A 72,089-nucleotide genomic window follows, 5' to 3' on the forward strand; every position below is an offset into this window, starting at 1 on the left:
GAAACCATAGAGTTTTGGGGGGAAGAGCTAGAGCATCGCCAGCACTTCCAGGGTAAACTCAGAAATGTTGGAATTACACCGTGTACGCAGTTCACCCCCCTTCAGCTGGCCTACTTCCACCCGCCGGCCAGCTGAGGGGGCGGCAAGCAGCCCAGTGAGTCGGTAGGCAATTGCCCACCATCACTGGGCAGTTGGGAACCCTAGATAAAACAAAGAGAGAATGATGTGGTAAGTGATTTTGTGTCCCCACTGGGTTAATGAGCTATAAAAATCTAAAGAAATAAAATTAAAATACAAAAAAAGCACTATAGTTAAGATTCTTAGTTAGAGATGCTAGAGGAAGAGGTTGGCTTTTATTTCCTTAGGGCAAGAATGTTCAACAACTCAGCCTGTGATTCATCCCAGCACAAAGTTTAAATATTTGTTTATATGGAGGTTGCCATAGAGTGGTCAAAACACAGTTTGCCGATGTGGTTGTCAGGCAGCATAATCTATAATATTTTTCAAATGCTAGTGAGTCAACATTTCCCCGAACCATCTATGATTAATCCTTTCAAGTGAAAGCCTGCAATAGTGGCTCCAGTAGCATATATAATTTGTAAACAAATGAACTTTGAATCTGAACAATATGAACAAGGACCGGAATACAAAGAGCTACTGAAGCTCACCCAAACAGCTTGAACTGGTCCACAAGAATTTCTTTTCTGGAAGAGGTGACTTCCAAACCAACTCAAACTATTTTTGAAATTTCCCCCATTTCAGAAGCTTGGCATTTAAGTGCAGTTTGAGCAAAATTAACATGGCAAGTATGGGTTCATAGAATTAATTGCCCAGTTCTAGAATTCATTTATTTGTTTAGCCATAGGCCGTTACAACATATCCTTACATATGTATAAAAAGCTTTAAAAGGGATAAAATTGCATCAATATACAATGCCTGGATAAAAACTATTTCATACAGAATCTCTATTAAAACAAATATCGCACTCATTTGCTTTCCTATACAAAATTTTTTTCAATAGCTTCAACAGCTCTAATCTTCCTGGCTGCAATGGCAAATTGAGACATTCTGAAGGTGACATGCGAATCAGAGTCAGAGAGTAAAAAAAACAATTTATCAACTACAGAACAAAAATTTACTTCTATCAAAATTCCATCCAAGAATTTGGCTCTAGGCTCATTATACAACAGACATGACAGCACATAATGAAAAATGTCCTCTGGTGATAAAGATCCACAGATACATGTGCGATGTTCCTTTGGGATTTTATTATACTGGACTGTCAGAAAGGCTGAAGGCATGGTCTGAAATCTTAGGGGGGTGAAAGCCCTATGGATCTGAGATGTGAGGTTAACCAAATAGGAAGATCTAAGATGGTCTTTCTCATAGTTATGGAACCAGGGTGGGAATTTAGACTCGAATTGTTACTTTGTTACTTTGTCAATTAAGGCATCCATCCTAAACACCCAGTCACCCAGTAAAGATTTATCTGAAGCAGCATCTAAAAGATCATCAGGTATAGAGTAGCGATAGAATTAATTGCCCAGTTCTATGGATCCTGTTCTTTAATATTCCTAAGTAAATGGGGAAGGCCAGGCCACTATTCACAAATACAGCGCCTTCATAAAGGGCTATCAGTAAAAGTACACTTTCAGAAGGGGAACTGCAGGAGAACAAAACTTTAAAAACAAATCCTTTGTTTTCATTTTGAATGTAAATTTCATGTCCCCCTAATGCTCTACCAAAGCTACTTGACATGTATCCTTTTTTCTTCTTAAACAAGAGATCTTCTGGCACCTTAAGCAATAACAGATTTATTGAAAGATAAGCTTTTGTGAGCTAGAGCCCACCATTTTGAGTAGATATTGAATTTGTTCAATGAAGTATAACATCCTATAATCTTTTGCAGAGGCGCCAATGGCAGGACCTGCTACATCAATAAGATTACGGCAGTTTGTAGATTCAAAACCCAATGTTCCTGTAAGGTAAAGTATTAAATATCCCTTACTCCCTCGGAATTCTGTTTTGGAATTGAAAAAAGTGTCAGCTCAACAAAAGGTTTAGTGAGATGTCACATGTAACTTGGTCGGTAGCCAGATTTCTTGTAATTTCATTAAGTATGCCGCACTAAATGGACCTTTGCATACAGTCTGCTCTCTCTGATGATGCGAAAATTGTGTTGATATTTTAGGCTATGTTGCCTTCTGCCTGGCAAATTTTAAGTAGAATCACTTTGTTTATGCCAATAAAGGTATTGAATTTGAATTTGAGATGTCACATGGAGCAAGAAAGCTCCACCCAGTTAGTCTAGCAAATTATGATTATCAGAGGCTCAAAGAGCTGTTCACATGTATCACATACCGATCAAGGTAAAACCAGCCTTTCAGAAAATTGCTTCATGAACTTTAAAATCTGTATGTCATTAACTTGTCATGCAGCCATGTCACCAGAAGAAATTTCTAATGGTTAATGCTCAAGTTAACAGATCAAATACACTGATCCTAGGCTTGGAGTCTGGAAGGAGTTTCTAAGCTCTTGCCTGCACTGAAGTATGTGATAGCATACAGGCCTGACCAAACCTCCCGGACTGGAGCTGGCAACCCGCTATGCAGGCACTCGACTACTGTTCTGGCTGTGCGCCCGCCCCAAACGCTATGGGACGGTCGCTGCGCGTTCCGTTGTAACGGACTCGGCCGCTCCTGCGAGTGCCGTGCAGCTAGCAGCTAGGAAGCAGATGCAAGGGCAGCCTCTGGTGAACCTGAGAGAAGCCATGTTCCTGTACAACCCCTATTCCAGCCGCAGCCATGTCATGGAAAGTAGACAGTCACGTAGTCAGTGCCAAACACCCCCCCTTGCAACATCCACAGCTTAATGGGCCATCAACAGCGATCCTGATATCAAGATGAGTCATTCCTCCAGCTATGCAGCAGCGATCCCAGGACATTTGCACAGATCACACCCATTGTTCCAGAATGTTAATCTCGTCAGCAGAGATCTCCCGGTTCCTCTCGGGTCGCAAAAGCCATTGGAATTAGAATAGATTTCCAAATTCTCACTACCCCACCCCGGTAGCCACAGATTAATCCTTTTGTCACCTTTTGTCACCTGGGAACCTAGGAGAGGTGAATCCCCTCTCCCCGCCCCCAGAAAAACAGTATATCTGGGGTACCCCAGCCCATTATGTCACCTTAGGTCTTTCCTGGCACCTTTGCCATTACTCTGTTGGTTTGGTTTTGCGCAGCCTAACCACGCTCCCTCCCGCCTTGCTGGTCAAGTCTACGGGAACCCCTGCCCCCATCTCGGCTTTAACTTTCACTCTGTCTTAGTCTACGTGAACTTGGACAACACCTCATCTAGATACGGTAAATATACCCCACCAACGATCTTCTGCCACATTGGCATCCGTGCTTGTACTCCTCTCTTGATATTCCTAGATTCTCTGTATGTCTGTGTTCATCACTGAATTGAATGAAAAAGACATAAACACTATTTGGAAACCGTTGTCTTTATTCAAGGTCTCATTAAACGGATTCTGGTATAGCTGAGTGCGACCTGCTTTATAAATACATAGTTACCGATTGCTTAAGCTAATTCCCCATATTAATAGAGCAATTCAGTTAACATATGGTTATTTACGATTTGTTAAAATGATTTGTTAAAATCAGTGTTTCATTTTAGAAAGACCCTTCATCCAACTGACTTAACATGTCTTGTATTTTTAATCTAGGGATGTGGAGTCACATCTTAACTGTGTAGCAGAGCACCTCTTGCTCCTTCTTTTCTTTGAATGTATTGCAAAAGGGCTTTCTTCTCCCTTAAAGCGTCACTTGCTCAATAACATCACTAACAATATTTGTAAAGACCAATAAGTTTCTGGCAACAGAGTAACCTAGGAGAAGCAAGACTGAATTGCTCAGGAAGGAATTAGCATAGGAGCAAAGTTGCAGTGTAATGGTTCAAGACGTGATGTTCATTAGGGATAGCACCTTCCCTACACTGATTGTTCAGTTGCCTTAAACAAGTATGTTTTTATGTATAGTTCTATTCTAACTGCATTTTTTTTATTAGGAGTGACCCAAAAAATGCTGGAAAAAAAATCTTTATTCAGGAACCACTTTTTGGCTCCCTTTAAGGCAGTGTGGTGTAGTGGTTAAGAGCAGTGGTTTGGAGCGGTGGGCTCTGATCTGGAGAACTGGGTTTGATTCCCCACTCTTCCACATGAGTGGCAGAGGCTAATCTGGTGAACTGGATTTGTTTCCCCACTCCTACACATAAAGCCAGATGGGTGACCTCGGGCTAGTCACACTCTCTCAGCCCCACCTACGTCACAGAGTGTCTGTTGTGAAGAGGGGAAGGTCATTGTAAGCTGGTTTGATTCTTCCTTAAGTGGTAGAGAAAGTCGGCATATAAAAACCAACTCTTCTTCTAAATCACTGGGCAAAAACGCATGGTCGCTTTATCCTCCTTTAATCCGTTTTAGCCAGGATTGAACACACATTAAACGAAATGCATGTGTTCGATCCTGGCTGAAACAGGGATTAAAGGAGGATAAAGCAACCATGCGTTTTCGCCCACTGTCTTTTTTGGGGAGAAAAAAACACTGAAAAATACAGATACGGCATGGGGGGGGGGTTCGGTTCAGCTTTGCTGAACGCACTCCCCTAGCCTGCACCATGATTCTGTTTTCCATGTACTTTGCGCGGGATTCTAACGGAACACATGAAGCTGCCTTATGCCAAGTCAGACCATTGGTCTATCAAAGTCAATATCATCTACTATAACTGACAGAGGCTCTCACAATCCCAGGTAGAAGTCTTTCATGCTGCCTACCACCTTCTAACTGGAGATGCCAGGAATTGGATCTGGGACTTTCTTGCATAGAAAGCAGATGCTCCAGCACTAAATCATTACACCTCCCCGCCATCATGACTCAGAATCTTCTAACTTTAAAACAAAATCCTGTTCTTTTTAAACGTAGCTATCTGTGTTAATTCTAGAACAGCTAGTTACATTACAGCCAGCAAGATATAGTTGTCCAAGCATCAGACTAATATCATCCAAATACCCACTCTGCCATGAAGCTTGCTGGGTAACCTTCAGCCAGTCATTGTATCTCAGTTTTACCTACTTCAGGTTGTTGTGAGGATAAAATGAGGAAGGACATTCAGATCCTTAGGCATACAATAACAATGTAGATAATTCTCAGGTCATGGTTTTTTTCTTCCCAAGATTATTGATCGTTTAACACAAACAAATGTATTTGAAACAAAGTCCTTAATAATATTTTTATTTTCCTGCTAGAATTGTTCATCATCAGGGAAAGGATGTTCACGGTTTCTATCCAGGGCAAACGGCTCGGGTTCATGTTGCATATCCTCCTGAAAGACAACTGGGGTAAGAAAATATTTTCTTCAGCCTCTTATCCTTTACCCGTGTTCTAACTGGTAGGCAGTGCCATCTTAAACAGAGTTATACCTTCAGTTACTGATTGTCTTACTGTGCCATCCTATGCGGTTATAACCTTCTAAATCTGTGGATTTCAGTGCTACCGTGTTTCCCCGAAAATAAGACATACCCATAAAATAAGCCGTAGCAGGATTTCTAAGCATTTGCGCAATATAAGCCATACCCCGAAAATAAGACATAGTGATAGGCGTGGCTATGCAGCGTACCAAGACTTCCCGCCAGTTCGCTGTTCCTGGAATTTCCTGTGTGCCCCCTGATGGAACAGAAGACATCCACAGTAAGACCCATTTTGGGGCTTTTCTCTATAATTTTTCTCCTGTGTGTGTGTGTGTGGGGGGAAGCAGAGTCTGTGTGTGTGTGGGGAGGGAGCAGTTTCTGTGGGTGGGGAAGCCAAAGGGGGCTTTTGCCTGTTCTGCGGGGGGGGGGGAGTGCCCCGAGTCTCTCTCTCCCTGGTTTGAGGGGGGGGCTTCAGTTGTGTGTCCTCAGGTTTTCCCTCATTCATAAGATTGGTTAGGTCTATTTTGATGCTTGCTCAAAACTGGTTTTCAAATTCTGACTTAAAGAATGCATTTGCCTGGTCCTGAGTCCGATGCAAAAGGGGAAATTCCACCCCCTCCTGCTCCTTATGCATAGGTAGCTGCCTCTGTCCCTTTCCATAGTTTGCAAACTCCTAGGTGTCAGGTGTTGCTTTGCAAACATGTTGCTTTGCATAGTTTGCATGGTTGCAAATGTGTTGCTTTGCATTGTTTGCATGGCTGCAAACAATGTGTTTGCAAATGTGTTGCTTTGCATGGTTTGCAAACTTCTTTGCACCTGCCCCGCCCTTGCTCCCCGCAGCTCAGCTGTTTGTCGGGGCTGGGAGCCTTGGGCGTGGGCGGCAAGCTCTGCTAATTGCAACCCCCCATTGTCAGAGATGCACATTAAGGAGGGGGGACCCCTTTCGGGGCCCATATCTCAGCCCCCCCGACCCAATCTTTACAAAACTTGGGGGTTCTTGCTACGCTGAAAGTTTGGGACCTCTACCCCCAAAAATGCCCCCCCGGAGCCACAGAAAGGCGTGATTGTTATGATGATGTTCCAGAAGACGACGACTTAACTATCTTTGAATAAATGTAGATTGTTGTACCATACTTAATAAAAATAAGACATCCCCTGAAAATAAGCCATAGTGTATCTTCTTGAGGAAAAATAAATATAAGACAGTGTCTTATTTTTGGGAAAACATGGTAAGCACCCTCCTAAAACATTATACATATAGCCCTTTACAATTTTGACTCAGAAAGTCATCTTAAAACAGAAAAGTGATCCCCACAAGAAAGGAATTGTAGACTAAAGTTAAAAATTATATTTTGGAAGCAGAGATCTTTCTTCTCTGGGCTTGAACGAGCTCAACACATTTATCTTGGACCTCGATTTATTAGTGTTTAGCATCTGAGTTGAAATCATGAAATCATGTATTTGCATTCATGCTTGATATTTAAAGATTTAGAGGAAAAGATCCTTCATACAAACAACAAAACCCAGCAGCTAATATTGAAAGCTATTTATTGTATAATACAGTGAACTTCCACAGCAGAATAAATCAACATCGTTTACACTGATTAACTGCAAAGTGCACAGCCTCATTTGCACTATTTCGGAAGTCTGATGGAGCCAAATGAACAACAATAGCTTATTATGAGAGTCTCACTGTAAGCTGTTGTATTCCTAATGCTTACTAGCTTATGGATGGATTATAATTGAATGATGCATTTCAATACGTCATTAGGACAAGCATTTAGATATTTGGCTACTTGGATGGAGAGATCATGTTTTTACCAAGCTGAATGTCAGCATGAGATTTACTAAACTATTTATACTTTTCATCTAGACCTTTTAAAGCACTGCAGCCAGCTCCACCTCCAATAAAACGTGAAATTGTACCTCAGCATGATTTTGACTATTTAATTCTGAAGAGGTATATCCATTACCAAAGGACAAAGAAGAGACCTCACAACTGGTACACACAAACCACATACAGAGAAGCATTCACATTCCCATTTTATGAACCAGGTGGGTAAGTTCTACCAGCCTACCAACATAAACCCAACACATATTGTGTTTGGAAAGCTCATCTTGTTTGCACTGATTTAGATGTTCCATTAGGTAGATAGATATTGTAATGGAGAAAGGCCAACAGAAGCTCTGTACATTATATAATATGTAGTTGAAGCAAAGCCCTGTGGTATTTTCCAGGAATAATATAGAAGGTAGCCAATAGGTTTGTTAGAAAGAACTGCCTTTATTTTGCCTCTGATTATAGATTAATAGATCAGATGCTATAGATAGCCTGGAAATAAGCAAATGACACCTTTTCCCACTAAAAGACAAACAGGAGCAATTTATATGAAGTTTGCCCAACAGAGTTATTACATTCAAGTCAACTATAATTTAAGCAAACCACTTAAAAAGCTATATTTTTTCTTACAACCAGTGTTGGTTGTATATAACCAACTGAAGTATACAAATAACTGAAGTTAATGGGAAAACCTGTATGAATCCTGTAAACTTGATAAGTAAAGCCATTGGTTCATGGATCAGAAGTCTACAATAACATGATCACTAGTTTGATAATCAGTAGCTGACTGTTCTACCAAACTTTATTTCTCCTGATACTTCTTGATCAGGGAACTTCAGAACTGTATTTTCAAGCAGCAGGTCCCTAAACTACTAAGTAAACCTATTTTCAAACCGAGGGAAGCAGCCAAAACACTTTTATAACTGTAATACTGAGCTATCATTGGGGAAATGTCAGTCACCTTGGCTTGCCAAAACCCTGGGGCATGGCTAAACTCTTTGGATTTCAGCTATTTCTCAAACCACATTTGCAAGATTTCCTTCTCTAGACGTGGTTTCTTTGGTGAAATAAGACATTTAGAGCAAAAACAAGATCCTGAATAATGTTCACATTCAATGAATACTTCTTTATAAAACTCTACATGGTTTCTCTATCCATTGTAGATTTCGAACAATCATAGTTGCATCTAATGGAGGACTACTCCATTAAATTCACTTTTCTTTCCTTTTACATGACAGTCCTTCATATAATTGTTTCAGTGCCTGCTTCGGTGTGTTATTAGTTCAATGTGTACAGCAGGTTCTTCCAACATTTTGTTGGGCTCAGAAGTGAGTCATCAGCTCAGAGAAACCAATGGAGAAGGGGGAAATAATTTAAAGCAGGATGAGAATGAAACACATTGAAGTGAACAGGATGGGGGACTCAATAGCAAGGTATGATTTAAAAAAATAATCTGCGCGATCCTTCAGATGAGAGAGTATGTGTCAGAATGAAGTCCAGGGGAGCTGCTGCTTGATGTCATTAAGCATTAAATTTGATCAAAAGAGACCAGTAACTGTTTGTTCTAATTATAGACATTGCTGAATTTGGGGGTCTCCCAAGAATTGAAGCTGAAGCATTATCAGTTTGGAAAAGTACTTCTGCCTTGAAGAGGACGAAAGTTAGACCTTCGTTTATGGGGTTTTGATAAGTTCTTGCATCTGAAAACCCAGCCAACATCAATATGGAAAAGTCTTTCAAGATTGCTTCTGGTGCATGCTTCAAGTACATCTAGCACTACATGGGTGTTGTGACAGTTATAAATACAAACTGCATTGCTCTGCAACTTGAAGAATTAATTTTAAGATATAGAAAAGCTATGAGTGACACAGATAAAAATGATGAAATGGAGCTACAGTAAAATAATCAGCATTAGATGTGTAACTACTATGTGGCCTTCCCTACCTACAAAAACACCGCACAAAAAAGAGAATAGCCTGTTTTGTGTAGTAAACAACTAGGACTGGAAAGAACCAACTTTGAAATCCCTATGCTACTATAAAGCTGTCAGGATTATCTTGGAGCAACCACAGTCAAGCTTACCAATCTCATAGGGTTGTTGTGAAGATAAAATGGGGGTGTGATAAGAACATAACTGCAGCTGTGCTGGATCAAACCCATGATCCGTCTCTTCAACATGCTGTGTCATAGTCGACCAGTTGCTCTAGAGAGCCAAACATGTCAAAGAAGTCAAGGCCCTCCACTGATGTTGCCCTGGTATCCAGAGGTTTATCTGCCTCTGAAAATGGAGATTCCTTTTAGTCACCATGGATAGTAGCTATTGATGGGCCTATCCTCTTAGAATCCATACAGTCTCCAGCCATTTATGCTTATGGCCATCATTAGGTTCACCGACAGTGAATTCCATAATTTAATTACTTGAATAAGTGTTCCCCCCTTTTAGTTCCAAATCTATTGTCCATCAAATCCATCAGATGTCTCCAAGGCCTAGTATTATGGGCGAAGGAGAAGAGTTCTCTGAATTCCCTTTCTTCCCCCATTAGTAATTTTACAAGTGGGGATCCTCAAGAAACTTGTGGAAGCAGCCATCCCATTTTGGCCCTCCTTGCTTCCTCCCCTCACTCCCACCCCCCTTCTTTGCAGGCTTCCCCCTCCCAGTCCTGCTTTTGGCGGCTCACCCAGAGCAACCCAGGGGAGCACGCTGAGGCTCCCCCCTCCCAGCGGCTCTTGCGGACTACTCCGGGCAGGCGCACCAAGGCTTCCCTCCTTCTCTCTTAGCAACTCACCCAGACTGCTCCATGTAGGCATGCCAAGACTTCTCTCCCTCTCTTTCCCTCTTTCTCTTGGCAATTTGCTCAGATGCTCCAGGCAGGTGAACCAAGGCTTCCTCCTCTCTTTCCCTCTTTCTCTTGGTGGCTCGCCCGGACTGCTCTGAGCAGGTGTGCCAAGGCTCCCCTCCCTCTCTCCCTCAGCGGCCCACTTGGATTTCTCTGAGCGTGTGTGCCAAGGCCCCCGCTGGGAGCTGCTGCTGGGCTGTGCTGCCACTGGCAGCCTGAGTTAAGTGCATTTTCTGTGCTTGTGCAGAGAACTTTTTTTTATTTTGAAGGGGAACTTAAAACCCCCATTTATTTATTTTTAGTTTTCAGTTTCTTCTGCACACTCGGGGAGTACCCAAGTTTGAAAAAATGTCTGTTTGGGGTAAGTGTGCACCCCATCTATCATGTGTGCCATCCTGAGCTCCTTGGAGGAAGGAAGGGATTACAATATACTAAATAGTATAGGAAGCATCCCAAAAATAAATGATTAATCTTTCTCCATCCTAGGATCAAAAAGCACTTAATTTTACCAAACTCAGTTGTGAAATATTTCCTCTGATCCACTCCATTGTTTCGTGCTTCCATTCGGGCCGTTTTACCCTGCCTTTCTTCTGCTTTGAATGGAGAATTGTTTTAACTCTGGAACTGGCACGTGTTACACACCTTGGCCTCTACTTAATTACAGTGACACTATTTGCATTTACTTAAGATATTCAATTGTATTTTGGATTTTTCACCTTTCTGCACAAACACTACAGATAGCTGACACAGAGGAAGATAGTTTGAAGTTTTTCAGTGTATTAAAGTTTTTTAAAAGCACATTTCACACATATACATGCATATACTCAGTAAGGCCATTGGAGTATCAAGGGTGGATACTCTGGCAGCAGCTTTCTAGGGTCTCAGGTAGTGGTCTTTTATATCACCTACTATCTGATACTTTGAACTGGAAATGCCACCAATTGAACCAGGAGGCCATGAGAATGAACAAGTTGGTCCGACAGGCTGGAAGAGGCAGAGACTGACAATGCAGTTTTGCAGAACTCTACAAACCCCTTCCCCATTACCTTACTGTAGAAAATAACAAACCTGGAAAGTTACAACTACTGAGAACTGGTAATAGACCTGCCTCAATTTTGCAGTACAGAAACACCCACAAAAATGTTAACTGTTATAGCAGAAATAAGTTCTGAGACAAATGCTAAGGGATTTATACTAGCATGTGTTATCACTGAAGGCAAGAGAAAAGCCTTGGATACTAAAAGAGGACTGGCACTTTTTAAAAACTGGTGCTTCTCGTGCACAGAGGTTCTGGTCACATTTTCAAAACCATCTATGAGATCAAATATACAGCTCATATATTTGTAGCATATTACAAAGTAAACGATACAATGTTTTCTATATGTGGAAACATGTAATCTCATAAATAACATTTGATATTTAATTAATGTGCAGGAGTGCTCCAGAGCAAAGGTATCTAGAAAAACTACACCGATGGAAAGAAATGGAGAAAATCAATGGTATACATTTGCTCTGTGCTATGCCTACAATTGAAGTTAGCCATGTATATATTAGCCATGATTATTATTAAAATACTCACTAAGAAGAGGAAAAATGACAAGAAAGGACCGGAGTACAATAAACTGTGGAACACAGTTGCTTCGTATATTCTGGGCAAGTTCTAGAAATCAAGCCCAGAAGAGGATTCCTAATGCATCAGTACCAATCCAGAAAGGAGGCCAGGTTGAGCCTGAAACCAAGTTCTTGGGAAAAATTTGGGAGAATTACTAACAAGCCTTGTTCCCAATCGAAACACCATTATGCTTTCCTAAGGCTCAATGCAGGGTAATGTTTTAAAAAAACAACTACTCAAAACTAAATCTTGCAGTGGATAGCTGGCTGAAAAACAGGCTCAGCTGACTCACACTGATCAAAGAATGAAATAACAAAAACATCAGAAGAGAGATAAAAAGTAATGTCATATTAAGGCGTAAGAGCATCTGAATAAGTACAGTAGAGTCAGGATGAGGAAGCATGCTCTCTATCTCACCAAACACATTAAACTTAGAAGGGTTTGTCCTTCTAAAATATTTGTGCATTATACATTACATTAGAGGGCAAATTTGAGTCTTAGAGGCACTTGGAAAAAGTAAAAATCATAGTCTTATAATGGTTCTATATTATGAGGCACAGCAGTTCCTCTTTCTCACAATGTGACTCATGTTATAACAAACTTATTCCTCTATTAACAGGGCTCAGGCAGTAAAGTTAGTGAGCGCACAGAAAATCTTAGCTCTTTTTAACAGAAAATGCTAAACAGCATAGTGTTAAAATAGGGATGTCTCACATAATACTGTGAGGGTTCCACTAATATAAGGCTGTGACACAAATGGAGCACAGGAATGAAAGCCAAACACCTGTTTATTCATGTACTGCTGACACCATGGTCACAAATTACTGCCAACTTTCACAGAAAGTTAGGGTGGCATTTTCACAGAAAAATAGTTTGTTAAGCCCTCTTCTTCCCCTGCCCAATGAAATGACAAATACTCTTTTTGATAATGAGTTCAAGCACTCAAATGGATTTTTCAAGACTCACAACTACAGCTGAAATCTTTAAAATGTATTTTCTGGGTCATTTCATGCATTACAGTCATAAACAGAACTGGAAAACTGTCGAATGCCTAGACATAGAATCCAATTTTTAGAGACCAGGGCAATGAGGAATTTGGCATTTTCCAGCCATGTAGTTTATCAGTGTTTACGAACAGTAGTATTCAAGCGCTAACTGGCAACAGTAACCCTTTAATAAATTATCAGTGTATACCTACGTCTTGAGTACTATTTGAAGTTCTCCCCTTAATCTAAAAAATATCACTGCAACGAAGAAAAGACTGAAATGAGCAAAGATATAGAAGGATTATGTAGGAACTGTGGGGGAGGAAAAACAGCATTCTTCACCTTCCAAAATAATGACCAAGGAGGAAATAGCAAGTCATTAATAGTCTTGCGACTGTTGAAAAGTATGGTGGGAAAGAAATGAAACAAGTTACTCCTCTGCAGTACCAAAAGCTGCAAGGTAAGAGATCAAATTAACAGGTGTGTCCTAAAATCATAATGAACGGGAGGGGCCGTGGCTCATCCCCCATGGCACGCAGAAGGTCCCAGGTTCAATCCCCAGCATCTCCAGGGACCAGGCAGGTAGGTGATGTGAAAGACCTCTGCCTGAGACCCTGGAGAGCCGCTGCCAGTCTGAGCAGACAATACGGACTTTGACAGACCAAGAGTCTGATTCAGTATAAAACAGCTTCATGTGTTCAACGGCTTTTGCAAAACACAAACATGAGATGAATTGTATTGTCTTTGCATATTTGACAATAATACATCCAGGCTTTAAAAACAAACAAAAAACCTGTGTTTTCTTCAGTGGCTATTAAGCTAGGTAGCCCAGGGTATCCCTAAATCTGCCTGCCAGAACTTTGTGTGTCCATAATCCATGCAATGATTGTTCATTTTATTTTCCGTCATCCTTTAAATAACTGGCACTGGTTGATTTTGGCATTAGGCTCATGAACTGATGGATCATTGGACTGAATGACAAACAGCAGAAACTCAAAAGTATCACAGTAAAACTATTATGAAAGCCTTATAGTAGTGAGCATAACACACCTGCAACATGTTTTGAGTATCTTCATTTATAAATTAAGTTGTTGCACTATATACATATCAAGTACCTCTTCCCAATTCCCACCATCATCACACTAATTTTAATAAAAACCGTAACAAAATTTTAGTTTTCTTCATCATTATAAAATCATCCCTCTTTTTTAATCACACATGACAACAGCAGCCATAAAGTTAACAACAGCTCAAGGAGTACAAATGATGAAAAACTTTATGTGCAAAACTGCATTAATTTTTTAAGCATCTAAAAATTCAGGAAGAAACATCACCAAAACCAGAGACAATAGAACACATGCTCATGAAAGTAATGTGATCCTAGATTTTCAAAGAAAAAGTTGGAATAAACATCTGAAAGAAAAATCTGGAGGCAGCAAGATAAAAATGGTGGCAACTGTGACAAATGTTCTGGAATCTGTGAAGTTATAAGAAATTTTATCGATAAATTCCAAAATCTTTATAAGAGTAGCAGTTGTTGTCTACACCAATCAGGCTCTTTAACATATAAGGCCCATCCTTCCAAAAGTCACTGTTTGTGAGCTATGAATAGGAGATACAAGGAATGAGCAGTTTCTTTGAGGAGTGTGCTTTCTTCCAAGAATCCAGTATCTTTAGAAGAGCTGGATCATTGACTCCCTGGATTTTCCTACTCCAATCCATTTCACTGCAAACACAAAAATATTTTCTACATCAAACATAACATCTTCCTAAATCAGTAGGCTTTCAGTAAGTTGCAACCATCTCTGAACCAAATGCACATTGTATTACTTCTTAATACTGTACAGTTACCCGGTTGGCCCATGGACAGAGTTCTTCAAGCATTTCAACCAGGCACTGCAAAACTGGTCCAGAGAAACTTAAGGTTTACTGGCAAAACTACAGCTGTTGAAAAAAAAATTCTCAAAAATCTAACATATTAAACTGCAGCATTTACAATCAAGTTAAACTGCTCTTAAAACTGAAAATTAGCTAGTGGTAACCATGACTTTTAAATCAAATGCAGAGTATGGAATTGCCAGGTTTCTCAATGAAAGAAATGGGCACTCGGTAGTTGAGCTGGGTGCACAATCTAATAAACCAATGTTAAAACTTAACCAATCATTATTTTTACGACAAAACCATAATTTCAACAATAAGACAGTAACAGTTACAGATTAAGATAATTGCCTTTTATAAGGCAAGGCAGTAAAGTGATCTGGAAATAAAAAGTCAACCAGTTTACAAATAAACTGGAAGATCCATTCCAGTTCAGAAAGCTGAGCATGCAGACTCTGACGCATCAGTTTCACTGAACATGACTTGCATGAGCAATCGCTTCTATGCATAGATACCTATACAAATTATGAACTGCAGGGCCATTTTACCCTCACTGTATTAGCAATTATACTTTACAGACACATACCTGCAAAAAGGGCACAAATATAGCCGGGAGGAATATGTGTTACGTCATTTTGAGCAACAAAGCATTGCCTTTGAAGAACTTCTGTTTCTAATGGGTTGCTTGAACCATATGCCCACTTACTTACCTGGAACACCTAGCTCCATTTCTATAAACCGAACATAGTTCTGCGCATTTACAGGAAGATCATCAAACGTCCTTGCATTTGATATGTCTGTGTTCCATCCTGGAAGTGCCTCATATTGTACCTCCACTTTATTTAAGACTTCCTGGTTTGCTGAGAAGAAACATAACAATGATGTACAAATGTAAACTTCATTGTGTTGGTTTGTTCTGCTGCCAGTGACATCAAGGCTGAGTGGTTTAATAATTCAGCCTGGGAACCTCTGCATCTCCGAGTGACCCAAAGCATTAAGAGAAGTAACACTTGAATGAGAATTCTTTCTATCAGCACTTACTTCCAGATTTTTTAATCTCAGTAAGTATGCTAAAAAGATGAAGGGGAAAAAAATTCTGGCTTTCCAAAACAGCCAAGGCTGTCTCAAATGACTCAATAATACAGGATTACTGAGATTAAAAAGATTAGGTTTTTCAGGTTTCTCCCAAGTCCTTTGCACAGGTGAGATGGAGGGGCGGGGGACTAGACTAATTCTCACAACTCTATACATTCTAAAGTTGAACATGAGCAGAAAGAACTAACTGTAGGCACACCAAGACTGGCTAGCTACATCAAAAAGTAATTACAGGGGAACTGTAGATACTACACCAATAGAGGTAATTTCAAGAACAAATGGCTTGGGACCAGAGTACCCGACGTACTGCCTTCTTTTATATGAAGCTGCCCTGCTTCAAATGCTCCATTCCAATAATTTACTGATGCCCTGCTTCAAATGCTCCCACCTGCAGAGGTTAGGCTATTGCAGAAGGGCCTATTCTGGTGCAGAATCCCAATACCTTCTCCAAACATGTTCATTTGGCACCCACTTTTGGTATACTTTACGGATGTGACAAAAACTGTTTAATAGTGACAGCGTTTGGATTTTATTAACTTAGTGCTGCTGGGATTTTAATTATGCTGATATGGTACCTTAGTTCAGTCTTATCTATGGTTTTGAGATTGCTTTTAATCTTCTTACAAGTTAATTAGGACCTCAGTATGAAGGAAACTTGCAAACACACACCTCTTTAATCATATAGAAGTTATAACATGAACACAAACAAGAACTCACCTGGAAAATGAGGTATCAGTTTATCGTTTATTTTATACGCAACACCAACTTTAATTTCTGGAAATACATCCATAATGTCCAATTTGGTAAGAGCCAATCTGTTATAAAATAAAATGATGACATTTAATATGTTTTTAGTGAAATACATGTTAATGTGTAAGTGAATTAAATTTTACTTTTAAGAAGGTATAAACTTAGTTTGAAGGGAAAATATGGATATATATAATTTACAAATATTGTAAATTTATGTGACAAACAAGCTATTTAAGCCAATGTATTTGCATACAGAATAGGCTACCTCTGTTCTCCTAGATGTCTTCTCTATATAGCCTTATGAACTATACAGAAGGAGAATACCCATGTACCTTACAGATGGTATCTCCAGCTGTACATACTATGTGGCTTCAGGGTTCCCAGCATTACCACAAAGAACTCTGTTCTGACACAGAGAACTCCCCCTTCCCCTGTATATCATCAACCTCAATCTACTTCAGAGTAGGGAAAGAAGCTCTTATGGTAAAAGATACAGCACGGGTTACATGCCGCAGTATTATGCCCTTCCAGGAAGAGCAGTCATGCTCATCTTTCTGGGGCATCTTTGTTCCACATTCTTTACTTAAAAAAAAATTAAAGCCATCCTACATCGAGTTTCTTGGAGGCTCAGAAGAAAAAAACCTTCTCAATCAAAGAAAGCTTCAGAAAAACAAACACAGTGGCAACAACAGAATGGAGGTAAGAGCCCTCTCTCAGCCTCTGTCATGTGCTTGTTTTGGGGGGGGAACTCTGGTGTGAGACGGAGGGGAGGGCGGAGCACTCCTAGTTTCATGAAACCTCTCGGAAGCTGTGGAAATCGTTCTCTTGCAGAAGGCCTGCGACAGCACAGACCTCATGTTACAGAAGCCACGACGGTGAACGGAAATAACCTCCAAAATTGACTCTGCACACATTCAACACTAATCTACTTCTTGTAACATTTTTCCAAATTAGGCAAGCTTAGCTAAACAGCAGTTGGTATAAAAATGCAGCCTGATATAGTTACAAATTTTAAAGGCAACAATTTAAAATTTGGCATTAAGTCATCTTAAAAGGCAGTATTGATATATGATCTTTCTACTTAATTTTTACTCCCTTTTCTTCCTCTGTACCTGAATGAAGCCACAGCACAAATTTTGCACAAAACCCTTTCCGCAAGAAAAAAGGTATCACAATAAAATATAGTGCAAGCTGCAGATCACTTTTATTATATTATAACTTCTAAAACCAGTTATTTCTTCTATAGTGGGACTATGAAAGTATTTTTACTTTCTACATGAAAGGTTGGTAGAGTCATTTCTATTCTTGTCAGTAATTCCACAATGTACTAAAATCTGTGATATGATAACTAATGAAGATCATCTTGTTACCACTGTGAATTACTCACGCAGTAAATCCATTGATCATGTGAGCATATTTAAGCAGCACAAGATCCAGCCAACCACATCTTCTTTTACGACCTGTGGTCACACCAACCTCCTTTCCTCGAGTTTGTAGCAATTCTCCTATTTCCTAAGAAAAACAGAATATAATCTTAATAAACTTGAAAAATTAGTGTTACTCTCTATTTATAACCAGAATTTGTTGGCAATAGAAGGTCACAAAATATATTTTTTAATGTTCCCACTCCTACATGATGCACAAAAACTACCATTCAGGATGAAGATGCAAATACAGGTGCAAGCTTTGCAATGCCAAGTTTATATTATCAGTATGAGAAAAAAAATTAAGCGAGCAGGCCATTTTCTCAACCCTCCATGTTGATTCTGCTGTATATGCCTACCTGCTACCTCACAGAAGTGCTATAGCTCAGTTATTGTCTGTGAAGCTCTGCAATCCTTGGAAATCTTAAATAGCTAGTCCTGTTAATTCAAGCTTGCCATCAAAAAGGCAAACTGTTTCTGGTACATCGTGAGAAGTAATAAAAGATTCTGCAACCGGATCTTAATTAACAATTCTGCTGCTGTTTCATGAGCAAGAACAGAATTTAGCTTGCTCTCCAACAAAAATATAGGCTCTGCAGGACTGAGGAATAAGCAGTAGTCAAAAGCGTTTTAAAAGCATACGCAACTCAAAATACGCAGGCAGCAGGTCTGTGAAATGAGAAACTTACATTTTATGTAAACAGCAGCATTTCAAGTTTAGCACAGAATCGGATGCCTGACACAGTACAACCACACACACCTTACATACTGTTGACAACTGCACGTCCATTTCCCTTCCCCCAGTTACTCGTATTCACGTTCATACGATACTTACATTGCCTTGTTCTGTAGGAAAGGCACCAATTCCAACTCTAGTTGTGTAGGCTTTCACAACCCCGTATACTTCTCCCACATTCTGAGGTGGCATGCCCAAGCCAGTGCAAACACCTCCCACGGTACAATTTGATGAGGTCACAAAAGGGTAGGTACCTATGGGGGGAGGGGAGAAAAGGGATAAACTCACAGCAACACAAAGCTTTATAAACATCAGGGGGCAATGAGTATTGTGCCATTACACTGAAAAATAAATGAGCAGCAATCAAGTTCAAACCTTTGAGGCACCATTCATTTGCATTTATCGAATTATTCACCTCCCTCACAAAAGTCTCTACAGGCGTAACACATAACTAAGATTTTAAAAATTAGCAACAACAAAAAGCCAGTGCCAGGAGTATCCAGTATCTAGCCCCCTTTTGTTGCAGAGATATGACTTCCCCCCATACCTTAGCAAAGGTATTTAAAAAATGAATCCCGAAAACCTGTGACACATATTGTTACAATGATATACTGATAGAACAATACTCTAGCGACAATTTAAGAAAATAAAAAGCCACCAGTGGGAGGAAACAGCCACTACAGGGACACAGTCAGAAGAAATGATGGCTGTTGGGGGTCGTCCCCCACAAATTCCCCCACCCATGTTGCAGCCATCCAGGCTTTACTGCATTATTTCCCAAAACTTCAGAGCAAAGCAGATTTGTGTAAGAAAAGCCAGGGAAACCCTGTGAGGTGCACAAATGCACCACAATGCTGGGGGTGGTGATGGTGGTAGATACTGTGTGGAGGGAAAGGAAAAGAACTGCTGATAGCACTGAACCCAGAGTCCAAAAACAGTTTGGAAGTCACCATAATTAGATGCACGATAGTACCCGATTCCTTGAAATATTAGGTGTTATAATGATACACATGCTTTAAAATGCTTGCTTTGATATCTTTAGACAATGCAAAAGAACTAAAATATAGTCTCACACTCCAATATCATACCCTCCCCCATATCACACACAGTTATTATGGCATGCACACTCCTTAACATCTTTTTAAACACAAAGTTCTTAATCTTGATACCTACCAAAATCAATGTCCAGCAGTGCTGCATTGGCACCCTCTACTAAGATTTTCTTTGGTGGGCCATGCAAAGCTTCATATATAAAATATACACCATCCCTCACCATTGGTTTGATCCTTTCAATGTAACCCTAAGACAAACAAATGCTTTTTTAGAGGTCAGGAGAATACTGATTACTGAGGCAAAGTCACTTGAACACTTTTTCACTTTCTAAAGAAAACTCATGCAATTAGCATTATATTATTTATTTATTTATTTATTTGTTCAATTTATAACCCGCCCTCCCTGGCCAAGACCAGGCTCAGGGCGGGGAACATCAAACATATCAATATTAATAATAAAAGTAATAATTCTAAAATTAAACAATAAAACCCAATTAAAAACCCTTAAAAACTCCAGATGGCGCTTAATTTGGCCCATAGTGCTCGGAATAAGCAGTAGGTTTCCCCCCTCCCCCAATAATGAGAGTAACATACAACAAGGTGGGGATAGGGTTATATTTAAAGACAGTTAAGCTTTGGCTCCTGTTTGTGTCAGAAGTAGTTTTTCCCCCTTTTTTCCTTTCATTAGACTAAATATACACAGAAAAATCCATCTGTCTACAAACATTAAGCCACCAAAGTATTTTAACTCTTCTAGATATAGTTTTACCTTGAGTCTTTTCAATTCTCCCTCAATGTCTATCTCTAACGTAGGGTAAATAGACTTGTACTGATTGGCCAAGACTTTGAATCTAAAAAGCAAAAAAGTTAATCTTTGCATTATGTTCTGCTGCAACATTTCAAATAAACCTGACACACAATTCTGACTTAAGTGATTTATAAAAATTGAAATTTATGAACAAGAGATTCAGAAATATTTTTAAAGAATATGAAAATCAGAAACTACAAATAAGTAAACTGACAGCCCTATTAATAAATTTATTTGAAATATAACATTACTCTGGAGAAGAGGTTACCTTTCTGAAAATTCATTGAAGTCAGAAACTAGATCACACATTCTGAGCCCACTTCGAGCTGCTTTAGAGGAATACACTGGACCAATTCCCTTTTTTGTAGTTCCCAAGCTTTAAAACACAAAAATTAAAAACAAAACACATACACACGCTACACAATCTGGTGACTCTCATAACACATAGACTACATTGTTGATGTTGTTTCTTAAAATATATATATATATATATATAACAACTCTGAAACCACCTAGTATATACAGAAGAAGCTTCCAAACTGCCATTCACTGGGGTTAATCTACTTGTAGACAAGCTCCCACGGGGAGTAAACAGAGGAGAAAAAGGGTTAGGTTGGCAGTAGGCAGAACCCCATGTAAGTAGTGCAACTACCCCAAGTAGTGCTTTTGCAACGATATACAAATCCCTAAACAGTATGGAAAAAGATAGAATAAATGCTTATTTTACCATCTTAACCCTGAAGGCGAATAAGCACAGTATTTATAAAATGATATGTTTTAGCTTTGAGATATATTAGCTTTAAGAGCCCTGTGGCGCAGAGTGGTAAGTTGCAGTACTGCAGTCAAAAGCTCTGCTCACGACCTGAGTTAGATCTCGACGGAAGTTGGTTTCAGGTAGCCGGCTCAAGGTTGACTCAGCCGTCCATCCTTCCGAGGTCAGTAAAATGAGTACCCATCTTGCTGGGAGTAAAGTGTAGATGACTGGGGAAGGCAATGGCAAACCACCCCGTAAACATAGTCTGCCTAGTAAACTTTGGGATGTGACGTCACCCCAGGGGTCAATAAAGACCCAGTGCTTGCACAGGGGACTACCTTTACCTTTTTTTCAGCTTTGAGATATATGCATTCGTACTATGCAACTCTCTGCGAGCTTTCAAAAAAAGTCCAAGTTGCCTTCATGCAGAGAATTTTGTTAGCAGTATGAATCAATGGGCTGTTAGGAACAGCAGTTACTTGGACTGTTTAAAAAACAAAGAACTATAAACTACTTCTGTTAACAGAAAGGAATATATATGGGATGTAACAACCATGAAGAGTTACCAAGATCTAACACTGGCAGCCTCTAATCTGGAGAACCGGGTTGGATTCCCCACTCCTCCACATGTAGCCTGCTGGGTGACCTTGGGCTCATCACAGTTCTCTCAGAACTCTCTCAGCCCCATCTACCTCACAAGGTGCCTGTTGTGGGGGGCGGGGGAGGGAAGGCGATTGTAAGTCACTTTGAGACTCCTTATGGTCGAGAAAAGTGGGGTATAAAAACCAACTCTTCTTCGAACAGTTTTATTTTATTCATTGTTCAATGGAACTGAACTGTTTCAAAGTTTATGTTATAGTTCTAAGTTAATTGTCAGTCCAAAATCTACAGTATACTTTCCGTTTTTTCTCTCAGGTTAGTCCACACATACCATAATCAGCAAGTTTACCTTCACCAAGAAACTGCAGCTGATCTGCACCAGTGTTCAGTTAAAAGCCTTTCACGTCAATGCAGTTATTAGCACGAGAAACATTCAATTGTGCATCGTGGAATTCCAAGCCTCCTTTCCAAGAGAAAGTGTCTCATGTAGTTGCTGGCCCAAGGCTGCCCAACCTTTCTGCCATATCAAACTCAAACTAGCTAATGAAATGGCATCAATTGCACTGTGGCAACTCTACCTGTAAAGCCTGAAATGGGACTTCACAGCAAGTCAGCCAACAGCATCAAACAGGCTGGACAAGCAGAAAGGTCAGACAATGAGGATAAAGATGAAGAAACCAAAAACCACAGGACAAAAAGAAGAATGCACAAGAATATTAACACAGCATGTTGTTTATGTGGGGGGGGGGGGAGGTCTGCTAGACTCATTTAAGCAAGGGGTGGATTGTAAAAGAATTTTCATTCTATGTCATTTTATGGAACAGCAGGACAAATACAAATTCCTCAATATACAACAAACATGGGCCAACTTCTAGAACTTAGGAAGTATTCTCAGCACAACCAGCCCCTTCACACAAAGCTGGAGCTTTCTTGCAATACAAGCCAGTGTACTGCAGTAGGTTTAAAATGATAACCACAGAACTCTTACTCAGGTGATGAGAGGATCATTGATTCTGGTCATGGAGAAGCAAAGTCAAGTGAAATAATAGCAAAGAGACAAGTTCCCCCAGCCCAGGAGTCTCTCATCCCTGGTGAGTGTTCCATAACATTAAAATACCAATTAAGAACCAAGACCCCAGACATGACCTCTCATAGCTTTAGCAAAGATTGTGAAGATTGCTTAACTACTCCATGCCATAACATTGTTATTTTGACATATGTGTGCAGGGTTGGAATGCAGAAAGCCCTTATCCAATATTATCTGTTTTTCTTGGTTCTAATCTTTAGTATGCAACACGATCTTATCCTGGTTCTGATCTTTAGTATGCAACATGATCTTATCCTAAGATGTACTAAGAGTTGGTTAGGAGAGTTCTAAGCATCGTAGGACCAGGATACTTGACGGATCTCTTTCTCTTACATGAACCCGCCTGTGAACAATCACAGGTCTTGCTCCAGTTGCCCTTGTCATCATATGCAAGAACTTGAGATGAGGCCTTTGTGCCACACCCTTAGAATTACCTTCTCATTGCTGCGTACCCAGTACCTAGTCTTTTTAGATCCAAGTCCCTGACTAAGATGGTTTGCTAGATGTTCCTGCTACTGATATACAGGTATGTTGTTTTAATATTAAGGTGCTACTGCTTTGTATGTTTGCTTTTTATTAGAAGCTGCCTTGAAAGCCTATGGCTAAGAGGAAGGATAAACTTTTTTCAAATAAGTAGTACTACTGAGCATCTTTAATAGAACCATACTTGTAAGTGAATTGGCCAAAGAGCCCTGCACATTATTCTAAGATTTCTTCCACTTTATTGTTTAAAACTTAGCTTGCAATACTATTGAACATCATTTTCCCCACATTCGACAAAAGACAACATACTTCTTTCCTGCTTGCTCTTGCCTTTGTTGTTCTTGGATGCCATCAGCAGCTTGATGGAAGTCAAATACTAAGGAATTTGAAGGGTACAAAATGAACTCTTCTGTACACTACAAGTATCAAACTCAAATTATTCTAGTATTTTAATTCATTTATCTCCAAACAGAGAATTTTGAGGTCACCATTTTCCTTAAATATATATACATCAAGTATAATGTATCTTGGTGTAGATACATTTTTTTTACAGCAAAGAACTTCACATTTGTAAGTGCAGGAAAGTCAAGGAAAACGGAAGCAGTGCTCTAGTACATGTAAATCAGCAGATAGCATTCAAACAGTGATTTTAAAAAGCATTTACGTTTCTTAAGATCCACAGCTATTAAAAGGACCTAAAAATCATCTCGCTTGTCGTGCATAAAACAAAATCCAACTTCAAACATTGATGACATCTTGCTTTCCAAACACTTAGGAGACAAACTGAAGTTTATCATCAAGGATATTTTAAAACAAAACAAACATATGAAGCAGCAATGAAATAAGTCCAAAAGGTGTGCTGCTTTATCATAAACAAAGATTCAGTGGAGATGGTCATGTTAAAATCAAAAGGACCAAACTTAATGCATTCGAAGTAAGTGTTCTCTTCATAAAGGCAAACTAAAAATTCAAAGAAAAATGCCTTCCTTCACCAAGCCAGACAAGCAGCATGGTATGATCGCACATTGCAGGGGAATATGTGAATAATGCATACTTGTGGGTGGGACTGTTCATATGGATTCATTTGTGCGTCACAAAAGTTAGATTTCTGAAGCACTCCCTAAATGAATAGTTGGAAGAGTATCTACTTAAAGAACACACACTACTGTAAATCAGTTTAAATTTAGATGCACATAAAAGCTTATTCTTCTGAGAGTCTGACATGTAACTTGACATCTAGGTTAAGTCAGTTTTTGGCACCAAAAAACTAGTTCTGGAAGCAGAGCTTCCACATGCTCTTTTAGTGTAAGTATTGTGACTTTGTAGTTAGGAAATGTGTACTGTATTTACTTGAATGAAAGACAACCTTTCAATCTATTTTTTTTTTTTTTGGGCTTTCTGAAAAAAAAGGGGGGAGATCATCTTCCACATGGATCTACAGATCTGCTGAGTGGTGCTACGCAGAAGTGGGGGGTCTAATGTGAAAGGTGATTCACTGCACACACAGAGGGCATTGTAGGAAGCATGCCGGCTCATTCAACAGCAGAGGAGTGGCAATAAAAGTAATGTAATATCTGGCAAATACTGGCTTTCTGGCAGCTTTTGAGTTTTGAGGGAAGAGGAGGAGTTGGATGGTTTTGGAAACTGTCGTTCATTGCCTGGCAAATGGTAAGAAGCAGTAGGAACAGTGTGAGTGGACTTGCTCCACTACTAATACTGTCTGATGTTTCTGGCTCAGAATTGTACTCGATACCAGGTTTTGCTTCTTCCCTTGTGCTTCAGGCATAGTAGTTGCCTAGTAGTTCAGCTTTCTTTTTTCCCAAGAGAGAGAAGCCCCCAAAGCCCCCAAGTTGACACAACCTGAGCTATAGCTACAGCAATTTGACACAACCTGAACTATAGCTGTTATGAATTTGTGGTCATTTCAGACAGGGAAGGATAAAGACATCCCTGCTGGGCTGGTGATGTAATACATTCTCTTGGAAGTGTGACTTCCTAGCTTACTGAAAGCATTGGGGGAGGGCAGTTTAACAGTGCATTCCCAAGCAGAGTAACAGCCTTATAAGCCCACTGATTTCAATAAATTTAAAGAGGGTATAATTCTGTGTTTATGATCGCACTACTAGTTGGTCAGCTGTTATCTCAGCCTTTGTCTACTAGTTGGGTTCGGGGAGGGGGGGTTGTTAGATAATCCACCGTTGCCATTACAAATTTGAAACAGTGTGATCCAATATTATTTGTGAAGAGTTACAATACAAAAATGTGTTAAAAAAGTAACTATTTTCTTCTCTAGTGTATATTGTTTATTGATTACTATGCAATAAAAAACCTTTGTTTATACTACTACTTTTTTTTTAGGAAGGGTCATTTTAAATTCAGGGTCAACTGCTTTAATCCATAACCTCCTTGTATTATTTAGGAAGGGGTCATCTTACATTCAGGGTCGTCTTCCTTTCCAGTAAATTCGGCAAAACACTTGCTCCTTCAGATGTCATGTGAATAAAAAAACAGTACTTGGGAATCCTAAAAGCCCTTTAGGAACAGACAACTGCTTTCAGTTCCCTATCACATTGTGTTAAAGGCCATAGTCAAGATCAGCCAACATTGAGGAGTTATTTGTTGAATAAAAGTGTATGGGATGTTCTGCATTTGGAAGGGGAGGCACCACTGATATCCTGTTATTTATATGGAACTTCTCTATACAACTTTTGGATCCTATGTTATTACTAGCTATTTGAAAAATGGGGAAAAAAACAAATCAGACATCAGAAATACAATTATTCTATCACTATTTTATATACTTTTACTTACCAATATGAGCCCTGTCAGATATAATTAGTCTTTTTTCCCAGCCTTCTAATCCTTTAAAGAGAAGAAATTTTACTTGTTATTCTATATCATAAATCAGATATTACATCTAACAACTTTCAGAAAGAGACAATTGAGAGACGACCACAAAATGAACTCAGTATGTTTTAGAAAACAAACAAACATGATGTGGCTCTTAAACCAAGTAACAATGTAATACCTGGAAAATGCATATGTATCAAATGCTGGGACTATAGAACCCTTCAAGTTACTTCCTAACTACATAGCATACTTCTGCATTTTAGACTACATTATTAAATGTATCATTTATATCAGAGGGGCAAACTTAATTACACATGCCAGAACTTACCTTGTCTGGAGCTAAGTAGACTGCACTGCAAAATTCTATATGACCAGGCCCTGCCACACAGTCACTATCAGAAATCCATTTACCAAGCAACCCCTTGTGACCCTCTCACAGGAGAAGGGGCTTCCCTCATTCTGGGCACAAGGAATACAGGCCTCCTGTGAGTTCTCTTTAGGAGGTTCTGCTCTCCATGTTCTGATCAACAGAGCTGAGGTCCTCCAGATCCAAAGCTGGACCTGACTAGTTAAAGGGATGAGTAGACCTTGCAGAAGTCTGAGATACTGCAGTTGCCATGGCAGCCAGTATCCCAGCCATTTCCAGCCCTGTATGCTTTGTGGGAGAAGTCCTTCCTCCTTCAAGCAACCTGCCTCTCCCAGGGAAGCTGGCCAGGAAGTTACAATTGGCATGGTTACTACAATGTTGTGGGTTCGGTTGTTTAGGTTGGGATGCTACAGCTGTGGGCTAAATGGCATGTTTCTGGAACAGCATGCCACACACTCCTGATTTAGGTATATAGTGAATACGAGGAACAATTATATATTATGTTATGAAGAAAAGCCTATGTGAATTAAATTTGTATTTTTACCAGTGTATTAACTGGACACTACAATACAGCTGAATAGGACTACAGTACACTAGCAAAGAATGATTTTTTCTGTATACTAATGTGAGAGGATTTCTAACATCTTCTGCAAGACTACCTTAGAAAGTGATTCTCACCTTTTCCTTTTTTAACATTTTTCTCTGCTTCTTCAAACAACCCTGGCAAGTGAATCACCACACCATTTCCTAAAGAAATTCATGGAAAAAATTGTTCAATGAGCAATGCAGAACACACTAAAAGTCTCTCTCAACATCAACAGTTTTTGCTTGGGGAAAAGGAAGCCACATATGTAAGAGGCCTTATACTGTTAACAATGTGTTTAAATCAGTCCTTGAATTCAAATGTTCTCATACATACAGGTAACATGATCTGGCCTGTGCTTATGCCTTATGTTTACACAAACAGATTTAGGCTGCATTTCAACAGGTTTTACCCAAGCAGGTTCAGAGATAAGGAAAGATAGGCTTCAGTCTTAGAGTGAACAAAACTGTTATAGATTCCAAAGACCACCTAAATTTACAATAATCTGAATAGATTACCTAATATTACAATAATCTCTAGCATAATCTAACTATCCCACTTAACTGGAATTCTAAATCTTAAACAGTTTCTTTTCTACATTCTTACAGAATTAACACCTTGCAGAAATACTTGCTACTCATTTATTCTTAGAAAGCATAAACTAAATCAGTGCACCTGTCTCTTGAGATAATTTATTATTACTACTGTTAATTGGAACATAAATTTATTAATTATTAACATGACTAAACATTCCAAAAGTGTATTATTATTTATTAGCCATTAATTGGTAAAGCATCTACCAGAGTATTTATCTTTTTTCATTGAGTGTCCTCATTCTTTGACACTCATTTGATTTCTCTGTTTTTCAGTTAAACTACTGCCAGTATCTTTTTGATATAATCCAGGCCTCTTTCTGAACCACCTGAAAACCACACTAGCTTGGTGCTGCATCAAATTTATTTTTTGTAAAGCATATATAGATATCCAAGTAGAACAGGCCATTCCTTGGTAAAGATCTACAAAAGTTCTTTTGAATACATCACCAGCCATTGTGTAGCAGTTGTTCCTTAAGGTTTTTGGCTAAATCCATGACAGTAGGGTTTAAGAAACCTTCATTTATTTGTATCTTTAAGACTGGACTCTTTTAGGGCTGGACTCTTGAGCACATTTGTGCCTAGGAGGCGGGGGAGGCCTGTAGTAAGTAGGTCAAACAAAATCATTCTCTCCCACTAGTACAGGAAGTTAGTGGAGAAAACTGACTGTTAGTGGAAGGACTGTGTGTGATTTACAATAATATACAAATATAATCACTTAAAATATGATAAAATATTATATATACATACACAAACAAAATATAAAACGCAGGTTTATTAAAAAATATACTGTTTCTGTTGAGTTCTAAGCTTGCTGGATACACACAAATGCACCAAGATCTGAAACAGAAGGGGAATTCCCAGATCTTATCCACTACACAGCTTGAGACTATACTTGTTTGATTTTTTTCATATGTAGACCGTATGGAAATAAGATGTCCACATGTGGATATCCAGTTATTTCAAGGACTAGACAAGTAGAATCCTGCTTCTTCGATATGCATACCTGGTATGTTTGATAGAATTTACCCTATCTTCAAACTCATAGAAGAGGCTTGCTGGTATCTCAATTTTTACGTCAGTTCAACAGCAACAGCAATTTACTGCAATCAAATTGAATTATTTGCTTCTTGGGGAAAAATCATTACTTTTAATTTGTCCTGACCTTACTGCTAAATTTAATTAGAAACTCATTTTGTTTGGAGATACTATTTTTGCTCACACTGTCATTCATATATTCCAAGGAAATCCTTAGGAAAAACAAACAGAAGTCTTGCAGAACTTTACAGACTAACAAGTACTTAATCTAGCATACATTTTCAGAGTCCACTTTGTCAGATCCCTTGAGAGAAAAAGTTGGCACGTATCTCAAAAAATAGCTCAGCCCCAGAAACTTGTGACTAGCCAATAATTATGGGGAGAGGTCAAGGAAGGATAATGGAAAGGAATGCAACACAGAAGGTTGGTTCAAACGCAACACAAAACCATACCTTATTTTAGCTGTTGTCACTTAGTGAAACCATTATTTCACAAGCTCAGATGATCAGTGAATCCTGGCTTCTGTGCTTGTTCCTCTTTCCTCTGCCTGCCCACCAGAGATCCAGCCGATAACCAAGCCAGAATCCAACAGATGATAAAGCCTCATTGTATCAACAACTTGCTTGTCACTGGCTGGGCAGTCTTACACTAAGGGGATTTTGCTTCCAAACCTCATACCTCTGCTTGGAGAATAAGGAAGGAAGCCAGGTTTTCACTTTAACTTCTTAAGAATAAACTGAGGGAAAAAACACTGCCAATTTCAGTACCACTTTCCTCACAGAAATGCACCAAAACAAACACACAGGTGAACTGTGTTAAATGCACTTTACTGAACAGACAAAGCAAGTTTCCAGGAGTAACAGCTATGAATAACTTAGGTTGGATATATAAGAGCGCAAGGAGAAACTTTGCTGGAGAAAACACTGGGATGGGGAGTTCGCTTTCCCTCCATCCAGCACTACTCCAAACCCATAGTTAGTGTAGTGGCACAGGTTTGTTTGGTTAATTAACTATGCTAGTTTAATTAAACAACAGTTTGACGTTACATCTGAACCAACCACTGAGGGTTATTTCACACGTTTCATTGCAGATATACCAATAAGTGTTTTTTCAGACTCAAGGTCAAGAACCCTAGAAAGTAGATATAGAATATAAATGATGGAGGAGGAGAAGAGTTGGTTTTTATAACCCGATTTTCTCTACCTTTAAGGAGTCTCAAACTGGCTTACAATCACCTTCCCTTCCTCTCCCCACAACAGACACCTTGTGAGGCTGAGAGAGTTTGGAGAGAACTGTGATGAGCCCAAGGTCACCCAGCAGGCTTCATGTGTAGGAGTGGGGAAACCAACCTGGTTCACCAGATTAGAGTCCACCTCTCGTGTGGAAAAGTGGGGAATCAAAGCTGGTTCTCCAGAATAGTGTCTACCTCTCCTAACCACTACACCATGCTGGCTCTTACCAATAAAATAGCACTTACCAATAAATGCAGTGACTTTTGGATTGATGATGCCACTTGGTAAGAGATGAAAGTCATACTCCACAGAATCCACTACAACAGTATGTCCAGCGTTGTTGCCTCCCTGTAAATTAAGAGATTTTTTGTGAGTTCCCTGAAAATGGGTATGAAGAACTTACATTAACTAACCTTGATCCTTTCAGACACATCGTTTCCAATTATTCCTTTATGGTTAAGTAAGTGTAGACTTCTTTGAAAACTCAGAGCAGAAGGAGTCTTCACGGTAAGTAGTCCAAGGATCATTCTTTGAAACCAATTTAAGAGTTCTTAACTCACAGTATGGACAACAAATTGATCTCTTGAATGCACTCATTTGACTGATTGTTTATCTGACATCTTTCCATTCTCATATACATCCAACGCTTTTCAATTAAATTCACAGGCAAAGTCTAAAATGAAAACTGTTTCTCGAACAGAACTAACAAGCTTAGAATATGCATAGCTACCTTCAGTTGCTTGGTGCTGAGCTTTATTTACTTATTGGGCTGATGACGCAGACCCAAAAACCCACATGTGCTGCTGGCAATAGTTTCTAAAGCTCCAGGCAAACTCAAATAACTTTCTAATATATCCCACACAATTTCAGGGCTGATTTTTGTGGTTACCACAAGATTTGTTATTGTAGCCTTGTATTGTCCCCCTGTACACCACATTGGTCACACCACACCTGGAGTACTGTGTGCAGTTCTGGAGGCCTCACTTCAAAAAGGATGCAGACAGAATGGAGCGGTTGCAGAGGACAGTTATGAGGATGATCAGGGACCTGGAGCCAAGCCCTCCAAGGAAAGGCTGAGGGACTTGGGAATGTTCAGTCTGGAAACGAGGAGGTTGAGGGGGGACATGATTGCTCTCTTTAGGTATTTGAAAGGCTGTCACTTAGGATAGGGCAGGGAGCTGTTCCTGTTGGCAACAGAGGATAGGACTTGCAATAATGGGTATAAATTACGGGCCGAAAGGTATCAGCTGGATATTATGAAAGCTTTTTTTACAGTAAGAGTAGCCCAGCAGTGGAATCAGCTGCCTAGAGAGGTGGTGAGTTCCCTCTCACTGGCAATCCTCAAGCAGCAGCTGGGATGAACACTTGCCACGGATGCTTTAGGCTGATCCTGCATTGAGCATGGGATTGGACTAGATGGCCTATATGCCCCCTTCCAACTCTATGATTCTATAACACTCAGCTCCAGAATTCTTCATCCCCAATCCAATCCAGTATCTTCAATTGCCTATCTAGATGTTTCATCATTGTCTTAAGCTCAGTGTCACAGATCAACATTTCTTTTTCCTCCCAAGCTTCTTTCCTCATATATTCCTCAAGTCCACTGACAATGTGACTATTTACCCTGCTGATCAGAAACAAAATCACTGTTTTTAATCTTTTACTTCTATATCTTCTTTGCTCCCCATGTTTAATCCATTACCAAGTAATGTTGCTTCTCCCTGTACAAGATAGCAAAGACCATTATTCATCTGCCCTCTAAATAAAAAGTCTAGTTCTCCAGTTTTGACTACTGCATCTTTCTTCTTTATGGATTTCTACTGTTAACACTTCATCTTTCTCATGTTTATTCAGAACTCTACTGCCAATAATTCTCTTGTTACTCTGACAACATGATGCTCCTTTAAATCACCATATTCTTTGATCAGACAAAAAATCCAATCGAAACTCCCTCTTTCCCAAGCACTTGAATAAAATCAAATTATTTACTGTACCAAAGACTGCACATGAATAAAAAAGGATCAATAATGAGGCACTGCCCCTCTCCATTGACAAACTGTGATCGTCAACCAGAACAATCAATGCTATTTCCATTCCAAAACCTAGCCTGAAGCCAGAAAGAAATGGGTCATGGGCTGACCTGTTATCCACCTGCTCAAGTAATTTAGAACTTTTGTTCATTTTATCCACAAAGGAGGCAATTCATGGATTTGTTTGTCTCTATGAACAAATGCTAAAACACAAAGAAAAACACCTTTTAAAAGTTACATTGTGTTGCTCTTCTGCACACAGATGAACACACATCATATAAAGATTTGTATAAAACTCTAGACTATGTGTGTGTGTTAACCAATTAGCAGAAAGTCCAACACATGAAAGACCAATTTGACTACAATGTCATAGTACAGTACTCCACATTATTTCCTTGTAGGATGCATAAGCAACCCACACAGACACCAGTAATACAGATTTATATGTTTGGAAAATATTTGCTTTTCAGTGTTTCAAAATTAATTTTAAGACCACAGAAAAGCTCGATTAAATCATATTTGTTCATCTATTAGTTTTTTTAATCCTGCCCTTTCTCCCAAAAGCTTAGAACTTTCCTTCTCCATTTTATCCTTAACAAACACTGTGTGGTATGAGATAAGTCACAAGCCCAATATCTCACAGTGAACTTCATTGTTGAGCGGGGATCTGAACCCCGCCTCTCCAGTCCTAGTTCAAATATTTAACCACTATAGTAGAATTATAGAATCATGGAGTTGGAAGGGGCCATACAGGCCATCTAGTCTAAACCCCCCTCAAGGCTGGATCAGCCTAAAGCATTGGATTTCATCAAGAACCAAACTATACAAGAAATACAGAGAAATACTGTGCAAGAAATACACAGCTGCTAGGTAATGCTGGGGATCAGGGGCTCCCAACTTTGCGGTACCTGTGGACACTTTTGGAATTTTCAAAACAATGGGAAAAAACCCCGACAAAATGGTAGCCAATAGAGGTGTGAGAGACCAATCATGAAATGGCCATGGAGGCTGAGAGATTTAAAAAATGTTAGGAGGTTCCAAAGCAAGCATCCTCCTAAGATGGAGGCAGCTGTTTTCAAATAGATGCTCCCTGCAGACACAAAGGCTCTTCTGAAATACCTTCTTCTCCAATGTAAGGAAAGTGAAGGCTGACTCTTTGCTCTGGGGAAGAGCGGCTTCAGGGGAAAAGTTAACTGGTGCCATGAAATAACAATGGGGAGCATTATGACACTGGTCTTAGAGAAATGTAAGACCATACTGAGATTAACAGAACAATGGTCTGCCTCAGTATAAGGTAGCTTCATTTATTCATGTATATTACTTTTTATGCCCCCCAACTTAGGGCCCTCAAGACACCAAATAGTCAAAACAGAAAAACAACTTTCAAAATCCATATGGGTAGAACAATTGAACACAACTAGACAGAACACAGAAACAAGGAATGTCAGTGAGGAAATCCCAAATGAAACAGAAAATTTATCACCCACTGATAGAAGACAATGATAGACAAGAACAGAAATCTTCCTGGATTTGAAATTCCATAGATTTGTTGCCACTGCCAAGGTGGCTCTTTCTCAAGTTGCCACCCATCTAGCCTCAGATAGTGGGGGTACCCAAATATAGTGTTGGGTAGGTTCATATGTAAGTTGGCAAGGTATTCTGACTCCAAGCCATTTGGGGCTTTAAAATGCCAGTACAAGCACCATGAATTGGGCGCAGAAGCCCAATAAGCAGAAAATGTCCATGTGATGTGTTTTTCCTTTAAAAAACTTGTTTTGCTTGTTTTGGTTTCTACAGACTTTTATTCACTATGATTCATTTTTTAGTCTGGCTGTTACAAAAAGCATTTTTAAATTGAGTTGACCATCACATTTTAAAATTTCTGTGCAAGCCACAGGCACAAAAATGAACCATACTACCAGTTCCATTTGTGTGGAGAATTTAACAGGAAATTTTGTTTCCACCAAGTGTCACATAAATGGTACCAGAAATTTGGCTCATTTTATTCAGGTTAACAGGCTGGCTTTCCCTGCTTATAAAGTCATCACCCATTTCTGTCAGCAGTTTCTCAGACTGAGATTCCAGTTCACTTCTTTAGCAAAGTCAGCACAAGCCCACCCCCTTTGTCTAGTTCACTAGTCTAAAATGTTTTAAATAAATAATAAAAGAATCACTCAGTAGTGGTGATCTGCTTTCAAGCTTTCACATATCCCTGTTTCAGAAATTAGAGATTGCCTGCCCTGGAGACTTCTGCAACAACACTTCTAACCCACCATGAATGTCAAGTGCTCATTAGATACCATTGCACATTCAATTAACACATCATTATTTTTGAAAAAATATTTAAGAATTAACTGGAAATTTCTGGCAAATTAATTACAATAAACATTTGTGAAGTCTCTTCAACATTGCTCATCCAAAGAAAACTACAGACCAGTGTCCTTACTTGTGGTAGCCTAATCTAGCAATCTGTCTTTCTGCTGAAGTTTTGGGAGCTGGGTAAACAATGCAGGCACTCTAAGTCTGAAAAGGGTTTTCAATCTACAGTAGTATGGTTTCACCTATTAGTAAAAAGGGTCCTTGGTACGCAGGACACCAAAATAGGAAGGGCGACAGAGCCAGCTACCTGTAGGTATGCAACAAAATCCTAGAGGTGAACCTCCTGCCCACCCTCCAAGAATACCCCATGGATTGGGATGGGTCTTTCGGTTGAGTACTTCTCCACTAAAACATATAGTCAGAGATAGCATACCTTTCAACACACTGTCTCTAAATCCTTCCTCTCCATGATTACTTTGGAGATAAAAGGAAGGCTAAGTTCTCCTTCCTTTCAAAGCTATCACTGGGGTAAAGGGCTTACCTCATTAACTTGGAAGGGTGGCTATACAAGTATACAAGACAGCCAAGAAAAACCGAAAACCCCTTCAGCCATTGTATATATTAAAGATGCTGTGGTACAGAGTTAGAACACGTGTAGAAATATCATTAAAAAAGACTTCCCATGTATCAAAGCCAGATCGACATTAAAACGACAATTATACACACCTCCAGCACTGCAGCTGGCAGGTGCTCGCTGGTAATGTTAGCTACACTTACTGTGGATATCTGAAGAAGGTATCTGAAGTGAGCTGTAGCTCACAAAAGCTCATACCCTGCCAGAAATTTTGTTAGTCTTTAAGGTGCTACTGGACTCTTTCTCTTTTCTACTGCTAGTGACAGGCTAACACAGCTACCCATAGTGATCTTACTATGGATATATCTGATGAGATTAACTGACTCACAAAAGCATATGCTAGAATAAATATTGTTGGTCTTTTAAGGTGCCGTTGGCCTCCTGATTTGTGGATATATCAGTTATCAAGATTCCTAAAAGCTAAGAGCACATGTGACACCACATCCAGTCTCGAAACTATCATCATATTCTCTTATGTGTGAGACAGTGCGATGGCAAGAGAATTGGATTTACTGTACATCAGGGAGACTCAAGTTCAAATCTCTATTTAGCCAGAATGGCTTACTGAACAATCATGGATCGATCACCAGTTTTCAACCTAATTTGTCTCACAAAGTTATTACAAGGATGGTGAACAGACCATGTATGCCACCTTGAACGCTCCTTGTAGGACAGGTGGGATAATAATCAGATCTGGGTATGCCAACATCAGGATAATTTTCCATGCAAAAGAATAGCCAAGCAAGCTCTCGGGCCTTATTATGAAGAGAACCCAATTTCTCAAAGACTACTACAAAATGGCAATCATAATCCTTGGGGACCTGAGCTGCCCTTATCACATTTTAAAGTATTCATCATGCCATTCTAAGAAAATAATGATGTCTTATAGTAAATCTTGACTTTGTGGAAAGAACTGCAAGTCAAGAGCCAGTGTTGTTGTTTTTTAATCAGCAACTGGCTCAGATTGTTTGCTTGAAACATGAGAGCAATCCCTGACTGCCAGGTGATAATCCTAAAATATTCTAACTAGTCAACATACACAGTAGTTAAATAAACATATGTCAAGTGGAAAATGAGACAATATTTTAACAAATTAACACAATGCTGCAAGATAGTGTTCCTTTCTAGCACTCCATATTATAAAGATTAGTACCGCATAATTTCTTGTAGCTGTATCTGATTAAAAAATGGGTAGGAGAGGCCTATTTTAAAGATGCAGATGTCATCAGCAGAAGGTGTTGCAGAAGGCATATTTAGTAGAACAGAACATATACTGGAAAAGGTATATTTGGTAGAACAGAAATTCTTAGAACACTACAAGTGTAAACCTATGATCACTTTCCTGAGAGAAAGTCCCATTGATTAAACTTGAGTAGGAATACGAGTAGACATGCTTAGGATTGCTCTCTCATAGTACAATCCTAAAACAGAGTTATGCCAGTGTCAATCCATTGGGTTTAGGTTAACTCTACAAAGGATTCCGCTGTAAGAAGCCAGCCAAGCCTCAAATATGTTTGTTTCTGATCATATACAAAGTGTATTCAGAACAATCAAAGCAAATATTATAAAACAAGTGGAGACTTGCAAGAAACTTGCAGAGTTAGGTGGGCAAAAGCTCCCCCCACCCTCCCTCTGTCCCCTTCAGCAGCACCCCAGGCTTCCTTTCCACCCTCTGTCCCTCTCTCAACAATTCACTGAGGCTGGCTCACTCACTCACACCGCTCTCTCTGAACAGCATGCCGAGCCTCACTTTCACTCTCTCTGCCTCAATGGTGTGCCAAGCCTCATACACACTCTCTCAACAGCACACCAAGCATGATATCTGCACGCTCTCTCTCCTGGCGGCTCATCTGGAGCAGTCCGGGCAGGCACGCTGAGCCTTTCCCCCCACCCTCCCTCTCGCACCCCCCCATTAAAAAAAATATAGTGATGCTTTACAGTAGTGAGTATTAGAAGGACTGTTTGACCAGAGACTTATCCCAGAATTTGGACCATATTGCACATACTAGCATTATGAGAGCAACAATCTGATTAAGGGAAAAACGTGTTCTCTCTTTTCTCCTGAAGAGCTTTACAAAGCATGCTACAACATGGTATCAAGGCACATCATTGGAAAATTTCACCTAAACATGATTTCACAGTTAGTGGAATATGGTGATGGCAATTATTCTCTCTCAGGTTCTAGTATTTTAGCATTTGAAAGTATATTAATACAACATTATAGAAAAGCATAAAGCAGAACTACATCATACCAATTGTGAAAAAAACAGGATTATTGCTGGTTGATAGTGCTCTCAGTAACCTATATAATGCAGGTTTGAACCACATGTTTATTTATGGAAAAGAAACTTAATCCATCTAATTTTAGAGTTCTTGATAGACATTCAAATCAGGAGGCAGGTGCAGATATTCATCTGTGTTTTAACTTGCTATTTGGAAAAATAAATTTAAATTTAGAAAAGAAACATTTAAAAATTAATTCCTACATATGAACTACATAGGAATAATTTTTATTACTTATAGTCTGCCTTTCTCACTAATTTAAGGTAGACTGCACAATGTAATTCAATGCAATCAATATTGGGTTACAGCAATCTGGAACAAAGCATAAAGTATTAAACATGATATGATTAACAGAGCAATCCTAAATGGCCTTAGGAGCTGGCATGACCTCTGAGCTGAAATTAATGCCACTTGTGCCAGTTAAGTGGGCACTAACTGGGCACCAGGGAGCCGCACAGCAATGCCATGCAGTCGCGAGCACAGCTGCCACATCAGCGTTTCTCTGGCACAAGGGCTCGTGCCAGCACCAAAGGGGGCATTCCTGAGGAAGGGGCTGACTTTTGGCACAAGGGCTCGTGCCAGCAACAAAGGGGGCATTCCTGGGGAAAGGGCTGACTCCCTGAGCCCTTTTGCCTCGGGAACACTCCCTTTTGCCAGCATGAACTTTCACCGCATTTTCAGCTTGCCCTCCAGTCCCCATTTTTCTTCGGAACCGTGAAGAATATGGAGTAGACCCCCATCCCTTTCTCCGGGTTGGGGACCTTCTCCACGGCTCCTATGAGCAACAGATGGTGAATTGCTCTGGCGGTTCTGGCCCTCTTTTCTTTCTTTAGAGGAAAAGAGGAAGAAAGGAAACGATCCCGAGGCAGGGAAGAAAACTCCAGGAGATATCCCTGAGAAATTATCTGGGATACCCATGAATCCGGTTTGGATTTGGCCCAAATGTGACTGAAAGCCTGAAGTCTCCCCCCCCCACTCTCAGTAGTGAGGCGTCATTGTGAATTGTTGTTTTTGGGAAACTTGTCCCCTTTGTCAGACCTAGTGTGGCCTTGTCTCTGGAACTTCCCCCCTTTCCGAAAGGACCTGCTCTGATTCCAGGAGCTGTTCTGGTTCCAGGAGCCCTTTCTATAATCTGCCCAGTATCTGGGAGGAACCTTGGAAGAACGAAAGGACGGGTAGGAAGAGGATCTATTCTCCTTCCGAAGTTGTCTCGGGAGCACGTGCTTCTTATCCCTAGTTTCAATCAAAATCCCATCCATTTTTTCCCCGAAAAGTCGTCCCCCTTTGATGGGGTATGACATGAGGATGGTTTTGGATCTGAAATCGGCCGGCCAAGCCCTGAGCCATAGAGCCCTTCTAATAGACGTGGTGGAAGCCATGGCCCTGGCCGTAAAAGACATTGTGTCCAGGGATGCATCTGCCATGAGAGTAATGGCGCTAAGCACTCTTTCCAGGCCTCCGACTACCCTACGGTTCTCGGCTGGAACCAGTTGTAGGAGCTTTTTGACCCACAAATAAGAAGCCCTCGCAAAAATGGAGGTAGTGGCGCTAGCCTGGATGGCTAGGGCCGAAGCCTCGTGAGCCTTCCTTGCTAGCTGGTCAGTCTTCCTGTCCAACTGGTCACGGATGGAACCTACCCCATCCTCAGGGATCAACCCAGGGGTCTGAAGGTCAGCCACGGGAGCATCTACTACATGAACTTTTAACATCTGCATGGCATGGGGAGCCAGGCTATAGTGTTTTTTGACGTAGGCCGGAACCTGCTTGTTGGATGAGGGGATATCCCACTCATCTGTAAGGGCCCTAATGAAAAACTCTGGGAAAGGAACCAGATTGGACTGAGTTCTCCTTCTGGGAAAGCACTCCTTTACTCCCTCTTTGAATTTAGACTTGGGTTCCTCTGAGGACTGTTGTTCCTCATTAAGATCCAGGGCAATCATAGCCTTTGCCAGTAACCCTTGGAAGTCCTCCCCCGAGAACAGCCTGGGTTGTTGGTCATCAGGGCGAGGGGTCTCGTCCTCGGAGTCGAACTCCCCTTCCTCACGTTCTTCTCCTGCTGACTCCTGGTCAGAGGAAGGAATATCCTGATGGCTAGGGGAGTCAGAGCCAGATTGAGAAATCTGCTGTGACTGTGACTTTCTGGCGGCTTTAGTGGGCCATAAAGCGGATGTCTCTCCTCTGGATGTCCCCCCCGAGGTAGATGTACTGCCCTCCTCCCCCACGGAACGGGAATGGGAAGCTGCAGTGGAAGGGGATCCTGAAACCCCGCCAGAAAACTGGGGCAGGCGCATTTGAAAAGCCTGAAAGGCTTGCCACTGCCTTTGTAATGCTATATTAACCATGTCGTTGGCCTGATCTGCGGTTAAAAATCTCCCTGTTGCCGCCTCTGAGGTGGGAAAGGGATTAAAAAATGGTTGATGGGCAGATGCCTGCTGCATAGGCATAAAGTGGCCCCCTATAGGCCCTAAGGAAAAGGCGGGAAGAGGTACTGCAGGCTGCCTTTCTGCTTGTTCCGCACGGGGGGGAGGGTACGTTACCACCTCCCGACGGGAGACCTTGCATTGCCACGGGATCCAGAATCGCGGGCGAGGTCGCTGCTGAGGAGGGCTGATTCCGCGAGTAGGCAGTCGGGTCCTTCCCGCTGGCTCTCGCTGCGCCGGAAAACTTCCCGTTGCCGCGTCTCCTGCGTTTAAGACTGGCAAGGGTCGGGGCTGTTTTTCGCGCCTTTTTATTCCTGGGCTGTGTGGTGACTTCCCGGGTCTCCAGCAGCTCTCCGCTCTCCTCTGTTGCCAGCGCGGGTCCGCTCCCGCCGTCCTTAGACTGCGCGCTGTTGCCAGGGGCGAATTGGACCAGCCCCAGAGAGTAATCTTTCTCCGAGAGAAGATCGTCTTCTCTATTCAAAATGGCGTCCGCCATTTTCTCCCCCCCCCCTCTTCTTCCCGACACAAGACTGAGGACGACTCCAGGAAGGTCGGGAAAAAGACACCGGGTAGGTAGGGTAGGGTGGGGAGGTAAATGGAAGAGATAGAGGAAAGGATTGAGGGAAAAAACACACTAAAAGCCTCTAAAACCTAAACCTAATCCCAGAGCTGTGAAGATCACTGCTCTCTCCACTAGGCAGGACAAAAGACTGAGGAACAGAGGGTTAGTGTCCCGGTAGGGGGCAGCAGGAAATCATTTTAGTCCTGCCTCTCCAGATGGGGCGTGGACAATAACCCACAGCTACAAGATGCCCGAGCCTCAGAGGAGAACATTTTTGTTATATTATCATCATTAGGTAAAGATAGTTCCCTGTGCAAGCACCGGGTCATTACGGACCCATGGGGTGACTTGGCAGACTATGTTTATGGGGTGGTTTGCCTTTGCCTTCCCCAGTCATCTATACTTTACCCCCAGCAAGCTGGGTACTCATTTTACTGACCTCAGAAGGATGGAAGGCTGAGTCAACCTTGAGCCGGTTACCTGAAACCAACTTCCGTCGCGATCGAACTCACGTCATGAGCAGAGCTTGGACTGCAGTATTGCAGCTTACCACTCTGCGCCATGGGGCTCCCCACAGTCTATTTATCTTTATAAAAATGCGCTCCGGGACAACTACATTTTACATAGTATGCAGAAAGAGAGAAGCACGGGAGACTTCCTGACCACCGCAGGCAGAGCGGGTGAAATAGGATTGCTACATCTAGCTCCCAGACATCACCATGCTACAGCATTCTGTACCAACTGGAGTCTCCAAGTTAGGAGAGAGTTATTACTTACCTAAAAATGGTAGCCACTGAATATAAGCAAATTGTTAAAGTCTATGTAATCTTTAAACATGACCATCTATCAAAGATATTTTTAAAAACTGGTTTTCTATTAAAGAGAGATAAACATAAAGAAAAAATCTGACTTCAAAAGATTAAGCAATAAGCAATGAGTCATATTTTAGATTTGTTATTGTAGCCTTCTACCAGAACCAGGACTAGCAAATTAGAGGCATGGGCCTTCAGGAGATGCCATCCTGAATCATATCAGGCTTACTCCCTGAGCAAATACAAGTGATCTTGTACTTTTATTTTATGCTCTCAACAATCTGCAATATGTTCAGTTTTGGATTATGTTTATGTATCTATCACCTAAACAGCATTTTCCCACCTCATGGGGAAACGCTGCTGTATTCAGTAGTTATTGGTCCTTACTTCTGAATATACATATTCCAGTACTGCACATGTTGCCTCAGAAGTAAACACTACTTTGTGCAAAAAAAACTTGTACCCCAAAAAAAGTGCATAGGACTGTAGAATTAGCCTACATGTAAGTGAGCTTGTTTAATATCCTTGCATGTGTCCCAAAACATTTTTTCTGTCTTTTGTCCCTAAGCAGAAACAAGTGTTGTATTGCAAAAAGTATGTGAGCTGAGTGACCAAAGGTTTTAGACTATATGCTTGCTTTGTATAAAGGTTCAGTTTATTATCTAACCAATATATTTTATTTAAGTTAGCATGCAGTTAGTTAGGTATGCATGCCTGTTCAGGAAATATATGAATTTCAAAATAACTTGTTAGATCTGTACCTGGAAAATAACCTAATGATTGTGATATTGCTGCAATCATAGGAAGTGTAGCAATTGCATGTAGGGAAGTACTTCAGCTCCACTACTTCCCATCTACATGTACTTTTGCACAATAGCCTCAGGATAAATCTAGTGACAAAGGCACATAAGTGAACTGACCATAAAGCCTAAGTATATTTATGTGCAAATCAAGTTACTCTGAAAGCAGTAACATTTGCTTTCAAGTAAAATGTATTTAGCACTGGAAAAAAGCTGCAGAGAGTAAGAAGAAATGTACGCTCATTTGAAGATACTGTTTATATCTAAATATTCTTACAGAGTTGTACAAATATTTCCAATTCACATAACATATTTGGGATGTAAATTACATTTACTAAAGCAACCATTTAAACTATTACAAATTATATCATTTATCATTAAAACATTTAAATTTATCATTTAAACATTAACAGACTCACATTCTACTCCGCATAAACATAGTCTTGCATATTATCAGCGGTTACTGATCTTGGTTAAAAAAAATAATATGTTCATGTGCTTCAGTGTCAGTCTGTGGGTGAATGATTAACATCAGCACTATAAAACACAGGTTTCTGCAGGCACAAATTATTCTGGAATACACAGGTAATACTGACAGTTTCCTCAAGCCCTGGAAAACATTTACAGCAATAAATTATATCCACTCTTATTTGAAATGTTTAATATTTTACTTCCCTATTGAAGAGGGTATACAGTTTTTCAGGCTCTGCTCTGCTCAGGGATGGAAGAATCCTTCAGACTTCTGGATACCATCAATATTCAGTTTTGGAAAATGTGGCCCATTGTTTGGGGGTTTCCCATGCTTTGTATACCGGTTCTAAAAGGTATTTTTAGTACTGATGACTTACAGAATCATAGTTATCTCAACAAGAATTTGTAAGTTACCACTTGATCAGCCACAATCTACTATCTAACAAAGTAAGCTAAACCAAGAGGTAGCTTACATGGCAGTAATCACTTAAAACTGATCTGTCATCACTCCTGTTCTCTTCAGGAGTGTGTATGGGTGTGAAAGCTGGACATTGAAGAAAGCGGATAGGAAAAAAGTAGATTCCTTTGAAATGTGGTGTTGGAAGAGAGTGTTAGGGATATCGTGGACTGCCAAAAAAAAAAACAAAGCAGTGGGTTATAGATCAAATCAAGCCTGAACTGACTCTAGAAGCTAAAATGACTAAACTGAGGCTATCGTATTTGGGTCACATTATGAGAAGACGAGTCACTAGAAAAGACAGTCATGCTAGGAAAAGTTGAGGGCAGCAGGAAAAGAGGAAGACCCAACAAGAGATGGATTGACTCAATAAAGGAAGCCACAGTCCTCAATTTGCAAGATCTGAGCAAGGCTGTCAAAGACAGGATATTTTGGAGGACATTGATTCATAGGGTCGCCATGAGTCGGAAGCGACTTGATGGCACTTAACACCCATCATCACTCCTAAAACAAGGTTGATGAATCCAAAAACGTATTCATCTCAAACAAGTAATCACAGGCAAATGGTAAACATTTCTCCATTGAAAACTATTGCCAGGACACAGTCCAAAGATACAAAATGCAAAAATGTTGCTAAAGCTAAGCAGGACTGGGTTTGGTTAGTGTTTGGATGAGACATCATTTGGGAATATTGTGTATGCCACCTTGTTCCAAAAAAAGGATGTAAAATAAATCAAATAATTTGGATTTTAACTGCCCATGCATTCTTACCTACCGTAGTTTCACATCACTACTAAAAAAAAAATCCCTGATCCAACATGTATGTAAATCATGAAAATATCCACTCTCCCATGATGTTATAATAATAATGTATGTTTAGCAATGGATATGTGTAAAACTCTGCAAGCCTTTGGCTCAAACTCTGTACTTACTAATTCCTGCCTACATTCATTCTGGTTTATTCAGGCAGATTTAGCCCTCCACAGACTGTATGGAACATACACCCTAAATCCTCCAAGTAAACAGCTTGCACCTCTGTACAAATCTTCTCCTATATTGCTGTTTAGGTTTACAGCTGCAGTCATACACAAACTAGGCTATTTCTTTGAACCAAGTGAAACTTGCTTTTGAGTAGGAACAGGCTGTTTATCCTTAAAGCAGATGGAAATAAAACATGGGCTGGAATCCAAATACCTGCTTAGGCTCACACAAAGGGGTTGTGTTAGCATTTTCTTTGAACAGCTGACCCCCAATGCCATAGCACAGAAGTATTTTCAAACTCCCCTCAGTTTCAAAAATATTTTGCCAATGGTATGAGAGCTACTGTTTAAGGGACAAGACTACAACCAATTTGGGCTTTCTGAACTCATTTTATGATTCTTAGCCATAACCTGCAACTTTATTGTCTAAAAAGGATGGAGTTATTATAATACAATTAAATTACATTATGAAATGAAAACACAATAATGTAACTAGATGAAATCATCAGCTAAAATGAATTAACTTGTCCAGTGTATCTTAAAGAAAACCATCACAATTACCTAGTCAGACAAGACCAACATGTGGTCCTATGCTAATACTCCACCCTCTGAGAGCCAGTAATAACAGAACCTTCAGTAAAGTCCATTCCTGAAAAAGTAAAGTCTCCAAAGAGAAGCATTGCTCATGGCAGAGTACATCAGAAGGATCTAGGTTCTTACGGTAGAGGATCTCAGGTAGTAGATCTGGGAAAGAGTTATTATCTGCCCAAGATTTTGGAGAGCTGCTCTTCACTGCAGCTAAGACCAAAGTAACCCAAATAATTCTTGGAACATTTTTTGGAGCATTAAAAAAGGACCCCTGTATTTCAGGGATTTTTCAATTAGTGTTTGTAATGGTTCCTGTTCAGAATGGAATTAATTTTTCCTCAGTAGTATCTATGGAGTATCAATATCAATACTTAAAAGTATATGTTTTTGTGCAAGAAAGCACCAGCAGTGCTACCCTAAACCAAGTTATACCTTTCTGAGGCCATTTAAATTAATGGGCTTATCAGGGTACAACTCTACTTAGGATAGCACTGTGAGACTTAGTGAAAAGCTGAATTGCACATATTGTTTCTCATTTCCACAATGAAAACAGTATTGTTTTCAATATAAATTGCAGTCTTTCAATAAAAATATTTAATTGACTCTTAAACCTTAACTTATAATGAAATAAGCTAAAAGTATATATATAATTTAAAACTATCCAAACACACACACACTTGATATAGTAGGCAATTGGTATGATTTAAAAAAAAAAACCATTTTGCTTTTTATGCAGAAATCCCTTTGTCAAAAGTAAAATGTATTAGAAAGTTCTATTTTAATTAAATTGACATCCACAAAATGCTGTGATGTCCATCAAACCTTGATCTCAAATACATTTCTAATATCCATTTCCAACTAGGTGTTTGGGATTGAGAAACAAACAAGAAACAGGGCCTAACCCTGACAAAATCCATAATTACATACATACTCTCTTTTAACGCTATGTGAAATGTATCAGATTATAAATATATAGACTGATTTTGATTTTAAATAATCAGTACAGATATGACAAATCTTCTCATCTATCCCTTTTTAAGCATGGGATTATTATTTTTTGCAGTCCTTAAGATCTAAAAACCTTTGCCAATTTAAAAATGCCGGAAGCATGAAGACTAGAAATCAAGAACTGTGCACTGACATCTGCAACAGGGCCCTTCCCGCCATAACCTATTATACCCTCTCACATTGTTCCCGAAAGCTGGAAAATCTTGGGAGCAGCATCCAATAGAGTATGAGGGGTTTCAACAGTTGAAACCACCAATTTCAGAAGTCGAAATCATCAAAATCCTTGAGCACGCATGGGAAGAGATTGATCACACACACTGCTCTTTGGATCCCAGCCAAAGGCTTGGAAACAGTCCTGTTGAAGTCTGTAACCCTACACTGTATGATCTTCAGACTGCCTGACTTGGTTTAAATAACTCCATTCAAGACAACAAGTGCATAGTTATTACTTTTAAGAAAATCTGGAATCATACCATATGACCTACATGATTTCATTATTATTATAGAGTATCATTAGCAGACACGAATGGTGCAAATAAAACAAGCCAAGTCATTAGCAAAACAAACACCAGGGGCCCCTTAGAGAAAGGACTTGTTTCTACACCCAGTAAAAGCTCGTGAGTATGTGAAAACATTTTTTTAAGGTGGACAAACGGAAGGTATTAACGATGCACATCACCAACTTAATTCAAACGACCAGGGCCACTTATGCACGGGAGGTTTTGCCTTGGATTTGCTGCTCTCGATATGCATGTTTTCCCCATCTGAATTCTCGAAATTCTGCATGGGAGCTTATTTTTGAGTGCTGAGAATTTGCATTGGGGGGGGGGGGAATGTGCACCTAGAGAGGGGCAAATCCAAGGCAAAACCTCCCATGCACCAACGGCCCCTAGGTCGTCGTCTTTCTTCTCCCCACCCTCCCCCCCCTGAACGCAGGATGAGGCTGGGAGAAAGAAGAAAGCCGCTTGGGAGAAGGAGCCACAGAACTCCTCGCCGGAGGCCTCCAGCCCCCCCCCCCCAACAAGCTCACCCGCCACGATGAGACGTCCCCGCCGGAGGCGCAAAAGACAGCCGATGCTGCACTGCAGGGCGCCGAAGGCAACACAGCTCACCAGGCGGGAAACGGCGGCGGGGGGGGGGGGGAGAGCCGCTCCAGTACATTTGCTTCACCAGAAAACACGGCGATGGGAGGAAGACCCGTTTACGCAAGGGAGGTTCTGCCTGGGGTTTGCCGCTCTCCAGACGCACATTCTCCCCATTCATTCTCAAAATGTCTTATTGTAGACTTTCCCCCCACCGTCTGAATTCTCAGAATTCTGCATGGGAGCTTATTGTTGAGTTTCGAGAACGTGGAGGGGAGGAAATGCGCATCTAGAGAGCGGCAAACCCAAGGCCAAGCCTCCCATGCGTCAGATTCACTCGGCATCCGCTCAGCCTCCCGGCAACGCTGGAGAGAGCCGGCGACATGGGGAAGCAGGAAGAAGGAAGCAAGAGGCGCTGATATCGCTTGGCGGAGAGCCTCGAGGGCCAATTATGCACGGGAGGTTTTGTTTTGTTTCTGCCTTGGATTCGCCGCTCTTTAGATGCACGTTTTCCCCATCCGAATTCTCACAACTCAACAATAAGCCCCCCCGTGCAGAGTTTTGAGAATTCGGATGGGGAAAACGCGCATCTACAGAGCGGCAAATCCAAGGCAAAACCTCCCATGCATAAATGGCATTTGCCTTGGATTTGCTACTCTATAGATGCACTTTTCCCCCCATGAAATATTCTCAAAACTCAACAATAAGCCCCCAATGCAGAGTTTTGAGCATTCGGATGGGGAAAACGCACATCTACAGAGGGGCAAATCCAAGGCAAAACCTCCCATGCATAAATGGCACTTGCCTTGGATTTGCTACTCTATAGATGCACTTTCCCCCAATCCACATTCTCAAAACTCAACAATAAGCCCCCAATGCAGAGTTTTGAGCATTCGGATGGGGGAAACGCGCATCTACAGAGCGGCAAATGCAAGGCAAAGCCTCCCATGCATAAATGGCATCTGCCTTGGATTTGCTACTCTATAGATGCACTTTTCCCCCCATGAAATATTCTCAAAACTCAACAATAAGCCCCCAATGCAGAGTTTTGAGCATTCGGATGGGGAAAACGCACATCTACAGAGGGGCAAATCCAAGGCAAAACCTCCCATGCATAAATGGCACTTGCCTTGGATTTGCTACTCTATAGATGCACTTTCCCCCAATCCACATTCTCAAAACTCAACAATAAGCCCCCAATGCAGAGTTTTGAGCATTCGGATGGGGGAAACGCGCATCTACAGAGCGGCAAATGCAAGGCAAAGCCTCCCATGCATAAATGGCATCTGCCTTGGATTTGCTACTCTATAGATCCGTGTTGGCGAACCTATGGCACGGGTGCCACTTCCGGCACGCGTAGCCCTTTCTGCCGGCACGCACGGTTCCTCCAAGCCGCTGGCCTTTCCGGCTCTGCCCCACCCCGGATGGGGGAGGCTGTAGCCCAGGGGTGGGGAACCTCCGACATGATTGGCGGTGGCCCCCGGACTCTCCCACAGAAGCTGCCGCCATTGCCGCCGCTGGAGCGTGCGCGGCCAGCCAGGCGGGTGGGAGAGCGGGGAACAGAAGCCGAGCGCTCACACTCGGCATGGCCGGCGGCTTCTCCGGCGCCCTCTGGGCCTGTGCGGGTGGAGGGGCATGGCTGGTCGGTGGGTGCGAAGGAGGCGCCCTCTGCCCCACCCTGCTCGCCTCTCACAAGCCTGCCGCCGCGCCCCACCGAGTGGCAAATCCAAGGCAAAACCTCCCATGCATAAATGGCCTCTTTCTTTTTCTGTCTCCCTCTGTCCTTTTCTTTCTCTCCCTTGCTCCATTTCTTTCTCCCTTTCTCTCTCTTTTTCTTTCTTTCTCTCCCTCCCTTCCTTCCCTTTCCCCCTCCCTTCCCTTCCTTCCTTCCTTCCTTCCTTCTTTCCCTCCAGCGGCTTCTCCGGCACCCTCTGGGTCTGTGCGGGCGGAGGGGCGTGCAGTCCTATTCCACCTTTGAAGTGCCCACAAGCTATCCTCCAAACACCTTTCCATTTGTCTTGATATGTAGAGAGAAAACACTAAGGAACTAGTTGCCAATCTCCAGGTACTAGCTGGAGATCTGCTATTACAGGTGATCTCCAACCAATAGAGATCAGTTCCCCTGGGAAAAATTGCCACTTTGGCAATTGGACTCTATGGCACTGAAGTCCTTCCCCAAACCCCGCCCTCCTCAGGTGCCACCCCAAAAACCTCCCACTCATGGCGAAGAGGAACTTGGCAACCCTAGCCTCTCCCTCTGGGCCCCCTCTGGGGGTGGTATTCAGGTTAAATTGCCGCATTGGCACTCGGCGATAAATAAGTGGGTTATTGGTTGCAGTTTGGGCACTCGGTCTCTAAAAGGTTCGCCATCACTGCTATAGATGCACTTTTCCCCCATGAAATATTCTCAAAACTCAACAATAAGCCCCCCATGCAGAGTTTTGAGAATTCGGATGGGGAAAACGCGCATCTACAGAGCGGCAAATCCAAGGCAAAACATCCCATGCATAAATGGCATTTGCAACTCTAAGTTGGTGATGTGCATCGTTAATACCTTCCGTTTGTCTTCCGCCTTTCCCCTCACCGCCTTAAAAAAAGTTTTCACAAACTCACCAGCTTTTACTGGGTGTAGAAACAAGTCCTTTCTCTAAGGGGCCCCTGGTGTTTGTTTTGCTAATGACTTGGCTTGTTTTATTTGCACCCTTTCCCCCATCCGAATGCTCAAAACTCTGCATGGGGGGGGGGCTTATTGTTGAGTTGCGAGAATATGGATGGGGGGGGGGGAAGTGCATCTAAAGAATGGCAAATCCAAGGCAGGCCCTCCCACGTCTTTGCCTTGGCGTTGCCGCTCTCCAGATGCGCGTTTCCCCCCATCCGAATGCTCACAACTCAACAATAAGCCCCCCACCCCCCCACCCCCATGCGGAGCTTTGAGAATTCAGATGGGGGGAAATGCGCATCTATAGAGCGGCCAATCCAAGGCAAAGCCTCCCAGGAATAAATGGCCAAAAACCAGCCCCCGTGCAGAGTTGTGAGAATTCAGATGGGGCAAACGGGCATCTGGAGAGCGGCAAAACCTCCCGCGCATGAACGGCCCCACGAAGGCGGGTTCACGGAGGGCCTAAAAAGCGCGCGGCAGTTGCTATAGAAACCAACGGACGGGAAAGGGCCATTCCGCCGCCGCCCCCTCCTCCCTTCCCTGCGGATTTGTCTCAGGGATATTGGGGGGGGGGCGGGGCGGTTCAAGGTGACTCCGGCCGAGCCCCGACCGCTTCCTCACCTGGCACCTGCAGACGATGTCCGCGTCCTGCGCCAGCAGGTCCACCACTTTCCCTTTGCCCTCGTCGCCCCACTGGGCCCCGAGGACGACGGTCACCTTGTTGCCCGGGTGCCGGGAGGCGGCCTCGCCGTTGGGGATGGGGGCGGCCGAGGAGGAGCCGTTTTCAGACATGGCTCCCGCAGGCGGAGGTTTCCCTCTCGCTCTCAGGACACATGCGGGAGGCGGAGGGGGAAGCGGCGCGCCCGGGTCCGCCGGCAACGGCTTCTTCCTCCCATGCGGGGGATGCTGCTGCTGCTGCCGCGTACAGCTGCTCTCGCCGCCTACCGGCCTCGGAGCAACATTCTCCTCCTCAGCCGGCCCGTAGACCCACCCCTGATCTGCATAGAATGGAAATGCTCGCCGCCTCCTGGTTTTTCCGCGCGGGACTACATTTCCCAGGGCACCGTGCGGCAAGCTTCGGAACGCGCCGATTTAAAAAAAAAAACAAAAAAGCCGCGGGCGAAGGAGCGGCTTACCCGGTGGGAGAGGGCGGGTCGTTCCGTGCGGACTGAGCAATCGCGCTCGCCGGAGGCTGCTCCTTTGCGCGGCTATTGGCTGAGGAACCTTTTGTTTTGTTAGAGCGCGTGACGGCGGCGGTTGCCGATGGCGGTTGGGGAGCGCTCGCTGGGCGAGGCGGATGGCGCGCCTTTCGTCCCCGCTTGGGGGCGCTGGGATCCTATTGCTATCCCTGTGGCTGAACGGCTGCCGGGCTGTGTGGAGGTGAAGGATGAGAGTGGGGGGGGGGGCTGCCTGATAAGAGAGGAGAGGCGGGGGAATAGCCATCATGCAGAGGGCTGTTGTTTAGAATTAAAGGGGAAGTCTTTGGGGCTTTAAACGTCTAAGGGCTAAGCAGTCTGAGCTTTGAGGCTAGGAGCGGGTTGAATGTTTGTTGATAGTCTGCAGATGGTCCTAATTTGCTCCCTTGAGCAAGCCTCGCTCTATTCCCTGGTAGTAAACATGCTTAGAAATGGGCTGCTGTCCTAAAGGCGCTTTCAGCTAAACCAGTGGTGGGGAACCTTTTTTTCCCGCCAAGGGCCATTTGGATATTTATAACATCATTCGTGGGCCATACAAAATTGTCAACTTTACTTGCCCCCCACCCTGCGCATTCTGGCTCTGCCCCCTTTAACCCCTCCATTGTCGCCACTTCCGCCCCCAACCCTCTTGTAGTACAGAGGGAAGATGTTTCTCCACAGCCTGGGTGGGAAAGGGTTAACACAGTTTCTTGGGCGGTCCTAGCAGCTCCACAGCTAACGACTCTTCTGCAAGGGGGGGAAAGGTTCCTTTTCTCGGCAAAACCAACTCACATCCACCTTGAATAGAAGCTATTCCTGCCCACAGGAGGGGGCGGATCGCCAATCTTAGATCCTTCTGAGCTACAGATCTGCCAGGACCCCACAAAGGGCCAGACCAAATGATTTTGCGGGCCTTAAACTGCCCCGGGCCTGATGTTCCCCACCGCTGTACTAAACAAAAGCACCCGATCCTATGAATATATTTACTTTAATGAAGATTGCAGGTGGTTTCAAACTTAAGGGTGGTAGTTGACGTTGAACTGCAGCTTGTACTGCTTAAATAGTATACAAGTCCAGAACCTTATTGCAGGTTCCTATCAAAAATCAGTTATAGGGTTTGAAAATGAACATAGAACTCTCTAAGGCTACATTTGCTTTCAGGCTTCTGAATCCCAGGTGGAATAACCCCTGAGGCAGTCTTTATGGCATCTCAAGCATAGCTGAGGTTTTGCCCTATAAACTGAATCATGTGGGAAGGACTGTTCATGATAATTGGCAAGTTTCTATGTACCATCTCCCTGCTGCAGTCAGGGTTCACATCTGTCACCTGTTCCCATTTGCCCAGCAACCTTTGCACTGCATACATGCCCTCTCCCTCATGCACCGTTCATGACTTACCAGATGCCAGCTGTGATATGGGGAACGCTTCTCTTCCACCTTGAAAGCGCATACCTATGCACATATTGGCATCCACCTGCTCAGCCTCATCCCAAATGTGAGCTGTGTGCTGAAGGTAGCTAAGTTTAGTTAAGAGCAAAGGGGGGGTCGCAATCACACGGATACAACTGTAGAACAATCCTTTTATGCCTCTGTAGAGTCACATGTGGAACTGTTCCAAACACATCAGGCCCATGAGAGGGACAACTGTGTCAAACATCTGGTGCAAACATTTGGCTAGAGCAAGATAGGTGGCAGTCCCTTAGCAGAGCAGCTGGATGCACACTGATAATGGCATCTGTTGTAGGGCTGTTGAATTAAAAAAAATTCGGTATAGTTCGGATTCGGCCGAATTCAGCCCGTTTAGATTCGGGATATGCCGAAGTCCGAACTCCCCCACTTCGGATCCATTCAATTCGGCAGGAATTCAAAGTTCAGAAAAAAATTCGGCCGAATAAAGCCATTAAAAACACAATCGCTCCTTTCCGTGGCTCTGGGGGGGCATTTTTGGGGTTAGAGGTCCCAAACTTTCGGCAGAGCTTCAAAGGACGTTTATTGAAAGACTCTCCAAGTTTTGTAAAGATTGGGTCAGGGGGGGCTGAGATATGGGCCCTGAAAGGGGTCCCCCCCACCCTTAATGTGCATCTCTCAGCAGAGCTTGCCGCCCACGCACAAAGCTCCCAGCCCCGACAACAGCTGAGAAAGCAACTGCAAAACAACTGCAAAACAACACAACCTTGTTAAACAACACCTTTGCAACACACAACTGAAACCACCCCCCTCAAACCAGGGAGCGAGAGACTCGAGGGGGAACACACACCCCAGGCAGAACCGCCGAAAGCCCCCTTTGGCTTCCCCCCCACCCACAGAAACTGCTCCCTCCCCACACACACACAGACTCTGCTTTCCCCCACACACACACACATACACAGGAGAAAAATTATAGATTAAAGCCCCCAAAGGGGTCTTACTGTGGCTGTCTTCTGTTCCATCAAGAGGGGCTGGTAATCCAAGATTATTCCAATTAGGCACGGAACGTTTTGCTCTGGAGAAGATGCACAGGATCGGCTGATCCATTCATCCCAATAGGGAAAAGGGGAAAGGGGAAAGCCCATATCTCGGGACCCCCTGACCCAATGTTCACAAAACTTGGGGGGTATCTTAAGAACACTGGTCTGAAACTCCGCTCAAAGTTTGGGATCTGCACCCCAAAAAATGCGCCCCCTGCAGCCATGGAAAGAGAAAAGGGGGGAGGCGATATTTCTGCCCCCACTGAACCCATCTTTACAAAACTTGGGTAGTATCTTAAGAATAATTGTCTGAAGCTATGCTAAAAGTTTGGGGGCTATATCCCCAAAAAAGCGCCCCCTGCAGCCACATAAATGGAAAAAGGGGGAGAGCCCATATCTCGAGACCCCCTGACCCAATGTTTACAAAACATGGGGGGTATCTTAAGAAGCTTCATCTGAAGCTCCAGTGAAAGTTTTGGTTCTGTACCCCAAAAAATGCGCCCCCTGCAGCCATGGAAAGAAAAAGGGGGGAGCCCATATCTCGGGACCCCCTGACCCAATGTTTACAAAACTTGGGGGTATCTTAAGAAGCTTCATCTGAAGCTCCACTGAAAGTTTTGTGTCTGTACCCCAAAAAATACACCCCCTGCAGCCACAGAAAGGAGCGAATGTGCACAAGCACCCCACACACACACGAGGATTTCGCTCGCTCTCTCTCTCTCCCTGGCCGGGCCGCACATCAGCTGATTCCTCCAGTACTCAATCCTGACTGATTGGCCAGAAGAAGACCCAGCTCGGCCACCGATTGGCCGGGGGAGGAGAATGCTGCTTACTGACGGTTATGCTGCTTACTGACGGCCCCGAATTTGCCGAATTTATTCGCGAACTCCCGAACTCGCTGAATTCGGCCCCCCCAGTTGCCCGCCAGTTTTGAGTTTGGTTCCTCCCGAACTAAAAACCACCGAATCAGGGGAAATTCGGCTGATTTTCAGTTAGGGCCGAACCGAATCAACAGCCCTAATCTGTTGGTCACATATGGTGTAGTGGTTAGTGTTGGGAATATAATGCGAGTTCCATTTATGTCAGAGCAAAGAGTTAATTGTTTGTATTGATGTTTAGACAGACTCAGGAATATAATGTCATGTCATTGCGACCTCTAGTGAATTAGTCAGCAAATCGCCCCTGACCACATGTCCCTGGGTCACGTAGAATGTTTTAGGAGTACCTGCAATCCTTTGTTTAAGCCAGGAAGAGAAGCTGCATGGATCACCTCTGCTCTCCCAGGAGCAGAGAAGGTCACCATTAAGCTTTTAGATTCCTGCTAGAGAAATCTAGCAAGTTTATAGGAAACTAGTTTAGGTAGTAAGGATTGTATTTGTTTTTATCCCAGTTTACCCTTTCCTTTTAGATAAAGTTTTTATTCTAAAAGAAGGAAAGACTCTTGTCTGTTTATTTGTGTGCACTGAATTACTGTAACCTGACCATAATCACACTATCTATGGGCCTAATATCGAACAGTTGTGAGGATAAATTAGAGGAGAGGAGAACAGTGTGAAGTAGTTTGGGTTCCCATTACAGAGAAGGGCGGATATAAATGCCATAAATAAATAATGTAAGCTTGGCACAGTATTGGGAAGCAATTGCTTCCTGGCTTCTCCTCTGTTTGATGGCTACCTGCAGAGTCCAGATAGATACAAGAACAATAATGAGTCATGCCCCTAAGCAATAGCACAGAGAAAGTGAGCTCCAAAGGGTGGTATATGGTGCTCTGGCAGGGTCTGCATTCTCCCATCTGCCTTGGCAGTTCCTCCAGGGTAGAGTGCCCCATTGGAGGACCATTGACCTTACATCCATCCTTAGTAGAGAGCTGCGTTGGAACAGTTTGTGCTGTCTTCTGGGGCTGCTCCATGGGGTTCTGGACCTTCCAAGCCAATAGGCATAAACATTTGGGTCATTTATGCATGGTCGCTTTAACCTCCTTTATTCCCCGTTTCAGCCAGGATCAATGTAACCCGGGTTGGGGGAAACTGTGTGCATTGGCTGGAATGATCAGGGACGAAACTGTGTGCTAATGGAGGCATGAATACAGAAAAGCAGTCTCCCAAGCTCAAATCAAGCCCCACCCCTTTAAATGCTGCTCTGTAATTGGCTGACTTCGCAAGTCACCCTGAGAGAAGACTTCCTTCCCCCCGGACCCAACTGACGCATAAAAAAGCATTTTAAGAACAAAAAACGGAGCAATCTGAAAGAAGGGGGGGGGAATCCAAGCCTCGTTTTAAAAAAGCTTTTCTTTTGCTCAGAAAAAGCTCCGAGGTAGCAGGAAGCACTTGAATCCCTGCCTCTTTACACACTGCTTCGTGATTGGCTGTGAGAGAAGCCAATCTTCTGTGCTTCCCCTGTTTGGCTGCCTTGAAGAAGGGTTTGGAAAAGGGTGGGGCTCAGCTCAACCTGAGAAAGGTGTATGCTCGCTCTGTGGCTCTGCAATGAGCTAGGAAGAATGGTTTGACTCAGTCCAGAAGAGGAATGGGAAAAGCCGGGTTCATTTTGCGTTGAAGCAGCATTGAGCTTCCAAGGAATGAGGTAACGTGCATTCCCAAAAATTTGATCCTGGCTGAAACAGGAAATAAAGGAGGGTTAAGCAACCGTGCATAAAACACCTTGGTCAGTAGGAACACACGTTGGAGTGGTATGTGTGACACTCATTCTAGATTATAGTTGAGCTCCTTCTGTCCTCCTCTTGCAGTAGATTACATTGATATGGTATAGTGCTGATGGCATGCTAATGTACTGCCAGCCTCTTTGTTGCCCCATCCTTATCACAAATGCTCATGCTTACTGATAAGCAACTGTTGAGGCGGTGGGATTTTTGAGACAATAGACAGAGTAGGTATTGGGGGGGCAGGCTTCTCTCCAGGAGCAGGCTTGAATGTCTTGTTTCCCCCCTTTTACTTTTATTCCCCAGTAGGTAGGCAGCTTTTCCAGGGAAAATTTTTGTGTGTCATATACTGCATTGCTTTTTCCTTTCCATAATTTTCATTGCCGTTTTTCTAGTTGTATAGATTAATTTGGTTTCTTTTCTGTTTGTAAAATGAAACCCCTTCTGTTTTAAGAGTCTTTTTCTCCTTGTTTTTCCTAATGTTGATCTGAATCTGGACATTGATGTACACAGGCTTAAGATCCCGAGAATTTTAAAGTACCCAAAATACATGTGTTTGCCTCATGCTAGCAAGGGGGCACCTTTGCATGTTATGGCCCTGATATGTGTAGACTGATTTGGGCAACAGTGTGGATGTGACAAGAAAAAAAAACTGACAGGAAGAAAATGTATTCATTTGAAATGTGGTGTTGGAGGAGAGTTTTACAGATACCATGGACCACCAAAAAGACAAATAAGTGGGTTCTAGATCAGATCAAGTATGAATTCTCCCTAGAAGCTAAAATAAACAAACTGGGTCATCTCGTGCAAAAGTAAGACTCATTGGGAAAGACAATAATGCTATGAAAAGAGGAAGACCCAACATGAGATGGATTGTCTTAATAAAGAGAGCCACGGCCTTCACAAGACCTGATGTTGTGGATGGGAGGCAGTAGGGCAAGAGATGCTGTGATAGTTATGGCAAAGGAAGGGCCCACTGGCATCTCTGACTGGGAGAATGGGGGGAAAGTATCCTTTACAACCAACAGACCAAATACACCAGCTCTTTGATATGTTAACACCTCTTGATTGGAGAGTCCAGGTTCTGGCAGGCTTGAGCCCCAAGACCAGGCACCCAGATTGGCTGAGACCTTGGGAGTCCACAGGAGGCGTTTGAAAAGGAGAGCCTTTCCTTTGGGGATTCGTTGAGGGAGCTGTTGGCCGGTCCATTGGGACTGACTACGCTGCATACAGTGGCAGTGAAGGAAAACCGAGGGAATGATGCTAAAGATGTTTGCAGATACACCTAGGGAGGGGGGCATCATGCAACTAACCCAGACCAGATACGTCATGGATTGTAAGGACCTAGTTAGTAACTTTCTTTTTATTTCGCTTAGTGCACCTAGATCTGTCTTGAAGCACCCTGAGTTTGTGCCTTGTAGAAATAAAGCTGTTTAAATAGAGAGGGCATGTTTCCTTAGCCCACCTGCCTTGGCTACTTGGCATGCTAAAGTGATACTCCCCTGTGGCATTGGCCTTGGGCAATGCCACGAGAGAGCAAGGGTCTGAATTTTATCTGAGGTGGTGGAATCAATAAGAACAAGGGGGCAAGCCAGTGGCTGGTCTTCCCTCACAGGGTGACAGCATTCTTCACATGGTTCTTTATTCCTGAGCAAGTCTGTCAATGATAGGATGTTTTGGAGGCCATTAAGTGATAGGATGCCATAGGTCAGAAGAGACTTGACAGCAGATAACACACAAACACATCTCCACAATATGCTTACTTGCCCTTTGGAGATTGCTCCGTAAGGTACTTATATGTTTCAATCTTGTAAGTATGCTGTTACGCACAATTTTATATACTAACCAAGTTATAATTTATGTATTTTATTTATTTTATTTATACCCTGACCCTCTCCCCACAGGGGACTTGTGGTGGCTTACGTTTAAAAATACAATAAATACAAATACAATACAAATTTAAATACACTAATCAGAACAATAAAACCAACTAAAACATTGATGGAGAAATTAAAACAACTGGCCAGCTCCCAGTTTTGTAACATTAGCCAAAGGCCACACGAAACAAAGCAGCCTGACATGCCCTATGGAATGCTGGAAGATCCCACATGGCACAAATTTCCCAGGGGAACTGATTCCCATGAGCAGGGGCGGCCACCAAACATGTCCTTGCCCAGGTGGTTGACAGGTGGGCAATTTGCAGGCTAGGCACCTGTAGAAGACCCTGAGATGATGATTTAAGGAGGTGAGGTGTTGTGGATGCCTTAAAGTAAATTTAGGCTTGATAAGAAATTAAGTGTTGCATATATGTAAGTTTTTTCCCTATCCCCATGCCTCTTTTCCCAACAACTTCAAAATTTCTGGAAATTTTACTTATCTTAGTATAGAAGTAGTGTGCAATGCACAATGCACCCAGTTTGATTCTGCAAGAATCCTTTTCATTTTTTAAGTCTATGCATTGTATTTTTTTCAGATATAGAACTTCTATAGAAGACTATATTCTGTTCACGACAAGCACTACAGTAAGTACTTAACATTCAAAACTAGTATTTTGATCTATTTCTCCTAGTAGTGCACTAATCCCCCTGATTTTTTTATTTATTTATTTTGGTAGCTGAGTTGGTATAACATTTTTTTTCTTTGCCATCGAGTCACATCTGACTTATGGTGACCCCGTATTGGCATATAGATGACATACTGGGAATTGTTTTGAAGTTTCCAGGAGCAATTCAGAGGAAGCTAGGTGCCTTTATATTCTGATTGATATGAATGAAGTTAGGTGAGCAGACTTAAATTTTGCATTCAGTCTCATATGATTGCTGAAATATCAGGGCTAAATTTAAAAGCAATTACTTCATAACTGGAAGAACTACTAGCTTCTGCTCCAGAATTAGTTCAGTGCAGTGAGATTTTTCATTGAGATTCTCCTGAGCTTCGATGGGGTTTTCAGTAACCATGTTGTGTTCTGAACTCCCTGTATTTGTGCAGAGAACTGGACCTACTTTGGACATAACAGCAATACCACTACTTAGCTTTTTGATCTAAACTTCAGGATTGCGCACTCCTTCCTTCTTTTCCCACGTGATCTGTTTCTGTCCTTCCCTTTCTGTGCGTAGGCAAAGGGCAGTTTGCTATTAATGTCCAAACTGACAAATTATAATTTGTTTTCCAAACCAGAATTGCAAACCACTATCAAATCAAGATTTCCTTCTAAACAGGGAGGGGATCAATTGCAGTGCACAAGGGCTGTGGGAGGAAAAGCACACAAACTCAAGAGCTGGTTATATGTGACCTGATTCTACTGTATCTGGCACATTAACTACTTCATCAGCAAAACAAACAAGACAGTGGAGCACTAACAAAAATTGCTAAAACATTGTTATTATTCAACCAAATGTATTATGTCAAGGCAGGACTCCTGGAGAACGATAATGTTTTTTTTCCATAAAATTTTTATTATTTTTAAAATATTTTACTGTCTGGTACTTTTCAACAACACATTCATGTCATAAATCATACAATAAAAAACTTTAACAGCGTCATCGAAAAGCATATTCATCTATTAATGAAAAGATATTCAACTAAGAGACTTCCCCCTCACCTTCCTCCATCTTGCTATAAATTTATCTATTCTTTTGCAAAGAAGTTCTAATCCAGAAAAATACACCAAGCTTGATTACTAAGTTAATTCTAAATTATTCATTTACAATTAGTACATGTTTATTATTGATTTCATATATAGTAACAGATTTTATTTCAAAACCGTTCTTAAGGTAAAAGGATTAGATCAGTAAATACAAATTCCCTAGTCATCATTTAAATCCCTGTTTAGCCCTCTGTTTCTCTCTATCACCCATAAACTGCATGTTTCCTTTTAGTTTTGTTCTTGCTGTGAATTTTTGTTTTTCCAACACTTCTGTTATTTTTGATGTCCTGTCTTTTTTGTCCAGATGTCGAGGCCAACTCCTTTTTCTCCTCTTCTTGTTGATGTTGTGGCTCCTGGTTAAGGCCAGCTAGATCTTTTTCATAATTCTTCAAAAAGTTTTTTACCTCCTCCTGTGAAGAGATAGTAAATCTGACCTCTTTGTAGGTAAAAGTGAGTCCCTGTGGGAAGATCCAGGAGAATCTTATTCCATTCTTCTTCAATGTCCCAGTAAATTCTTTGTACATATTTCTCTTCATCATCAAGTGTCGTGGGATATCCTTAAGAATGATAAGAGGATTTCCATTCACTGACAAAGGATTATCATAGAGGGTTTGCATAATATAATCTTTCATCCTTATATCATAAAAGGAAATCATAATATCTCTTGCCTTTGTCTTCTCCAAACTGGTGGGTAAAGGAATTCTATATACTTTGTTTATTGCATAATCCAGATCTTGTTCACTTATATGAATCAGGTCAGCCAATGATTTTATGATAGTTATTCTGGTACATCCCATTGCTTCTGGAAAATTGTGAAGACGTACGTTCGATTGTCTTAATTTTAACTCCATAATAGCCAGTAGGTCCATAACATTTTGTTGTTGGAAATGTATAGCTTGAATTTGATTACCTTGAAGTATCTGGATTATGCAATAATTTTTAATATCTTTCTGTTCTTCAATTGCCTTTTTAATTGAAGTATCCATTTTTCCCATATCAGTTTTCATTGTAGATATTTGAGATTTCATATTTGTAATTTCGCTTGCCAAAATGTCCAATTTCTGACTAGTCTGGTTGGTAGTTTGAGTTAGACTAGTCAATATGTTGGTTAACTGAGCCAGACGTTGAGATTGTTGCTCATATTGTTTAGTAAAGGCATCCATGTGTATTTCCTGTATTTTCTCGTCGGCCTTTCCCATGTTTATTTCTGAAAATAGTTCTGACAATTCACCAATACCAAGAAATGCTGTTTTAAATATGTTGGCAGGGTCCAAAACCTTGTAGTGGTTCTATTCATCAATTATACAGGTCCTGGGATTAAATGGCTACAAATTCTTCTCTCCGCTGTAAAACAATTAGTGCTGTTGTAAAAGGCCATCAAGTTTTATTGACACTCTGCTCGATTGTAAAAGAAGGGGGTGGGCTGGGCATTATTTAAATCGCGGACCTTCAGCCGTCTTGTTTTCCAGTAGTAGGAATATGTTGCATGTTGCACAATAAAGGCGCACTTCAAGCCCTGCGATTTAGTTTCCTGTATGATCTTTCCCTTTCAATCTCGATGGTTTTCTATGATGAATCGGAAAGACATCATCTCCAGAGGAATTTAGCCCATTCGCTCCCACCCCTTTTAACACCTCGGCTTCTAATTGGTAGCTAGAGTGTCTGTCAACCGTCCCGTTTGTTATGCCAAAGTGGAGATCGAGTAGATAAGGCTCCTGCCATTCAACTATACTCTTTTTAAACAAACAAAGTCACTTATATTCTGGACAGAGAGATGCAGATTGCATTGATGATTATTACGATCTTCCAGAGCTTCAATTTCAAGGTAAAGACAAAAGAATTCTTGCAACTTACTCAGATGTTGGATGATAAGGTTACGGTGATGATAATTTTCTTAGATGGTGATTGAAGGGGGAGGACTGAACCTTGATTACCCATGAAATGTTCTAGCGATGACTTTCCCTCTTGCCCTCGGGACCGGCATCAAAACTTCCGAGGGGCTTGAAAGCCTCCCTCGGAGAGTTCTGGAGGTCAAACCGCATAAGTGGCTGCAGGGAATTCCTGCTTCCCAAGTCCACTGTTTAGGACCGGGTTGAGGTGCTGTTTAGCACCCCAACATTTCTGGGATTTTTCCTGGAGAGTCCAGGAAACATGGCGCTCAGCCCAGCTGCCCCAGCAGGAAGTCCTGGAGAACGATAATGTTAAGCCCCCAATCTGTCGCAGCACCTTGATATGTCATAGTTGCATATGGGACCAGAGCCAAGAGGGGAAAGCAGGGCACTGCTCATCCAAGATGAATCAAAGTTTTCAGGGCTCTGGAAGCCATATTGGGACCTGTGTAAAGGCTTTGTTTGCATTTTCTCTGGCTCTCAAGGTGGGGCAGACTGCAAAATAATGGGGAGTATCCAGACTCCCTCACATGTGTAATGAAGTGCTCCAAGCAGGCATTTAGCACACTGATAGCCAGTAACTTAATCCTGTCAGCGATCAGAACCTGTTCTTCTAACTCTAATGAGCCTATTCTACATATCTAATTCACTCTCTAGCTTCATCTTACTTCCAAAGTTAATTAAATTAAATTATCTCTGTCAATGTTTGGTTTCCAGCGAGGTCATTACACCCCAGGATACATTTCTGGGTATAAATATACCCTTAAATGGCATCCATTTTTGTGTGTGTGTCCTGGACTCTGCATGCACCCCCACTTGCTTGTGGGTCTTTAACTTTCTCTCTCTTCACACCATGCTGCTTTCGTTGGGATGTTGCCACTCTACAGGAAGGGTGAATCCCTTCCACAACCTCTCATTCTTGTGTCCACCCCTCCTCTCTTATTTCTTAGGTTCTTGTATGTTCAGGTGTATGATTCAGGTTTTGTATGTGTATGTGCTTAAAATTATTTATTTTCAATAAAACTCCTTAAAAATCACAAAATGCTTCTTATTTAAAAGGGGTATTTTCTCTGGTAAGCTCATCCATGTAAAAATTGGAATAAAAGGTCCCGTACCCCTCTCCTCTTGCTAAAGTGTGGTCTCAAGCTAATTCCTCCATCTTATATTGAGACTGCCTATAAGAGGTAAAAATCCTAACCTCCTACTCAGGTCCATTCAGTTTGGCTTACTTCCAGGAAATGCTCTTAGGATGGCACTGCTAATGTTTTAAAGACACACTACTTTTTTTTTTTTTTTTAAGGGAAACGTACCTTCAGGATTAAGAATGAAACAATGTTGTTTTCATGAGCCTTCTCTTTTTCTTAAACTGGTATTGCTCTTTGGATGACTGTGTGACTTGTCATCAAACCATGCCAGTACAAGTCTCTGTGTGTGCTTGGAGCCCTCTTGGGACAAGCACATGAGGCCTTCATGCAGATGTTGTGAAGTCTAATGTGATAGAAACAACAGCATATGTGGCTGGGTGAATATGGAAACAATCGAAAACAACCAAGCAACGGCTACTGTTTACAATAATTACTAGTAACTTATAACATGTGCTCAAACATACAAACAAATACCATGTTAAAAAAATAGTATATAAATACCACAAAAACTCTACCTCATGGGCAGGTGGAAAAAACAAAGTGAAGACCAAATGCAGATCAATAGAGTATTTAATGGTAAATTATATGGACATATTTTCAAAACGTACTTAGTAGAAGACGTTCCAATATAGTTGAACAATCAAATACTGGTAATATTAGGGTTGCCAGGTCCTTCTTCACAACTAGCGGGAGGTTTTTGGGGCAGAGCCTGAGGAGGGTGATGTTTGGGGAGGGACTCCAGTGCCATAGAGTCCAATTGCCAAAGGTGGCCATTTTCTCCAGGGGAACGGTTCTCTGTCGGCTGGAGATCAGTCGTAATAGCGGGAGATCTCCTGCTACTACCTGGAGGTTCAGCAAACTAGAAACAGCACTTCACAAGCTAGACACAATGATTATAAAGTAGTGGTATTTAATAACATATCCACCACTGATAGTATATAGGCAAAAACATGTGTTGTTAATTATTGCCTTAAAAGTAACACCAAAGAGAGGACTATGCCTTGTTACAAACAAATAACAGTATTATAGGTAAGTCCATGAAAGGGGGTGCCAACCTCCCTTTCTTCCACAGATATGCTTCTTGAGAGTAGCAATTCAGTAGTGCAGTTGTGCAATTAAAGAGACAGCTGTTACATATATTATGTTACAAATAGCATGCTAAATCCATCGAGGTATTCAGTCCTTTAGGATACAAAGTATCAAACGTGGATGTATTTAGATTCTTGACGCCTTAATATGAGATCCACATCAGACCTATCATATTTCTGTTGATTGAATCGCCATAACACAAAAAATGAAAGATCTTTCATTTTTTGTGTTATGGCGATTCAATCAATTCAGTTTTTCTGTAATGCAAAATGTAACTGTCTCTTTAATGGTTGATTCTTACATGTGACTGCACCATTTAAAATTAAGGGCAGTATCTTTGGTAAATTGCCAACGCAGAGAATGTTAATAACAGCCAGCGTGTGAGTATGATGCTCTATCTTCTCTCTATTTTCTCCCTTGTTTAAGCCAATTGGTAGCATATTTATGTTAATTATTATTTGTTAATTAGTATTATGTACTAATTTATGATATAGTGGTCCCTGAAGAAGGCGTTAATCGCTGAAACAGAAAGATCACCGGGCTTCTGTTGAGAACAACTGCACTACTGAATTGCTACTCTCAAGAAGCATATCTGTGGAAGAAAGGGAGGTTGGCACCCCCTTTCATGGACTTACCTATAATACTGTTATTTGTTTGTAACAAGGCATAGTCCTCTCTTTGGTGTTACTTTTAAGGCAATAATTAACAACACATGTTTTTGCCTATAAACTATCAGTGGTGGTTCTTGTAGGTTATCCGGGCTGTGTAACCGTGGTCTTGGAATTTTCTTTCCTGACGTTTCGCCAGCAACTGTGGCAGGCATCTTCAGAGTAGTAACACTGAAGGACAGTGTCTCTCAGTGTCAAGGGTGTAGGAAGAGTAATATATAGTCAGAAAGGGGTTGGGTTTGAGCTGAGTATTGTCCTGCAAAAGTATTGTCCTGTAAGTATCAAGATAATGTGCTAATGAGGGTATGGTATGTTAATATGGAACCATTGTATCCTGAAGTGATCTGTTAATGTGTGTAATCCAAAACTAATCTGTATGGCTATTGTTGAATGTTGTCTTTGTCTGGAGGTTTTTCAGGGCAGGAAGCCAAGCCTTATTCATTCTTAAACTCTCCTCTTTTCTGTTAAAGTTGTGCTGATGTTTATGAATTTCAATGGCTTCTCTGTGCAATCTGACAAAATAGTTGGTAACCCTAGGTAATATAGATATCAAAGTCTATGTAGTGAGAATAAATACCATGGAGATACTAAACAGAAAAAAAGCCACAACAAAGTAGAGCAAGATTCATGTTCAATAGGAGAAAGCAACATCACCATAGTCACGTAGAAAGATGGGTATAATCCCACTAGTAACGTAGGAAAAAGGGACAGGATGTCTAGATCATTCCACCGTTTCATATAAGAATTTCATCAGCCTTTTCCTAAGATAATGTTGCAATAGTGAGGAGATATATGTAGCTACAATCTTCCCAACAGATATCCAAGAGGTAATGGTGTGTGGTGTGAGGGCCAATGTGCAGATGTTGTGAGGTCTAATGTGACAGGGATCTTTCTTGAATTATTGCTAGAATCTGTTTTTTTTTCTGTCTGTAGTTTTCTGTGGTATCCACAATGGTAGGCTTTTAAATTATTCCAGAATTCAGTAGCATCCTAATGTAAAACATTCTCATTATATGTTAAAGATAATTACAAGGTCCTAGTACTAGACATGAATAAATTTAAGTTTTTTCTTCCCTTTGTCTAGATATATTTAGAGTATGAAGGAACTGAATTTGTGGAATGGGATGCTCCTGTATTTTGTATCATTGAGGATAAAAGGTAATGATTGCAAATGGATGAAGAGTATTTTTATGAAGATGACAGCATACTATTTGAAGCACATACGTATCTTGGATCTGAATGTTATATATATCTACAATATTCACAGGAATTACTCTCTAATACTGTAGATCAGGGGTGTCGAACTCATTTGTTATGAGGGCCGGATATGACATAAATGTCAATAGGTGGGGCTGGGCAGGGCCTTGTGTACCAAATAAATAAATACCATAAAATGTAATGCCAGGTATCAGAGATATGAACTTCATAGAAAATGCAGGCGAAGTCAATTAATGATATTATTTTTGTTACTGTTTTAAGCATGTTTGTATTTTAAGTAAAAAATAATATAATTAATTGGCTTTGCCTGTGCCTTTTGTACAGTTTATCTCTCTGGTCCCTAGCATTAAATTTGATCTGGACTGGAGGGGTGGCTGCCTGGGAACAGAATTTGTGCTCTAGGACTGGAATGACATGTTACAGATTGGAATGACAGCCCCTGGGAGTAGCAGAAGCATTCTGGGACTGTCATTCGTGTCCCAGAACGTTTCTGCTACTCCTAGGTGCTGTCATCCCACTTGGGGGCTATCATTCCAGTCCCAGAACACTCCTGCTACTCCCAGGGGCTGTCTTTTCACTCTGCAACCTGTCATTCCAGTCCCAGAACACTTCTTGTTATGTCCACGTGGGAAGGATTCACGAGGTCGGAGACGGAGTTCAAACAACAACCGCATTTATTGATAACAGGAACAGAACTGGTTAACACAATGAGCAACCCCTGTTTATATGCCCCCTTGGCCACCTGTGGCCACTCACCCCTTGATCCGTGATAGGGGGACATAGCCTCCTGGTGACCAATGGTACATATTGGCTTAGAGCCAATGGGGTCCGTTTGCTTGACCAATAGGGTGAGCAGGGTTTAGGATCCTTTGTGCAGAACTCAAGCTCCTAAGTCTCCCTTGCTTACTCCTCAACTATACACATACACAACACTTCTGCTACTCTGAGGGGTTGCCATTCCACTCTGCAAACTGTCATTCTATTCATTCCACTCCTGACCGGTCATTTTAGTCACACATCACTTCTGCTACTCCTAGGTGCTGTCATTCCAATAGGGGGCTGTCATTCCAGTCCCAGAACACTTCTGCTACCCTGAAGTTGTCATTCCACTCTACAACCTGTCATTCCAGTCCCAGAGTAGTCTATTTGGGCCCAGAGACGTTAATGGAAAATCCATTCCGCATTTTCTTTGCAATTTTTTTTGTGCTGTAATGTATTTCAATGGAGCCCATGCAAGTCAACTGGCATTCCTGGATCCCATTATCTCTAGCGGGCCTGCAAACCTCTCCCATTGTTTCCAATGGGCGATCCTGTTATTCCTTTTCATACATTCCCTTGTTTGTTTTAGGAATTGCATGGAGAATTAACATTTGGGAAGTTTTTCCTGCCTATAGAGCAGCAGGGAAGATTGCTGAGGCTTGAGGATAGGAGATCAGCATCTTGCTCACTTAGTCCTGACCCTCAGAAGTTGCCCCCAGAGCTCCAGCTGCTGAGGTTTACACTTGGTGAGCAGGAAGCTGCTCATCTTGCTGCATAATTTGAGCAGTGCAATCTAGGGAGGGAAATGCATATTTAGGAAATACATATTTAGGGTGTTGGAGGAGAGTGTTATGGATACCGTGGACTGTAAAAAAACACACAAATCAGTGGGTTATAGATCAAATCAAACCTGAACTGACCCTAGAAGCTAAAATTACTAAACTAAGGCTACCGTATTTTGGTCACATTATGAGAATTCGGTAGTCTTTAAAAAGTTACAGGAATCCTGTTCATTTGCTTTAACAGACTAATAGGTAAGAAATTTGGGATGAGGAAAAAACAGTAACTACTACACGTGCAAACTGAATCAACCCATATGATATCTTGACACATGTGGCTGTAGAAGCAAAGCTTAAAACCTTAGTGCTTATTGGTCCTTTTTTGTGACTGCTGTCAGAATTTCAGATTTATTTTTTCCATTCTGAGAAGCAAACACATTTTTTTTGAAAAATAAAAACTTTTCCTTCATTTGAAATATATGTATTTATATATGTGTGTGCATTTTAGTAGCTCTGAATATTTTTTCAATAATTGGAAGCAACTTCCATTAAATAAAAGGTTGGTGACCCCTAGTTTAGATTTTTATGTTAAGAGAAAATAAGTTGGCTCTGTTGCTAGTCAGCTATTTTATATTATGTGTATTTTGTTGAGAACAGTAAAATCCATACAGTTCTGAGTAGGTGAGTTAATTGAAACCTAATAAATGGGATACACAAATCCTAAGGTAACAAAGGTATTTGAAGTAAGGTTTCAAAAACAGAAATCATACATAAAAGGTAAAATTGCAGTTTAACAGTAATAAACTATCATCCTACGGCATATTTCTATAATCAAAGCTAAAATGTAATAAACAGTGCTAAAAATCAAGTTGAAAGTACGCATGTTATTTATTTTTCATTACTTTAGTTCACCTATTACAACACTGAATTGCCCAGTTGCTGGAACTCATAGGATAAAACCAGAAGTACAGAATCCAGTAAGTTGTTGATGGTTTAGTTCAGTTTCAGCGTAATTCTTGAGTTGTTACTCATAAATATTTCTGTCATATTTTTAAGACTACAAAACAATGCTCAGGAACATGTATGTCTTGGGAGTCTATTACTTATTGTCCATGAAATCCACAAATATTTATTTACTGATGTATTTGTGCCCCACTGGCTCGGGCTCTTCAGCTCATGGCCAAGTGTTCATGTCTCAAGCCATGCATAAGCTTCAAAAGAACCTATGCAGGAAGGGAAAAAAGCCCAAATCCTCAGCAAGATTGTGCAGCTGGTAAAGGTGTTCCTCCACTCTTTCCCTCCTTGCTCCCTTCTCATCAGGCAGCTGTGTTCCAGAAAACAGCCTGCCATCTGATTGGAATAAAATGGAATTTAACATTTAACTTTTTCAACAAACACTTAATGAAATAGCCACATAGATGGAATAATGTGGGGGAAATACAAAAAGTTTTGGGATATCCTGTTCTTTTTCACAAGGACACCTTTCATTTATGACAATAGAAAAATTAGAAGCTTGAACAAATAAATGCATTCTGGGGGTTTTCTTCTCTCTTAGTATAACGAGCAAAATGCTTTTTAAGACAAGGTTTGAAACTATTGTTTTAGGTACTTTTTGTTCCCTTCAGATGCCTTCTTATGCCTAATAATTAGGTAGGACAAGTGGGGAACCTGCAAGGACTTGTGGAGGACATCTCATTTTCCCCTTTCCTCATTAACTTCCTCTTTCCCTTTTGTGAAAGCCCCCTTCCTGCTTCCTTCTGCCCTTCCAACTCCGGAGCCAACCTACCTTTATCTGCCCCTTCCCGCTTCAGCATTCCCTCCTCCCTACCCCAGCAGTCTCTACTCAACCAAACCATGGCTCAGTTGGGGGCACCTCATTTCCCCCTGTATCCTCCTCTTTCTTTCCTTGCAACCCTCATATACTTTCCCCTTTCTCTACCTCCTTCACTCCTTCTCACCCTTCCATCAGCCTGTCTTTTATCTGCCTTACAGCTAAGCTATATTTATTATTTATTTACTTTGTTTATACCCCACCTTTCTCTACAAAGCAGTTTACATCATTCTTCTCTTCTCCATTTTATTCTCCTAACAACCCTGTGAGGTAGATTAGGCTGAGGCTGCGTGACTGGCCCAAGGTTACCCAGAGAGCTTCCATGGCAGAGTGGCGATTTGAACCTGGTTCTCTCAGAACTTACTCGTAAGCGCCAACCACTACAAAACTGTGGCTTTGGTGGCATGGCTGCTGTTGAACAGTAGAAGACAGCCAGTCCTGGATGAATCATGCAAGTCATGAGGTATCAAGCCACCTGGTGATTGCTTCCTGGCCTGACCCCAATGACGTCTCCCTCAAAGTCCAAAACAGGCCTATAAAGGGCCCTGCCCCCCACCTTTTACTAACATAAACTAGTGCTCGAAACTTAGTAGTATCGTTGTGGTTGCCTAGCAATAGCCACTGAGGGCATCTGTTTCTTAAAGCTGCAGGCATTTGTTTCATCATTTGGGGAGGTTACTGCCCAATTATTGTTTGTTTGTTTATTTAGATGTCAGATTTTTCTGCAACCATGGGGCATTTTTCAGATCTATATAAAGATCAGTTTTGTCTGTCTATGGCTGCCTTAAAATAAAAATACTTTTCTATTATACAATTTTATCTTTTCCACTCAACCTTGGGTACCCAGCTTTTGTTTTTTTAGGATGGGTTCCCCCCCTTTTTTTGTTTAGTTTCCAAATTCCAACAGATATTCGCATGTGAGTAAAATGTGGAACATTACTTATAAATATAGAATTGAAACTGTTCTCTATCTCAGGTAGTCTATTGACAAAATGAAATAGATTTTTTAATCCTTTGTAGACATTTGAAGATATGGAGCGCTACTTAACTATAAATGTTGAGTTGAGCTGTTTTGTGTGGTATGTGTACGCTTTGCAGCCATCTGGTGGAAGGTAAGAAGGTTTAATATAATATATTAGGGAAAGTTATTTATAACTCTGTCCAGTTGCTTTTTACATTTGAGGCTGAACTCCTAAATTCATTTATTTTGGACGGGTCATGCTCCAGTTGTAAAGTGTTCATATTCCCAAATGCAGTTTACATTGAATGTATGAATACATACGTTTAGAAATTAGATATGTGTACGGAAAATCAAACCATAATGGCTATAACGATTATGAGCTTAAAATCCAGCTAACCTGTTTTGTTTTAACTCTTTGTGTAACTGAATTTTTGCTTAGTTTCATGTGTGATGTGGTGTTTTTTTAAGGGTTTCCCTTGTCACACAGAAAGCATGCATTTTAACTTTAATAACGTGGACTGCTGCAATTTGACCCTTAGAAAGGGAGGGAAATCTTAGGATGGGTGATTTGAAATTGGTTCTGCTGGGCTAGCACTGCCAGAGTGTGCCTGAGTTCTTCTGGGCTTCCGCACATTGCCCTGGGTTCTGCTGGGCTTGCAAATGTGCACCCCCGCATCTTCAGTGTTTATTGCAGATATTCTCGGATTTGACATTACTCGTGTTGAGCCTGCACTGCCAGAGTGGCTGTGGGTTCCGCTGGGCTTCTGCACATTGCCTTTGTTTCTGCTGGGCTTCTCTACATCGCCCTGGGTTCTGCTGAGCTTACAAAAGTGTCCCCCGCACCTTCTGTTTCTACTGCAGAGATTCTCTGATTTGACCTAAATCTGAATACCAGATTGGAATTCCGGAATAGTCAGAAATACTAATATTTTACAGCTCTGATTACACCCAAATCTGGGGGGGGGGACCTCAACATTTTGATGCACACCCCTACCAATTATATAATGTTACATACTGGTCACATAATGGTGAGGCATGATGTCCATAGTAAGGGACAGTTCTAGGAGGAAAGGTGCCAAATTGCAATTAGTCCTGGCCAAGCTGATGGAGAGAGTCTCCTAATCTTTCCTCGCCTTCTGAGGAAGCCAAGTAGAATAGCCACAAATGGTAATACATCTATAACCAAGGTAAGTAGCACACTTCCAGTGTCATAGTAATGCACAAGGACTTGCTTGGGGCATCTCATTTTTCCCTCCCCACTAGTTACTTTTTCTATTCCCTAAAAGTTTTCCATTGCTTCTCCCCCTTTCCTGCTTCCTTCTTTCTTTCCCACCCACCAGTCAACCTACATTTATTTGCCTTCCTGTCTTCAGCTTTCCCTCATTCCATCCCCCTGAAGCCTTATTTCATTTATACACTGCCTTTCTTCACAATAGGGATCCAAAGCAGTTTACATAATTCTTCTCCATTTTATCCTCACAACAATCCTCTGTGGTAAGTTAGGCTGACTATGCATAACTGTCTCAAGGTCACCCAGTGAGTTCCCACTGCAAAGTGGTGATTCAAACCTGGGGCTCCCATATCCTAGTGTGAAACTCTAAATGCTATACCACACTTGCTTTCATGGGATGGCTGTTGTTGAACAGTAGCAAGCAGCCAGGCCTGGGTGAGTCATACAAATCAGGTGGAAGAAAGTTGCTCAGTGGTTGCTGCTGGCCCTGGCCTTGATGAGTCTTCTCTCAAAGGCCAAAACAGCCCTGGGAAGGGCTCTGAACCCTCTTCTTGCCTTTATCTGACAGAAACCAAGGCTTTAAGGCTGTCAGTACTGGGTGGTTACCTAGCAATGGCCACTGAGTGCATTAGTTTCTTAAGGTTACTGGTGCTGCTTTTATTATTTTGAATTTTTTTAATCCCACAACGTTTAGATATATAATCTTAGATTTTTCTGCAAACCTGGGGCAATGCTCAGGTTTTTAAAAAGATCTGTCTTGTCTGGTCATGACTCCATTGTCCATTATCCACAGATTCAGCCATGTTGAGAACTAATACTGATGATTTGCGTATCAGGAATGAGCCCCGTGGTGCAGAGTGGTAAGCTGCAGTACTGCAGTCAAAAACTCCACTCACGACCTGAGTTCGATCCTGACGGAAGTCGGTTTAAGGTAGCCGGCTCAAGGTTGACTCAGCCTTCCATCCTTCAGAGGTCGGTAAAATGAGTACCCAGCTTGCTGAGGGTAAAAGGAAGATTGCCAAGGAAGGCACTGGCAAACCACCCCGTAAACAAAGTCTGCCTAGTAAACATGGGGATGTGACATCACCCCATGGGTCAGGAATGACCTGGTGCTTGCACAGGGGACCTTTACCTTTACCTTTTAATGAAGATACAAAGAGATTGTTAAATAAATAAACAAAATGTCCATGGTTTGAATATCCCTGAAATCAAATAGATTATTTGTGTGTTCATACAAAGTATCTTGCAATGCTTTTTATACTGACTAAAACGAATCTTTAAATTTTGCTTTGTAGCACTTCCAGAAGTACCCAGGTAAATTTTTTCTATGTAACCTGTATGCTTCTGTACTTTGTTTTAAGATGTTTCTTTTATTTAAGTACATGTTTCTCAATGAAAGCAATACCATAGTTTAACCTCCAG

The 72,089-nt window shown here is 41.6% G+C and overlaps 2 protein-coding genes across 2 annotated transcripts; one reads left to right on the forward strand and one right to left on the reverse strand.

Moving 5' to 3' along the window:
- The first annotated feature begins 1,917 nt into the window (after positions 1–1,917).
- Positions 1,918–8,990, forward strand: SPMIP3 (sperm microtubule inner protein 3). The gene is made up of 4 exons (XM_056853343.1): positions 1,918–1,985; positions 5,302–5,394; positions 7,337–7,518; positions 8,878–8,990. Exons 1-4 carry the CDS (start codon positions 1,918–1,920, stop codon positions 8,988–8,990), a joined length of 456 nt encoding a protein of 151 aa, XP_056709321.1.
- Positions 8,991–14,224: 5,234 nt separating this feature from the next.
- On the reverse strand, positions 14,225–49,965 carry ADSS2 (adenylosuccinate synthase 2). The gene is made up of 13 exons (XM_056852359.1): positions 49,795–49,965; positions 30,314–30,416; positions 27,301–27,369; positions 26,217–26,267; positions 23,715–23,781; positions 20,750–20,857; positions 20,443–20,524; positions 19,795–19,921; positions 18,721–18,875; positions 17,849–17,973; positions 16,429–16,526; positions 15,327–15,476; positions 14,225–14,464 (listed from the first exon to the last, which is right to left on the reverse strand). Exons 1-13 carry the CDS (start codon positions 49,963–49,965, stop codon positions 14,412–14,414), a joined length of 1,359 nt encoding a protein of 452 aa, XP_056708337.1. The 3' UTR covers positions 14,225–14,411.
- Positions 49,966–72,089: the final 22,124 nt, after the last annotated feature.

This window comes from Euleptes europaea, chromosome 7, assembly GCF_029931775.1.
Source record: "Euleptes europaea isolate rEulEur1 chromosome 7, rEulEur1.hap1, whole genome shotgun sequence".
Lineage (NCBI taxonomy): Eukaryota > Metazoa > Chordata > Lepidosauria > Squamata > Sphaerodactylidae > Euleptes > Euleptes europaea.

Bases quoted from the DNA above. Each gene is read 5' to 3' on its own strand.
- SPMIP3 (XM_056853343.1), top strand. From the start codon at position 1,918: ATGGCAGGACCTGCTACATCAATAAGATTACGGCAGTTTGTAGATTCA. The intron at 1,986-5,301 runs GTAAAGTATTAA...TTTTCCTGCTAG, and splicing joins AAACCCAATGTTCCTGTAAG to AATTGTTCATCATCAGGGAA. The intron at 5,395-7,336 runs GTAAGAAAATAT...CTTTTCATCTAG, and splicing joins CCTCCTGAAAGACAACTGGG to ACCTTTTAAAGCACTGCAGC.
- ADSS2 (XM_056852359.1), bottom strand. From the start codon at position 49,965: ATGTCTGAAAACGGCTCCTCCTCGGCCGCCCCCATCCCCAACGGCGAG. The intron at 30,417-49,794 runs GTGAGGAAGCGG...CTTAATTTACAG, and splicing joins ACATCGTCTGCAGGTGCCAG to GGAGGCAACAACGCTGGACA. The intron at 27,370-30,313 runs GTAAGTGCTATT...GAATTTCTTTAG, and splicing joins AAAAGTCACTGCATTTATTG to GAAATGGTGTGGTGATTCAC.